The sequence below is a fragment of the Rhamphochromis longiceps genome, linkage group LG23, assembly GCF_057381845.1.
Source record: "Rhamphochromis longiceps isolate RC_006_pf linkage group LG23, R_longiceps_female_GT1.1, whole genome shotgun sequence".
NCBI lineage: Eukaryota > Metazoa > Chordata > Actinopteri > Cichliformes > Cichlidae > Rhamphochromis > Rhamphochromis longiceps.
In genome coordinates this window covers 14,563,779-14,635,867 of record NC_140578.1, presented here as the reverse complement: position 1 = coordinate 14,635,867, position 72,089 = coordinate 14,563,779, and the positions used below count along the sequence as shown (strand labels likewise).

General features: G+C 39.9%; 3 protein-coding genes across 5 annotated transcripts; 1 reads left to right on the top strand and 2 right to left on the bottom strand.

Moving 5' to 3' along the window:
- Nucleotides 1-28,547: 28,547 nt before the first annotated feature.
- lrrc8db (leucine rich repeat containing 8 VRAC subunit Db) lies at nt 28,548-34,917 on the bottom strand. The gene is made up of 2 exons (XM_085397851.1): nt 33,872-34,917; nt 28,548-32,776 (listed from the first exon to the last, which is right to left on the bottom strand). The coding sequence occupies exon 2, from the start codon at nt 32,772-32,774 to the stop codon at nt 30,219-30,221; it is 2,556 nt and encodes an 851-aa protein (XP_085253977.1). The 5' UTR covers nt 32,775-32,776; nt 33,872-34,917; the 3' UTR covers nt 28,548-30,218.
- Nucleotides 34,918-35,080: 163 nt separating this feature from the next.
- lrrc8c (leucine rich repeat containing 8 VRAC subunit C) lies at nt 35,081-46,057 on the bottom strand. Its single transcript, XM_085397852.1, has 3 exons — nt 45,908-46,057; nt 42,085-42,227; nt 35,081-38,137 (listed from the first exon to the last, which is right to left on the bottom strand). Exons 2-3 carry the CDS (start codon nt 42,220-42,222, stop codon nt 35,891-35,893), a joined length of 2,385 nt encoding a protein of 794 aa, XP_085253978.1. The 5' UTR covers nt 42,223-42,227; nt 45,908-46,057; the 3' UTR covers nt 35,081-35,890.
- A 4,350-nt stretch (nt 46,058-50,407) lies between these two features.
- On the top strand, nt 50,408-60,950 carry LOC146641475 (kynurenine--oxoglutarate transaminase 3-like). 3 transcript variants are annotated; one of them, XM_085398406.1, is made up of 14 exons: nt 50,408-50,457; nt 53,101-53,191; nt 53,473-53,534; nt 53,703-53,847; nt 53,971-54,120; nt 54,220-54,306; nt 54,559-54,681; nt 54,779-54,899; nt 55,150-55,226; nt 55,312-55,401; nt 55,475-55,661; nt 60,255-60,328; nt 60,427-60,513; nt 60,619-60,950. In XM_085398406.1, exons 2-14 carry the CDS (start codon nt 53,102-53,104, stop codon nt 60,673-60,675), a joined length of 1,350 nt encoding a protein of 449 aa, XP_085254532.1. In that variant the 5' UTR covers nt 50,408-50,457; nt 53,101; the 3' UTR covers nt 60,676-60,950. The 3 variants fall into 3 exon arrangements, with proteins under 3 accessions (XP_085254532.1, XP_085254533.1, XP_085254531.1); XM_085398407.1 differs by having other exon boundaries at nt 50,408-50,468; XM_085398405.1 differs by having other exon boundaries at nt 50,425-50,515.
- The last annotated feature ends 11,139 nt before the right edge of the window (nt 60,951-72,089 follow it).

The window sequence follows — 72,089 nt, the reverse complement described above, 5'->3', positions numbered from 1 at the left end:
CCACAGAGGATCCTCTTGGGTGAAGATCCTTGAGACTTTTCCCTTAAACCAGGACACCATGGCCAGGTTTCACAGGTCTGCCCTGCAGCTGCCCCGGGGCTTGAATACATCTGTGTGTTTATAGGATGGTGCTGTACCACTAGCCACAACCCCCCTGCACCCCCGGACCATTTTCCAAGTCAATGTTACCCTTGATGTTAATGTTTAAGTGGGCTTACTACTTTTCAACCACTACATATGGTGAGTTGAAACTCATACTACAGGCAGTGTGTCTGCTCGCAAGTTTTGTTGACACTAACTTTACTGAAGAAAGTCATAAAAAATACTTTTTGTCAGGATCTGATGCACTTCATAATGCAAGGCAACAGACTAACTGTTTGACTTGATACAGTAATAGTAGGCCACACAACAAGAGATAAATGAGATTTTGCTCATTTGCATGTCATTCAGTGTCGGTAAAGCGTATAGTAAGCACTGATTGGGAATCCACTCAGCCAGAACTAAACTGTGTTTGCTCTATCCACAGTGGAAGGGAAAAAAAATCATATTAGCAAAAATAAATGTTGGTGGGTTGTTAGAGAGTCTGATTATGTGTGTCTCAGGCAAATTGGCGGTAATGAGTCAAGAGACTGCACTCGTTCACATACATTAAAACAGCGATCATTAGGAAATTAGGGCCTAGATTAATCCTGTTAATGACACACTGGTGCTCATGGGAAAAAAGACGGCCCCAGATGTCGAGATGCGGCGCCGTGATGAAGCATCAACTGCGTGCGATGGCTCCGGCTCTAGCTCCCCCCTCCCCATTTCTCTCTGCCTGACGGTAACGTGGGGCTGCTCCTGCACAGTGCCGCCACTTGAAATGCAAACGAGGGGGGGAGTGTAGCCGACTGCTAATGAGAGCAGATCCCAGCGATAAGGAGCGAGAGAGAGAGAGAGAGAGAGAGAGAGAAAGAGAGAAGGAAAAGAAAAGGGGGAGAAGGGAAAGTGAATAAATTTTTAAAAAAAAAGAAGCGATCTGAACTGAGGATAAGACGCAGCAGCAGGAACTCTGATGTCCCCAATTAGGAGGGATGTCACCCCCTGTCTGGGCCGCAGTAATAAAGCCCTCACTCTGTATTCTGAATCACATGGCTCCAACACTGTTAACATTCTAATATCTTGGGCGTGCGTGGTAACATTAATTACTTGGCCATTTGGATGGCTCCTGAATCTCCTTAATGTTTGCTTCCAAATGGAAATCTGAGCTCGGGCTTAGGAGTGTTACATTAGAAAATAATAAGTAATATTTACCCACCCAGCAAGCAGTCATGCCTGCTCCGCAACTGGTTCAATTTCTCCTATTGACTGTTTGGATATACTGTTCTCCTATACAAAGACAATTATTCTGTGAATTTTAACAAGAAAGTGATCCCTGGAAATGGTGTCTTTTCCCCCCAGTTTTGGGTCCTCTTGGATGTAAAGCCTGCTGTTTGAGAGAGGCCATACCGCATTTAGATTTAATTACAGGTGTTTGAAATCTATGCAAATCTCCCCAATCTATTCCTATCAGGCAAGTCCAATAATTGAAGAGAATCTTCCCAAACAAGTGCTGCTACCATTAAAATTCATGGTCACCTTGAAAGGCATGTCTGCGGCTGAGAATCCCATCAGTCGGCGCTTCTCTCTCACTGACAAACAAACACTTTTGTTCTTTAGTTGCTTCAATATATATAGGCCTACCACACCAGATAAGGAACCAGGGAGGAATGAACATCCTTCAGACTCCAAATGGTCAACTTTCATCTGGCGGAAGCCGTGCCTACTGTATTGTTTTCAAAGTGTAGTGAACCCAAAAGAGAAAGGGTAAAGCCATTTTGGTGTGTGTATACAGCAGAAATGTGTTCTTTTGGGGTGGCAATACAAGAGAAGCCCCGGATAGAGGAGAAAAAGATTACAATTTTCCCCCCATGTTGTGGTGGCAGAGCTGCCAGCGAGAGGCTGAGAAGAGCAGCGAATGTAATGGTTGTATTACTGCACTCGGCGATGCATTATTAATGCAAACGTGATCAAGGCAGGTGGACAAGCCCAGGAGAGATAGCGCTGCTTAATGAACAGCCCCCTCTCTCTCGGCAGAACAAGGCCTGGCAGCTGTTAGTGTTGCACTGTGAGGTGTGAGCTGCTGTACCTATGTGGTTAAGGTAGCCCCTATTTAATTAACAAATAATCTGCAGCCGCTCCTAATTGACTCTCTTCATAGACCGGTGCGCGTGTCAGCGCCGTGGTCATGCCCACCTGCATTTTAAATGGAAACGGATGTTTAGTGCCGTTCATCATTTGTTTTTTCTCTTAAATCATTCATGCGGCACAAAGTGTGTGTGAGAGCGTACGGAGTAAATTGGCTGAATATGTATATTTAAATATAAACGCCCTTAAAAAGCATTTTGTGTCATACTTTAAGCGTACAATGTGACGTTAAAGGTATTTCTTGGATGCACCGGTTAGGCCCCCGCAGCCGTATATTTTATAATATAAAAGCTGTAGATTAAATGTGTGTGTATATACATATATATATATATATATATATATATATATATATATATATATAATTAATTGCACATTTATCTGCATCTATGTGGGGTCCATATGTTCTAAAAACTGACTTCTTACTTACAGTAGAGCCTGAAACAGAACAATATCTATAACTGCAGCCACTAATCCTGCTGAGATGCTACGCTTCTTTTGAAAGGAGTGCATGTATGGAGCCTCATTGAGAGCCGTATGATTATTTAGAGGCTGTTAAATTCATACACAGCTTGTGGAAGCGTTGCTCATATGTGCTGTAAGGACTGCTTTTATAGAGAATAACATCGATTTGACTTTAAATTTTCATTTAATTTTTTTGGAGCGCGCACGCGGCCCTGTCAAAGCGCCGGCTTCCTTAGCGGATGTTTTCAAGTCACATACTGCCCCCTGCTGCGTGCGCAGAGTATTGCTGCACATCAGTTCCTGGCAGTCTGATCCTCTGGGAGAATCTGCTGGATTTAGAGATGCATTGTGGCAAACATGCAGTGAATAGGGTTAGGGAAATGCATGATTGTCCAAAAAGTGTTTTTGTTGTTGTTTGTGTGTGTTTGTGTGCTTCTGAAAAATACCACAATAGCAGCCTTTTTAAGAGGGGAAAGCTTGTCAAACTGAAGATTTTTTTTCTCCCCCAAATCTACTTTTATTGCAGTTAAACTCTGTTGAATATGTGCTGTGTCTTAATAAAAGGTAAAAGTCAGGGTTAGGATTGTGTAAATATTACGTTTAGGATGTGCTAAAAGTTCACAGAGTAAATGGAATGCAAAACCATTTTTTAATAATTATGCTCTACTGTATTTAGTAGCATGTACATATTTAATACACATTTAATACACTGTGGTGTTTGTAATAAATTCCTTTGACCCCTAAGGTAATGATGGTTCCAAGTAGGTGAACACCCCCCACCCAGAGCATCATAACCTGTGTTGTTTTGCAAGAAACTGCAGCTTGCAAAGGGCCTACATGGCCCTGCAGTAAAGAAGGAAAGATGTAAGGGCGTACATCCACAGCCAGTGAACACTTTAATAGGGATCTCAGTTCTTGTTTACAACAGGCTTATGAGGACCTGGCAGCAATAATGTAAAAACTAAAAAGCTGGTTGTACAGGTAGATTTCGGTCCCATTTGTCCAGGTATGATAAATTAACAGATCAAAGACACAAACAGACACACGGATTTATCCGTGTTCAGCTCTTCAGACCGGGGTTAATGGAATACTTATGGATGTAGTGCGTCTGAGGCTGTGGGAAAGATTGAGGTGGAGGTGGGATTTGGGGTCGCAGTGCAGATCACCGCCTCAGTGAAGCCCTCGCTAACCGTCAGAGCGCATCCCTTCGTCAGGCTGGATTAAGAGCATGTCAGGCTAGATGGAGCAGATAGCCGGGTTTATATATCACGAAGGACGGACATACCACAGCGACACTGACACACACATCCTGCCCTTTTACAGAGGATTTTGTCACGTAACAGTTATTTATGACTGTGGATATGAACAGACATATGGGCAAATTATTCTAGGATTACATAGATGATGCTTGAAAGCCATCATTGTTATGAATTTGAATTAGGCGATAATATATTTGGATGTGATGGGGTATTATTTTATAGAGGTGGGGATAGAGCAGTAATATGTTGCAGCTGTTAGCTCAGATGTGCGGGATTTGCAGTCTGGAGTGATTTGAATGGTTCAAATTGGGAGTGCGATGTGTATGTTCAGTTCTACAATAGGCTAAAGAAACCATGAGAATCCTCCACATTCCTCCATTTGTAATGAACAGCGAAGACTCAAAGTGTCAGTGTTTAGAACTTGTTTAGATTTGATCAGCTCTGAACTCATCCCAAACCAAGGTAAACCTAACTGCAGCGTCTGTAGCACCAACGCGAGCCAAGGGTACAATTGTATCTCAGAACGACTTGTCATTATACTTGGGCTGTGCAAAAATAAACATTTGGATACCGTGAAGCCAAGAATTGATTGTGGCTTTGGGGAGGGTAACATTGTAGCCCATGTAGCTTTGCCTGAGGCTGAAGCTTACCAGTGCTTTTATACATAGTTTATTCCTACCTGTTCTCTCTCCATGTCTTGGACCTGTATGATAGTATCTGCTTCAATTCCCCAGTCTGAGCAATCTGTTTGAATCCACAAGGTTGTGAATAAAACAAACCTGCTCTCCTGCTCAGCTTAGTGTATAATGCAGGACCTCGCCATTGGTCATGAATTGACAAAGTCCACGTAGAGCTATATCCCGCACCCTTACCTGCTGGAAATAGCCATACAGCAGATATGCTAGTATCAAGCAATGAGGTGGGAGGTATTGCATGACGGCAGAGCAAATTCCCATTGAGTAGGGAAGGGAAAACCGAGAAGATGAGCAGAAAAAGGGACATTCTTTTTGGAGGGAGTAGACTCCTGAATTCACCCCCTGAGGACCTCGGTTCAAGGTGCAGAGTGGACACTGGACAGGAGTGCGGGGTGAGGCATGCTAACAAAGCCACAGCCACCAGCCTGGTCTCAGGGAGGCACTAAGCCTGAATATTTCATGGCTCCTCCAAGCACAAAAAGACTGCAAAACTGACCCAGCTCATTTGGAGCCATGTGCTTGCTGAAGGTCAGGACCTGAAAACAGAAAGGCAGAGGCAAAAGACTTGTTTGAGAAAAAGGCCAACTATCAACCATACTGCTCAATGATATAATTTTGTTTTTGCATTTTGGTTGTTTCTCTATCAGTGTAGATTTACAGCTGAGAACATCAAGTGCATGTATCATTGTCGAGCACTTGAGACTCGCGTTCTCTCCAGAATAAATCGAGTTGGTTCATTAGATTGATGTATTTTTCTTCTAGTTGTAAATGCATAAAGTTGCTTTTTTATTATAGGGAGCCTTGACAAGGTGGGCGTAAAATTCACATTCACTCACTTCTCCTAACAACACAAAAGAGAAAACAATGGGGTGGTTTATACCCCGCAGACCCTAAAGGGAGGCGTTTAGCTCCTTGTGACTTTGTGTGCAAAGCAATCCAAACTCCCCGCGCTGGTGCATGGCAGAGAACAACAGCAAGAACTCAAGGGCTGTCTCTGACAAAAGGGAGCAGGATAGCGGTGTCTGAAACCCTCGTGTACCTCTTCTCCTATTCCCTCCCTAATCAATATCAAAAGCAACAAAAACGCAGGCGCGAGGAAGACACAAAAAAACACACGCAAAAGCAAACAAATGCCTGTTCAGTGGGGGGAGAGAATTAGAGCATGGCGCCATCTCCTCGTCTTACCTGTCATTATCTGCTTTAGCTCTTAATGAGTGCTCCTCAACACTTGGTCACATCACATTTGTTTTATACAAGTCCCTTTGAACAGCTGAGAGATATTGAGCCTCCTTTGATCATAGAATCCGTCTGAATTTCAAATCAGAAATGAACCTCCCCCCATATCTCGAGCTAGGTCGTCTCCACATTTTCAGTCACTATTTTGTTTGTTTATACTCCAGCAAAGGAAAAAACAGCGAGTGAAATAAAAAGAAAGAAAGAAAATGTGATAAAGAAAAACTGAAGATGTGGGAGCCGGCAGCATGTGGGCTGTATACATTTTGTTATTATTAATTAATGTTTATGAATTTAACAATGAAATCTTAAAAGAATGAAACAGAAGCGCTGCCACAAGATGCTGCCTATATATATATATATATATATATATATATATATATATATATATATATATATATATATATAATTTTTTTTTTTGCTTTTTGCTTTTTTTGAAGGCAGCCGTCCTCTAATGATGACCCTTGGCATGCTGTGGCACCTGGGACCTCCCCTAGCACAAGGGAGGCTGATGAAAATTAGCCCATTCACATTTCAAACAGAATTCGGCCTGGCCCCTGATCACAGTGCTGGGGCCCCCCTCACGGTCCTGCAGAGAGAACACGCACCACCAAAAAAGATCTCCACCCGGCCAGAGCCTCTCCCCTGGCGATCATTGCGGGAACACATGGTGACATGACTGTGGGACGCGAGGGGTCTGGATGTACTCCGGCTGTTATTCCCTGTTAAAAGATTTAAACCATTGGGGTATGATAGGTCCCTTTGATGTTTGCTAAGCATAGAGCTAGGGAACAAGGAAGAAGGAGAAAGGGGGAGAGAGGTGGGGTGAGGTACAGTGGTGATGGTAGCGGTGATGCGGGGCAGAGGCTTGTTACTAGAAGGCAATCATCTTTGTGGAGTCACACCAGAGGAGGGAGGAGACGCGCAGAATCTCTGTTTCAACGCTGCTACGCCGACAAAGGGAAGATAAAAGACAGAGGTTGAAGCCGAGGCCAAGACCCACTGTGAAGCCAAGATTACTGCCAGCACAAAGTTTTGGCACTTCTACCACTACAGCAACTTTTACGTTCCTAATTGCCCCAATTTGGCTCTTGTATAGAAGTGGGAAAGGGTAGCAGACATCACAGTCATAGTGATATTTTTTTAAACTACAGGAAGAGTTCTCATTGGCTCTTCAGATCAGTATCAATTTCAGGTATGTACGTTTATGGTAAACCGTTACAACTTGTTGTTCTTGATTGTGTTGGGGGAAAAAACAAGTTCAGTGGGACTAATTATTCAACAGGTTGTAAACAAACATTTAGATTCATCTGGTTTATTTGGAAAAGTGGAAAAAATGGTAAAAAGCAGAGTTATTAGTAAAGTTTTTGTGCACCTCACAATTGAAAGCAAAATGTATTGCTATAAGTAAATGTTTCAGGGTTTTTTTTTTCTATTTGTGAACTTTTGTTGGCAGTAGAACTCTAGCTTTGCAGCTATGCTGTCATTTTAATTTTTACTCAATAAGTTAAAAGTCTGCAGGTTTCGGGTATATGTCTTATCACAGTGTGCCATAAAAAATGAATCATTATATATGAATTTTTAAATAAATGTAGTTTTCATAATTTGTGTGGTTTAAATAACATTTTAGATCTCAGCAGTCAGTTAATGTAATATAACCATAACCCATAACCCAATCAGAAGCCTGGTTTCAGCACAAAAATGACTAAAATTAGTGCACTACTGCAGGCATCTAAAAGTGATTGTTGAAAAAGCTGAGTGTATAAGCATGTACAGCTGAGTTCAGCTTTTCTATAAGTAAGAGCTAGAATCAGAATGTGCTTCAGGTTTAGAAGAGGGTGGGTTTAAAAAAACAATCTCACCCACCAACACATCTAAGGCTGAATAATTCACACGGTGCATCTTGTTTAACTTGTGTATGAACAGAAATGTCAAAACATTCATCTGTGGTGTGTTCATGGTCAGGCCAGCGCTGTAGTTAGGCTAAGAATGTCACGACTTCAAAATGTAGAAAATACCCATATGTTCAGAACTGTTTGAACATAGTGTCAAAACTGGGTATCTGTGTTAATCTGTGTGCTAATTATGCAGCAAATCATGAATAAAGGATTTTAAAGTGTTATCGTCTTCTTCATTTGAAGTTCAGGTTCGTCAAAATTTATTCCAAGTATAGAACTTTTTTTAAAATGCTGGTAAAAAAAAAAAAAAAAAAATATATATATATATATATATATATATATATATATATATATATATATATATATATATATATATATATATATATATATATATAATGCCAGTTTGCATCCATTACAAGTTGGTTTGTCAAGGTAGCGAGCTTTTAGTGCTTAAAATGGTTAAGAAGAATAGGATATAGGAAGACATAGTCATTAGAAGAGCAGTAATTTTACAAAGAATGGAAATGTGATGGAAATGTTGGATTTGTGATGGTTTCTTGTTTCAGTCTGCTGCTATATTTTGTCTTCCAGGTGAAACAGATTACAAGAAATCCATATATCCACGAATTTACAAATGCGTATAAAAACACATATGTATACATATATACATGCCCATATTTATGCTGCAGACCCTACCATATCTATCAGCTAAGGTCCTTAAATGCAACACGAACCCTGGTTACAGGTAATTGATTCATATTTGGAATTTGTTCTTAATGATGCTCCTGTGCTAATGTGACGAGAATTAATCAAAGACGATGTGTTTGTCATCTGATCTTTAGCTTAACAGCCAATTAATAGTTGATATATTTATATCAGTAGGAGAACTTTACTCTCTGATGAATGAGTAGATCATAATTATTGGAGCCTTACATTTGTCCTGTGTGTATGCCAGCATGTGGTTGCATCCTCCTTCCCTTCATGGTGCAACGTTTGGGAGACAGATGGAAGACGGTCTCAGCAAAGGGAATACTAAAGATCTGAAAGCGTTTTAGGAACAATTAAAATCTTTGATGGTTTAATCTGTTCACATCAAAAGCACCAATCCCTCTGTTTGATTTTCTTTTGATGACACAGTATAAAACTGATTAAGCCAACGGTTAGCAAACACTTTTGTCAACCACAGACTGAGAAGAGAAATGCTATACAGTATACAACCATGGCGCAAACTAAACCATGTTGTAATCTGAAAAAAAAAGATCATTTAATAGACAATAGATGCTTAAAACTAGAATTCCTTTAGCAATTTTCAAGTAGAAAGTCAACTTAAAGTACAGCACCATGGACTTAAAGTGATGTAAGTGTTTTCTTTTTTTTTATTATGGATGCGTGGATGATCTTTTGGTTAAATGTTTGGCTTCACCGGACGGGTGGAAGAATTTTGAATGTTCACAACATCAGAGGATAAGGATCAGGAGCCTTATCAAACTGCCTAAGAAGCATTATTCTGACCTATTTCATTGCTGTCTTTGTGCATGTTCATTAGACAGTTAATCACAGGAGGGAGTACTTCATAGGCAAAGGGATTAGTTGAGTCAGGGAGGCTTTTTGACTTTCTGACAGAGCTCCACCAGGTCACACCTCCTCACTTTCCTCCAGAAACTTAGCCTCATTTGTTCCCGTGATACCCTCTCAATTTAACATTCTCCAGAAAAAGAATTCATTTACTCATTTCTAAATGAACAAGGCAGTCATTCTATACAGATATGAATGTGTCATTTTCTCCATGCGTGGATGCCGGTTTCAATGCAATCACATCGCTGTCATCAAATTACAGTCCAGTAAGAACTGTCAAACCAAAAGTGTTTTCACAGCTATTGTTTTGCGAATTTACTTTTCATAAAACATGTCTTTTCCTTTGTAATTTACACATTCTTTAGTTGAAGTCATATCAGATTCCTGCTTGTCTGCGTCAGATGACCTTAGACCACTGAGATTTGCACTTGTGCATTGCATGCGGTATGTTTACATTTGTCTAAAAGCAGTGTAAATTGAATTCTGCTGTATGTTCCCGACACTGACTACAAGTGTAAAGTGGTGTGTACAGAGATGTACATACCACTCCTCTGGGGCCCAACCCTCCCTCATTGTTCCATCAAGGCTCAGGATGATGGCTCTGAGAGCAGGAGGAAAATAATCAATAACTCACATGGCATCCTGCATCCAGGAAGACTCTGCTGTAAATTAACTTGACAACGGGGATGAAAAAGGAGAGAAAGCTCCTCTGGATATCTGTTTGTCTGCTCTCTTCCTCACAAGCGGCGGGGAAAGAACTACCAAACGGGGAGCAATTGAATGCAAAGTGCTCGTTTTCTCGCCGACTTTTCTGCAAGCGCAGCCTACCCCCCGACCCCTTGAGGCGAGACCAGCAGAAACCCGCATCAGATCAGAAGGTGACATATCAAAAACCATGTCACAAAAAAAGTCAGTAATGGTTGCCAAAGATGTGGCAGCAGTTCTAGTTTTCCACTGGGCTCTTTCTATTGCTCCCCTGTCTATTGGGGTTGTATGGTATCAGAGGGAAACGCACTCTCAGGCCTGCCATGTAGAAGCGGGATTTGATCTTGATGGCTTTGTGACAGTTTGGGATGAGGGATAGCGGTTAGTGCTGAACAAGAGACTCTGAGCTGATCAATGGGACTTTTCAGACAGGCCTATGTGCAGAGAAGTTATGGGATGGTACCTCTGTGCTGCTAGAAAGCTCCCTTTTCCACTTTCTCACTTGTTAATAACCACTCTATCTCTCTTCCTTCAGTTTTTAAGAGCACAAGAAGGCAACATACACAGGCAGCAAGTGACCTACTGTCCGCTTCTATTAAAAATTAAAAATAGGAAGCTTATGTTAATGACAGATGTAAAATAAAAGATCCTATCATTTAAAGAAGTAACATAGAGATATTAGTTGCATCATTATAAGAACAAAGGCTGTCACAGAAAGCATAGTTGGTCACGTTCAGTGGCTGGTGGTAGCTAGTAGCTAGCTGTAGTTTGGTTTAATTAGCTAACAGAAATTCAAACTGCTATGCTTCACAGTAGCATTTACCTGAAGCTTATTCGACAGTTGATAAATGATAACTTGATAAATATTTCCTGTTTTTAAGATTTCTTCCTAAATTTCATCAATACTTTACTGAAACAAACTGGTGCTTGGACACGTCTTTCACCCTCTGCTGGCAGTGGACAGATACAGTAGTGACCCTGTTTCATCCTCAACTGTGACTCATGAATAAATTACAATAGGAAGATGTTCTGTGACCAATAAATAAATGCATAAAAGTTCATATTTTCCATTTTTTTAATAAGATTGTGCCATCTTAGGAAATATTTGAAATAAAAAATGGGATATTCTTATTTTTAAGTCTACAACCAATTCTCTTGATATTAATTTTGCCACAAGGCAAAAAAAAAAAAAAAGAAAAAAGAAAAAAATCAATTCTGCTAATATTTCTTTTTTGCCTGTAAGACAAAAAAATGCTGTGACCAATGAAGTGCCATAGATAGATGACATATCAAATATGACACAATAAATCATGCTCATAAATTATTCAAATTTTCTATTTTCTCATAAACAGAAAAAAAAGAGTGTTCTGCCCTGTATGTGTCAGAGCACATACAGCGCTCTGTAAGTACCTGCATCATTTTACATTTTTTCATGAATTCTTTCATGCAACATACAGTGGGGCAAAAAAGTATTTAGTCAGCCACCGATTGTGCAAGTTCCCCCACTTAAAATGATGACAGAGGTCAGTAATTTGCACCAGAGGTACACTTCAACTGTGAGAGACAGAATGTGAAAAAAAAATCCATGAATTCACATGGTAGGATTTGTAAAGAATTTATTCGTAAATCAGGGTGGAAAATAAGTATTTGGTCACCTCAAACATGGAAAATCTCTGGCTCTCACAGACCTGTAACGTCTTCTGTAAGAAGCTTTTCTGTCCCCCACTCGTTACCTGTATGAATGGCACCTGTTTGAACTCATCATCTGTATAAAAGACACCTGTCCACAGCCTCAAACAGTCAGACTCCAAACTCCGCCATGGCCAAGACCAAAGAGCTTTCGAAGGACACCAGGAAAAGTATTGTAGACCTGCACCAGACTGGGAAGAGTGAATCTACAATAGGCAAGCAGCTTGGTGTGAAAAAATCAACTGTGGGAGCAATCATCAGAAAATGGAAGACATACAAGACCACTGATAATCTCCCACGATCTGGGGCTCCACGCAAGATCTCATCCCGTGGGGTCAAAATGATCATGAGAACGGTGAGCAAAGATCCCAGAACCACACGGGGGGACCTGGTGAATGACCTGCAGAGAGCTGGGACCAAAGTAACAAAGGTCACCATCAGTAACACACTACAACGGCAGGGAATCAAATCCCGCAGTGCCAGACGTGTTCCGCTGCTGAAGCCAGTGCATGTCCAGGCCCGTCTGAAGTTTGCCAGAGAGCACATGGATGATACAGCAGAGGATTGGGAGAATGTCATGTGGTCAGATGAAACCAAAGTAGAACTTTTTGGTATAAACTCAACTCGTCGTGTTTGGAGGAAGAAGAATACTGAGTTGCATCCCAAGAACACCATACCTACTGTGAAGCATGGGGGTGGAAACATCATGCTATGGGGCTGTTTTTCTGCCAAGGGGACAGGACGACTGATCCGTGTTAAGGACAGAATGAATGGGGCCATGTATCGTGAGATTTTGAGCCGAAACCTCCTTCCATCAGTGAGAACTTTGAAGATGAAACGAGGCTGGGTCTTCCAACATGACAATGATCCAAAACACACCGCCCGGGCAACAAAGGAGTGTCTCCGTAAGAAGCATTTGAAAGTCCTGGAGTGGCCTAGCCAGTCTCCAGACCTCAACCCCATAGAAAATCTGTGGCGGGAGTTGAAAGTCCGTGTTGCTCGGCGACAGCCCCAAAACATCACTGCTCTCGAGAAGATCTGCATGGAGGAATGGGCCAAAATACCAGCTACTGTGTGTGCAAACCTGGTAAAGACCTATAGTAAACGTATGACCTCTGTTATTGCCAACAAAGGTTATGTTACAAAGTATTGAGTTGTATTTTTGTTATTGACCAAATACTTATTTTCCACCCTGATTTACAAATAAATTCTTTACAAATCCTACCATGTGGATTCATGGATTTTTTTTTCACATTCTGTCTCTCACAGTTGAAGTGTACCTCTGGTGCAAATTACTGACCTCTGTCATCATTTTAAGTGGGGGAACTTGCACAATCGGTGGCTGACTAAATACTTTTTTGCCCCACTGTACAGAATAACACAAATACCAATCTGCAGTTATGGAATTATGATCATATAAAATGACTGTTAGTACAAAAAATTATTTATTTCCATTGAAATGATGGCACCACCAGCAGGTGAAATTTCTGTATTCTGTTTACGTGGGAGAAGGTACTCTTTGAATTACGGCAAGGTTAGTCTTCCATATTAAGGTCACAGGCTTGCTCCTCAGAGATGAGGTGGTCTTAAAGGTCCCTCCTACCTGTTCACAACACCTAATCAAAGAGCCACAGACAAAGCCACAGATGAATGAACCACGTAGGGCACCCAACTCCAGTGCCATGAAGGCAGGTCAAAGAGGTGAATGGTCACCAAAAGAGAAAACGCGTTAAGGATCAAATGCCAGTGACCACGTGAAATCAAAGACAAAGACATACAGGAAGGCACCTTTTACCATTTAGAAGCATCTGCAGAGGAAGTGCAGGTTTCATTATGGATGTAATGGAGAGCGGGCCAAGGTCAGAAAGCAATCATCATTCTGACACCTCACCCAGCAGGCAGCGCTACTCCTCAGAGCACTGCCATGCAGCGCCGGGAGAGCCATCTTACACATAACAACAACAGACGATGGAGGCCAAAGGCAATGTCACAGGCCACCCTTCCATCGATAGCACTGCAAAGGACCCGTAAGAGAGCTTTCTCTTAGCAGAAAATAGAGTCTGTCAGCGTGCAAAATTCTGGGGCTTCGTGTCAGAGATCTCAGTCCAGTAAGTTATTTTAGGTGCGGATATTTGTTGGCTTGACATACTGTACATCTGAACTAGCTGAAGAAGCAGCGAGTCAAGAATAAGTGCCTCTTTTATATAACCACATCAGAGCTCGGCATATGGCAGGGCCTGTGGTGGTGTAAAGTGAAGACAGGAGGCAGAAGAGTGCAAGCCTTGTCCCAGGCATGAGCTGACATCCCTGTAGAGGAGCCCTGTAATTAGCAAGGCTAATGAAGAATAGGGCCGAGACTAATGTCCCCGCTGACCTCTGAGCCCTGTTGGCAGGGCGAGAGGGTGGACTTCAACAGAGAAGAACATGATACTATGCTATAGCCATTAACCCTGACCCAGCACTCCCCTCAGGCTTACATCTGGTGCAGGACTGGATCGGTACCAAGTCTCAGTGGGCAACAAGACTGAATACTTGGGTCCACAGGTAATGAATTGCCAGATAGGTCCTATTATATCTCATCTGCTCCAGTTCACTAACTGTAAATTCAACCTTTAGAAGACAGTGTGTTATTACCAGGTTGTGCTTTTCATGCCGCTGCTGTTGACTTAAAAACGCAATTCAAAAGTCCATCCGAGGCATCCTCAAGAGTGCTTGTTTAAAGTCTGCACACCGTGGGTATTCCATCATTATAAAAACTGCTGTTGTCTGTTTTGCACAGCATGGGTCCTCACACTGTGATTACATACTGGAGGAAGACACCTGTCACATGGAGCTGTTACTAGCTGTTACTAGCTGTCATGGCTTCTTACAGATTGGTTGCTGCTCATATGAATGCGTGGAGAAAAACTTACGACAAAGTGATTCTTGAAAAGTATTATTTTGTCTTTGTGAATCAGAAACAAAATGACAAATTCTAAAGAGGCAAAGCAATTACGGGGGTTTCACATCATCCCAAGTTTTTGGTTGAGGCTGTAATGTTGCTTGATTGATGATGAGATACAGAAGCTATACAATGCTGAATGAAAGGGCTGTCCTATATTATACATTCCCATTACATTAGTTGTGGTGATGCATTTAAACAACAGCAAAGCAACATGACTGACACCAGACACCATTACAAACAAAAGTCCCAGCTGATGTGTTTCAAGCTTTCCATCTAGAAGAAAGATAAACTTTGAACAGTGTAAAATAATTCTAGTAGGAAGCAGTATAAAGTCGTGATAGTTATTATGAGAACACCTACCATCGAAAAACATATGAAAAAGTTAATATTTTAATCTTACATAATGTTGCAATAGTCCATTTACTCCATGGAAAAACCTCTCATTTTGACCCCATCTTTAAAAATTTCGTTTTTTCAAAGAAGAAGGTGATATTCACTCATTCCATGTTTTATTTTGGACTTCCCTTATACACATAGGACCTAAACATATTGGAGTTTTAATTTATCAATAATGCAGTAATAATCGTTTCTTATTGTGTAATAATGTCTGCACAGGCAATTGGCTGTGTGCACTGCCCATGTCTGTATAGATTCACTGCTAATTGGGTAACAGCAAAAGAAAGCAAAGTACTTTAAAAACTGTTGCCCACTTTTTCACACCATTGCACACAATTTCAAAGAAACCGTCTAAAAAGTTGCACAACATTTTCAGGTTTTAACATTCTCCAGATGTGTGCACATTCAGTTTTATATATATATATATATATATATATATATATATATATATATAGAGAGAGAGAGAGAGAGAGAGATACCAGACAAAAAATATCATGCTATGTTTAAAAAAAAAGGTTAATCTCTGATTTAATAAGGTTATTTGCTTTAAAATATTCTAACAAACAGTAAGAGAATTAAAAGAAAATGGTATTATTAAAATTGAGTTTAAAAGTGTGCACACTTTTCCCATTTTTAACCTTTTGCTATTGAATATAATGAATTTAAAGAGGTTTTTTGTGGTTATTGTTATAATTACAGCTGCACTTTAAAGTCTTTAAACAGCGGCATTATGGGAAAGAAAAAATATTGGAGGATAATGAAGTTTGAAATAGAAATACATATAATGTGAAATAAGGCTAAAAAACACACTAGCTTTGTCTGTATGTCTGATTGATTAGACCAAGTTGAAGAAAAGGACGGATAAATATTGTATAAACGAATTTATTGTGTAATGTGAGCAATCAAATTAATTAAGGGGTCCACAGCTGTTGGAGGCGAATAAGGCCATAAATTTTTCAGTGCTACCACTTCTCCCTATGATTTTACAATAAATATTTCTGGAGGTCTTGGATGAATTTTTCATGGCTGAGTGGGGGAGATGAAAGGCGAATGAGGGATCCAGGGGACGGGAGCTCTCTGCTGCTGACACACCACAGAGAGGTGCATCGGCTCCAATCTTTATCAATGAAACCCAACCGGCAGTATTGCTTTAATTACCCTCCTTTGTCAAGCATTCCACTATCAATAAAGAAAGGCTGGGCCGCGCGGACGGCTAAAGGAGGAGCAGGAGGGGGAGGAAGAGGATGAGAGGGGGTGATATCATGAGTTCCTCTTGTTTTCTTGCCCTCCCACTTTAAGAGAGGAAATGATGTAACTGAGCAGTGATTGAACAGACAAACCTAGACCACCTCGTCATGCCACTGCAATACAACTGCAACCTTTTTGTTTTGGTGAGATTTCCTTGCGGTCATTTAAATCCCAGCAGTGTGGTGTCAAAAACAGCAGCAACAACTTTAATTCAAGTCACAATCATTTATTTATCTATGATATCTTTACAGGAGACAAATCAATAAAGCATGCAATTGCCATATATAGTATACTGCTGTATACTCACTGTATACTTTATACCATAAATGAGTAACAGATGCCATTGATTTTCATGCTGTTGTCTAGGCATGAGGTATAGCCCGGATGAATAAATCAGAACTGGGCACAACTTGTATCTTCCCCCTCATTTGGTATTCAGCGAGGCTCCAGAGGTAACTAATTCAGGGGAGACATCTGTTTGGTGGGCAATACACCAGCAATATTCCACCTGGAATCGCATCCATAAACAGCATCCTCATTTTCCCCCTGAACTAAAATACGCAGAGCAGCATGTGGCGGTAGTGGCAACAGTGTAGATTATATCCATGTATGCCCAGGGTATGACACTTATACCAGATTTTTTAAAAAAAACAACAAAAAAACCATAGATTTTGAACATCTTTATGTGGAAGTAAAGGGGATGTCTGGTATCCAAGAACAGCAATTGGTGTTATTTATTATCATAAGTAACTACATTACAAATAGTACAGTACCTGCTGGAAATATGTTAAATCTTGTAGACTTTAGGTCATGAATATTTTTTCATAGTTTGAGCTTGGTGTCTTAGTCCCTGTTATGGGAAACTGTATTATTTGCTTACTTGGGGCTAAGTACGTGTTAGCAAACAATAGCCCTTTGTATGAGGCTATCAAGGAGAGAAACGTAAGCATTTTTTAGAGGCAACTTGAGTGAAAGATTCTTCAGTTATCTAGACTGCATATAAAAGATAGACAGAGCTGCCATGATAGCACCCTTTCATTTGTGGACAACCATGAGGCTTGGTTAGCAAGGTTCATCCATAAACTCTATGGTCACATCAAACAGATATAGATAAGTGCTAATTAGTGCTAAAAGGGTAACATTCAGTGCTAGAATGATACAAGTTCTGTAATCAGAAGTGAAGTAAATGTTGGATGGGCTATCACGGTTAACCCCAGTGTGAGCCTTTTAATCGTAGGGCAAAAATAATACAAACAAGAGGTCCAGATTAGTGACTCTTTTCCCAAGGTGATGCACGTCAGATAGCTAGCAGTGCCTTCCTATTATTCAAAGCAACCATACCCCTCACTAATGTATAGCTTTGAGTCTCAATAAAATTTAACTAGGTGACCCAGGATATATGCATGTTGATTTGGTAAAGTTGGACATTTTAACATGGGAGACTATGGAGATTAACTCCTTTTTGGAGCGAGCCTCAAGCGGCCATAGCAGTAAATTAATGCTCTCTGTGTGAAGTTTGGATTTCCAAATACTTTCTAACACATATCAGTGTATGGAAATTATATGCCAATAAGGTGTTCTGTGTTCTACTTGCAATGGTGTTTTCTCTCCTATTAATAGAAAAGAAAGCAGGCTTACAGGCAGCTTCTTTCAGTAGCGAGGAGGACCGATTGTTTAATTCTGTTATATTCTCACCAATCAATGCATTCACTTCAAAGCGATGGGAAACGCTTGCATCCAAAGTAGATTGATCAGTTCTAATACAAGTCATTAACATACAAGTTGTTAACAAGTGAGGCCTCTGTACTGTATCTAGGAATCAAGAGAGTCATCGATAAAGCCAATTTAAGACTTTTAGCGTCTTAAAAGCGTGAGTACGCACTCCTCCACTCCACAACAGGATCAACCACTGTTAAACCGTTTTCTTCCTCTCTCGCTCTCCGTTTTTCTGTCTGTCCTTCGCTCACTCACTCAGCCTCAGCCACTTAGCTTGAAGCCTGTACTACTGCATGAGACCACTGGTATACTTTACTGATGTTAAATTTATAAGCCAAACTGAGGGGAAAGTATTAAACAACCTTGTGAATAGCCGGGGTGTGCTTTAACCGAGGCGGCGTATCTTTTTCATCAACAAAAATAACTCTTCAAAGGCAGTAAAAGCATGCTTAGAAAGTAAAAGGCCATTTTAGCAGACGAGTCCAGCAGTGGGAGGAGTGAAAACAGAAACAATTTAGTTCCTGATAGCCCCCCACACCCCCACTCCAGTCCTCCCTCCACTCCCTGCCATCCACAAACCCTGACCGCAGCACTAGCAACGCGGCACATATCCCACCCCTTAAAAAGCTAAATCAAGGCTTTGAAAAACATACAGTGTCTTTAATAATTCAAGCATTGGTGGGTTTGAATAGCCTCTTTAGCATGGAAATATACAGACTCCTGATATAAGATCAGTCCCTCAGGGGGCTCCCTCACCATCTTACTGCATTGCGCCCTTTCTTAACTGCAACTACCTGTCTGATTACATTAAACAGAAAAATGTAAGATACGGGATTGTACGGAGTGTACCAGCAGTTTGAAAAATATATATTTTTAATGGGTGTACATAATTTTTTTTAAAGGAAAGCATTCTGAACTTGTATAACACTCTGAATGCATGAATCAAGCTCAAAGTTTTGCAGTAAGGCAATTATTGCAGTTGACTAGCATTTTTACTGGGGTTGTGGACTAACACAGGATTGTAAATATTTAACTATCTTTGCACCCAATGCACATTCATATTTCATCAGGTTTCTCTCAGTTTATTCTCAAAGCAAAGTGTTGGACTGCATAATTATTTCAGTTTAGCCATTTTTTTCAACCTATTACTTCTATAAATACAGGAATTTGAGTTAAAGCTCCTCAGAGGGCTAATTTAAGAAAAGCATGCATTAATTAATACAACCTAGATGGAAAGGAAGAAATCCCTAAGTAAGTAAGCTGTTGGCAGATATCAAGGATGAGTTTTGCCTTCAAAGGAAATGGGGATGGATTTGAGAGGATGCAGAGGTTTAATCAATACTGTTGACTCTGGAGGTTGGCAGGTGTGGTTGGTGTGTAACTCTCAACAGAAGCATTTCCATCATCCAGGAAGAAAAACTCAACGTGGCCACTGCGGAAATCTACTCCCAACTTCCTAAGCCCCTCGGATGCCATTCAAAGTGTTTAATCTTAGTGTTTAATTTTGCCATTTTGCTGTGCGAAAACACGGTAAACTTGTTTATTCATATTCATTTTTGTCTTTGTCTTTACTGCAGTCACGTCAGGGTACAGACGAGCATGTGACCTTAAACCTTTTGTTGCACGCTTCCATTTGTGTGTATGTCCATTCTCACATCCGATGTGTGGAATAATGAAATAAATATCGAACTCTTAAATATTTTAGTGCATTCTAGGAGTAAAGTGGAAGTGTTTTTCTGACAGACCTTGCCTGCATCCCCACGCCCCCTCCTCTCTATTTCTCTTCACAAATGCATTGTGTGCACCGGCCGGCCCAATCCATCATTCAGCGTCTGGCGGGAGAAAAAGCACTTTCCCAGGGTGGGTGTTTTCTAGTTCTGCCAGCGCTGCTGTTTCAGTGGGCACCCCTGAGACCTCGCTGATGGACACTCTGGTCATCACTGGCAGGGTGCTTTGGGACTCTCTTCAACCTCGCATCCCTCCCTCTGCTTTCCCCCCTAGTCCCCCTTCTCTCTCTACCTCAGCCTGTTCCACTCACCTCGTGTTTTCACCAGCACCTTCCTTTGTCCCAGCAGTGTTGTGCACTCCCTTTTTGACAATGATGACTATTGTACCTGTCTGAATTCTCTCTTGCAAAGTGGTTCGGCCTTCAGAGACCAGCCACACTTTGTTCGAGGGCTCGGGCCTCTCAGGATGAGATTTTGACCGCATGAAAACAAATAAGCTATAATAATGTTAGCGGGGAGGTAAAGAACCCCATTTCACCACGTAATTGAAGTACTGTTTAATCAATCATTGCGTTTAAGTAGATGGTTCCATTCTGGAGGGATTCTCAGTGGTACAGCCGAGGTTCTGTACTCAACATCTCTCTCTCAGTGTCTCCCGTTCAGCCTCATTTTGCATCACAACCAGGCAGAATGCATAAAAAGAAGGTTTTGTGCATGCATGTGCTCAGAACAATTATGTAGAAATAAATCTATTCAAATTGAAGTCTGCTCCACTTTTACTCCGACAAACTGAGATTTGATTTCCAAAATGCTCACTCGTCTCTTCTACACAAAGAAGCCAGCGGGGAGAGGGTGCAATCGCTGGAGAAAAGTGGGCTGGAAGGCAAATCTAGGTGATGCGTATGTTAGAGTGCCCCTGGGTCTTCCATGGGTAGGTAGGATCTGACAAAAGAGATCTGTACAGCAAAAAAATCCTCCACTCTGCTAGAGCATGGGAAATTAAGCCCAGATAAAGATTCTCTCTTAAACATACTCCCTTCTCTCTTTTCATCCCTCTTTTTCCCCCCTCCCTCTGCAGTGGCAGAAGAAATTACCCATTGTACCATTAGATAAACCCAAACAGCCCTCTCCGTAAGACCTCCAGTTCCTTGTGCAGTCCCAGCTTGGCGTCCCTCGGGTGTTTGTTCAAAAGGAAAACTCCGCGGTGCCTCCGGGGGATGTTTAACTCATTGCAGTGGCAAGTATTTAGAGAAAACTCAACAAGTTTGAGGCTGTCAAAGCTAGAATCCAACTGTCAGGCTGAATTATGTCTCCAAGGCGTCTGATGTGAGGTAATGACCAATTGCATCATTTTGACAAACCCACCATCGATGAGAACTAGGGCAGACGGCGATTGCTTTTGCACAAGTGTTTCATTTGAATTTGAACTGCTGCTGCTAAGTGCATTAAATGATGCTGATTAACTAAGATTACGGCTGCAGCAGGGATGTGATTTCTGTTTTGATACGGAGCATAAATTGAGGCAGAGCAAACAGTTTTTTGAGTGGCTGATGAATAATTGAAAGTCAGCAGAGGGTACATCAATAAAGTGGTAATGAGGCGTATTTGTGTGAAATTTCTAATTCTCAAACTCTGTCCCTCTTCTAGCAGTCTAGTACTTCCATTATTACTGCTACTGTAACTGCTGCTACAGCAAATTATGACTGCTTATTGTTAGTGTTGTTATTAATTGCTACCTGTCTCTCGTGTCCGTGAGGTATTTTTAAAAAACATTCTATGTTTTCATATCTTTTCAAGACTAACCCAAAATAAATTGCAATAATTTAAATATCTTATGCAAGGTAGCTGTTTCTTCCATAATTAACTATCTCACATTTTCATTATCACAAATTAATTATTTCACCGTGCCATGGATATTATTCATCAAATGTAGGATATTTTGGACCTTAACCACTAATTCCCACTATTCCCAAACACTGTTTCATGCCCTGTGCCCATTTCTACCCCCCCCCCCCCCCCCCCCCCCCCCCCCCCAAAATAATGGTGCCGACTGCGGTTGCATACCTGCAATGATGCGTATCTATTTAAATAAATCCAAAATATATCCTGAATCCTACTTTGGTATCAGTTTTTCATCATATCGGTTGTCATGTCATGTTACTATCTCATCCTAAAACAGAATATTTCCAAACCCCAGCCTACACCCTCACCCCTATTGTTACTATCATTAATTGACACATGGTTCCTGTCGTGTCATGCAGCCATTTTATCCAGTGCTGAATTATTCTTGAACCTTGTCCTAGACTCTCTAACATATCCCTAAATCTGACAAGTGATGTCTCAGTAGAGGTATTTTTTCATGCCCAGTACCTGTTTCACCCCCAAATAGAAGAAATTTTAGTTCTTAACCAGGGTTAGTATTATGATTGTAATCATGATTTTTGTCATGTCATACACCCATTTTTTTTTTATCATGACTTCTCCCAGTCTTCTATCCTGTTATTATTAGTAATAATATTTTTTAAAGCTTATAACAGAGCTGTTTTGTCATGCCGTTTAACTATCTTAATCAAAAACAGAGCTGCCACATTGCTTCAGCTATTTGAGCTGAACTTGTGCCGATTCAGATGCATTTTGTCCTTTGATATTGTCCGGTATATAATTTGTGTTCATGTAATTTAAAAGCTAATCCAGGAGTGAGTATTGAAAGCTAGCCTAGGCAGTAAATGCTGCAGCATTTCTTGTTCATGCAACATAATTCTGTCAATAAAGATATTTTCTAAAATATATAAATTGCAGATATCTTATTTTCACATACACCAAAGCTATTTTGTTGTTATAGATTTCATTCAAAACAGATTCTATCCTAAACCCGGCCCATATTACTATATTTGTAGTAGCAATAATAGTAGCATCAGTACAATTAAACCGGTTTCTTTTTCAGTTTACACAACCATTTCATTCAGACTACATTTCTTTATTGTAACCCTAAGTCTGGCTTAAGGGTTAAGGAGCTATTACAAAATTAAAATAGACACTAACCTTTAGGTACACAAAGCACTTCAGATTCTCTGTGTTACGTCTGACTGGCAGGCTTTCAAAAAGTGAGCCTGTGGTGCCCTCTATCTTTGAGTGAAAGTAGAAAAGAAAGGATTACTGGTCAAATGGAAGCAATTATTTCTTGACAGTTTAATTCGGTTGCAGTCATTTGCACTTCACTTAAATTTTTATGACAAGCAGGCACTAATCTACGATTAATATTAAACCGAATAAGAGATTATTTTCCCCACAAAGAGGTTCCTATGTATAACTATGTATAACTGATGCTGAATAATTTGCTTTGAGAAAATGACAAAAGCAACACTTTGAATGTTTTTATTTACAACAGTGTCTACGGGTCACTTTCTTTGGAGTAAAACTGTTCCTTTGTTCTGCCTTTTTCTAACACAGTTGTGGCATGTTGTGTCCACCTGGAGTACTGTTGACCTTCTGCGAGGCAGCTAGCTAGTTAAAGAAGTCCATTTTCAAGGCTGTTCTTGCTCATATCAAAACTCCATTATAGATTTTACCTCCAGGGGAACCCAGGGCTCACAAGGTCCTTGGCAATTTTACCTGAGGAAGAAGCTAAAAGGATTTGAATCTCCAAGGATGGGTGAGGAGGAGGAGGGTGTGAGGACGAGAGTGAGGGTGGGATGCGCACCCCAGGACCCGAGCCCCTAATCTTTCTCTGCCAAGCAGGGAGCAAAGCAGAGCAAAAATGGAGATTTGGAGATGGTTCAGTGACACTGAACCCTGAACATCAGGGCCTCCAGAATTGGTGGAGGAGGCAGACAAACCTTGGAAAAACAAGAGGTGGAAAAGAAGAGCTGAGAGATTGTTGTCGAGGGATTGCCAGGGGAGCTGGTTTCTGCTCCCAGAAACAGAGCATCCAATACATTTAACATATATGAAAGAACAACAGCTCTCTCCTCACACCATCCTTAAGTATGTGTACTAACAAGACAGATGGAGGCCAAAGATGCAGACAGATCACATCAGGACATCTGTCACTTTATGGCAACAGCCTCCTTAATAAGTGACAAGGCTTCCTCACCCGTGGGCAGATGATGGGGGGAGGCGGGGGTTAGTGTCTGAGCAGTGGCTGTGGAAAGCAGCCGTCAAAGTCATGCAGTGCCCCCTTTTTTTTTAAACAACTTGTTCCAATTACAGCCAATCACATGCGATATGTGCCCTTGATTATCATCCTGGGCAATAGACATCAAAGCTGCCTTCTATGGGTGCTGACATGTGGCTGTGCAGTAATTAGTGGACTTCACTGGAGAGAGTTTCATCACCAAATGTTTTCAATATACTGAATGTCTTAATTTGCAGGGAGGAGGGGGGATAGAGGGGTGCATTCATGTTGGGAGAGAATAATGCCCCACAGAAATAATTAAAGCATAATTACAGCTCATCAGCTGTGCAAGTGCTCACAAAGTGCCGTCGCTGAAGATCTGCCGCTTTCCTCGGGCTATCAGACAAGGAGCAGGCCACATTCACATCCAAAACTCACAGCACAGCCCCAGTTGGACCAAATAGATCCTTGTGTCTTATTACCAGAAATACCACCAGGAAAATGACATAACAACCCAAATTCAAATTAATTTATCTTGCTGTTACACTGGTGCTTATTATCCTCAATAAACACCTGCTATTGCTGAGAATATGTTGTCTGCCAAGGACAAACCAGGCAGCATGCATCAAACCAGGAAGCCCAGAATGCATAGCAGGTCGTTAAAGCAATAACTTGTCTCCTCGGCTGACGTGTCAAACTCTATGCTCTGTGCAAGACGGAGATGCACAGATTGAGGAGCCAGTCAACCTTTTAAATTGACATCATGTTAGCTCTGTCCCCAGGATGAAGCATGGCTATGTCCCGTGATGACCACTTCATACAAATATGGCTGGCAGTGCAGTCATGTAAGGAGCAAAGTGCACGCTAAGTGTTTGTGACGAGTACTAAGGCCATTGCTTGATCCCAAGGAAGTAATGAAGGCGGGACTGTAGGCCATGTGTTTTCTCCATCCACCTGATGGCAGACTTATAACAACCCGGGTGTCAGGCCGACTTAAAGTCATGCATCCTCTCTCTGCTGCTGCGCTCAGAGTTATCGTGACATATGTTTACCCCTCCCAGCCCAGAGCTGAGGATCCAAATGGCACAATGGTTGCCTTCAAGTCTGCTCTGATGATGTTACCCGCCCTCTATGTAAATCTGTGTTCATGTGTGAGTGTGTTTGTTTGCATGTGTGCATGATCTGTACGAATGCCAGGATAAAAACAGATCGCCCTCTAGAGGTGAAATACATGCAGAATGAACCATAAAATCACCATAATGATGCTGCTTCAAAAAAGAACATAATGGTAAACTGAAACTCTGCTGTTAAAATGAAAATTTACATATAACACATAATATGTTGTAATAACATGTTTATTATACATTATTTACATACATTTTTACGTTTTTAGTATATGCATCATAACATAATAAGTCGATGAGCACACCAAGAAACAGTTAAATCACAAATCACAACAATAGTCACCCCAAGAACCTTTATATTGTAAGGAAAATGCCCTACAATAATAAAGAGAGAACCCCAACATTCAGAAAACCCCCTATGAGCAAGCACTTGGTGACAGTGGAAAGGAAAAACTCAATTTTAACAGGAAGAAAACTCCAGCAGAACCAGGCTCAGGAAGGGGCGGCCATCTGCCATAATCGGTTGAGGGTGAGGCGAGTAAGACAGGACAAAAGACAAACTATGGTAGCGAGCAAGGAATGAATAATAACTAATGATTTAATGCCCCTTTGTCATCATGTAATAACCCCTTAGTGATTCACTATATCTATATTATATCATTCAAGAGCATGCTGTTAAACAGTGTCACCAGTTAGTAAAGGTATTAACTGGGACAGTGACCAGCTTTCAGCAAGAACCTGTGTTGTTTTCTGTTTCAATCAGTTTTGATTAGTGATACAATGCTTCACATTGGTATCGATATTAATACTGATATTGGTATCAGTCCATTACATGACAAAATTACAAGTTTGGATATCAGAAGTAAAACGGTATAATCAAACAAAGATCAGGGTAATCAAAGATAATCAAATAAACTTTGAATGCACTAATGGAAGCTGCATCTCAGGCACAGAATATAAATGATGCTTGGAGCACAGATGTCTAACTCATAAACCATAAATAAAAGCTGGATGTTACACAGAGAGATTTTCTGATTACTTGAAGCCTCAAAGACAGTATCTCTATCATTATGTTTTAAAGTCAGGTGTGATTAAATGGTAAATGGCCTGTATTTATATAGCGCTTTACTCAGTCCCTAAGGACCCCAAAGCGCTTTACACAACATTCAGTCATCCACCCATTCACACACACTGGTGATGGCAAGCTACATTGCAGCCACAGCTGCCCTGGGACGCACTGACAGAGGCGAGACTGCCGGACACTGGTGCCACCGGGCCCTCTGACCACCACCAGCAACAGGTGAAGTGTCTTGCCCAAGGACACGACGAAGGAGACTGTCGAAGCCGGGGCTCGAACCAGCAACCTTCCGATTACAAGACGAACTGCCAACTCTTTGAGGGCTTTGAGGGCCCCACTGCATGGTCATAGGCCTGCACTAATCGCTACTTTAGCATCTTGGGAATCATAATTTACAAATTAAAAATAATGCTGGATTGAGTAAGAGTTGAAACTAGTGACTGAGACCATGAACTCATCAGGATACTATTTACTTTACTGTACAGTCAGCCTGTGTTGGTCATTAGAAAGAACATTTGTTTAGGGCACTTTCACGTTGCTATCACTTTTCAGACCCAAACGATGCAATCATGTTTATTTCTATTTTCACAGTCTATAGTTGTGTCCACACACAACTATATCAACAGCTTAGCTCTTTAAGGGAGGGGGAAAACAATGTATTGATTGTGTATTTGCATTTGCAGATGTTCAAGGTTGTGATATCAGTACCAACAGACATGAAAAGGGGGGTGTCGAGCCAGCTGTAGTATAAATAAACCTTCATATATCAACATATATCCACAATGGGATGCTTCCTCATCTGAAGGTTTTTTTTTTTATATTTTTAGTTATATTGTAGGAGGCTATATTTTTGGATTTATATTCCATATACTACCCTGTAGCATTGCCCTGCTTTCATGACTTTTTGGAACTGACACAAGTTGCACATCTTAAGTAGAAAGCAAAATTAGGCAATTAATTTTGTATGCCTTAAACATGAGAGTCGTGCCTTATTGGTGCTCTAGAAAGACAAGCTGAATGTCAGGAAAAATAAAACTTAAAAATATAACATGTATAAGATAAAACTGCATATTAATATAAAATAATAAAATGGGCATGGAGCATTGTCATCGTAGCACAATGATCTGTGGCAGTGTGACATGATATAGTTCTGTGATATAAGAAGGTCTGTTTAACAGAGATGCTGAACTCATTTAGCTGGACCACCTACAATCCTATTTAATTTCAACTGGACTGGACCAGGAAAATACTGAATGATGACTTCTAAAGTTTGTTTTTAACCCTCTTAATCAGGGGCGCCACTAAGGGGGGCCCAAAACTTGCTGGCCCTACCAGTGCCGCCCAGTTACACAATTTAGAGATGATAAATGACACAGTTTTTGTTATTTATTAGTAAATTAAGTGCAAATCACTACTGTTTAATTTAACTGGTCCATGTTATTGTCTGATAAACATCTTAGAATAATAAGATAAGATGGATGTTTGAAAGCATATCCAATGTAGTAAATACTACTTGGAAAACAAAAACACACGTAGGAACAAATTATTTCCACAAGGGGGCAACACTACACAAGAAATGTATTATTATGTAGTTTCAGAAAGTCTTCCACATTTACAATGTTTCTTTATAGTATGAAGTGTATCACGTTTGACACCAAATTAAATATTACAGATAGATAGATAGATAGATAGATAGATAGATAGATAGATAGATAGATAGATAGATAGATAGATAGATAGATAGATAGATCTATTTCATTAATTTCATCCTGGATAGCTTTGGCATGTTCTTCCTGTTATGAATCCTCTCCGCCTTAGCTTCCTCCCACAGTCCAAAAATATGTCTATTAGGTTAAATGCTCATTCTAAATGGGCTGTAGGTATGAATTTGAATGTGTGAGACTCTTTCTGTGTTGACCCTGCAATAAACTGGTGATGAATGTAGTACAGGGGTGGCCAATTCCAGGCCTCGAGGGCCGGTGTCCTGCAGGTTTTAGTTCTCACCTTGCGTCAACACACCTGAATCACATGATTAGTTCGTTACCAGGCCTCTGGAGAACTTCAGGACATGTTGAGGAGCTAAATTAGCCATTTAAATCAGCTGTGTTGGTTCAAGGACACATATAAAACTTGCAGGGACACTGGCCCTCGAGGCCTGGAGTTGCCCACCCCTGATGTAGTACATAGGCATTACTGGTTTTAACAGAAACTCTGTTAAAAAGCAGAAGGTTGTCAGGTAAAATGTGACTGTTGCATTTTTTCATGTAGCCCAGGTGTGTGCAGGTGTCTGGTAAAACAACATGTCAGCAGTTTTCTTACTGGTGGATGAGGAGAAAAACCTGTTCTGGCTAAGCAAAGAACAAACAAACAAAAAGAACAGTGAGATATGAGACATCAAGGCTTTCACAACACAAATATACAGAATAATTTCACATTTTTGTGCATAAAAGTATTGCAGTGCAATTTTATTATAATTTCTAGCATTTCATAATAGCAATAATAACTGTATAGCATTCCTTTATTATGTAACATAGCGCATTTTAGAAACAGGTTTACAAAGTGCTGTGCAGAAAAACACAGAAAACACAATGTAAGTACACAAAAAATACATGAGAAATATACTGATCAGAACAGTACAACATAACTAGACATAACAGTTAAAGTAAAAACAATAATTAAACAAAGCATCTTTGTGATTTGGCTGAAAGGAATATGGTGTCTATTGATTAAAAAAGAAAAAAAAAGATTAAAGACTGAAGCAGTAGCAAAAGAGGTTAATGGAAATTTCAACATATAGGTGTACATCTTCAAAATGCACGATAAGCCTAAAGAAGGTGGAATACGCTTAATGAGAATATACAGTTAATTGTGGTTTATTGGTTAGTGGTAGTACATGAGGAGGGTGAATAACAGTGAAGGTAAAGACTCAGCTTGTTGTGCATGAGAAGTGAGGTTTCTGACACTAACAGTTTTGAAATGTTTATAATAACAATATAGATGAAGTTGAGATTTTTAAAGGATTCAAATCACATCCTCATTTACAGTCTCCATGATAGATTTGGTTTTGTAGTTTTAAGCACATCTCTGTAATTGTAACTGAAATGCATTGAAAAAAATCCAAAAAGCGATGCCACTTCCCATAAACGGCACCCTGTTATCGCTCGTACAGATTCGATTTGAAAGTAGAGATAAAGTGCTTGATAAAAACAGTAAAACCAGTGAGCTCTGTTTATTATCCAGGAAAATGACAACATTGCTTCTGGAAAGAGATGCTTCTGTTAACTTTAAGTATTAAATATAAAATGTTTGTTAAAAGGGAAAACAGCAAAAACAACAGAAAATAAATAAGGCACACACAAAAACAAAGAAACTAACGTTATCTGATTAAAGTGCTGCCATTTTTGAGAAATAATACTTTTTTTGTGAGAGTTACATGAAAAGATTGATAGAACGTATTCATGCTAAATATAGAGCTACAGTTAGCTGAGCTCAACATTAAAGATTAAAAATACAGAGAAACCACTTTATTTTGTTCAACAAACAAGCTGAATACTGTATGCTACTTATTTAACTTTAAATATGCATGGATTTAATTTCATGGTCAGTTCACAGATTGTAGCGGTTTCCCCATTTTTCCAATCTTTTTGCTAAGCTACGCTAAGCTAATCATCTCCAGGTTGCAGCTTTATACTTCATTGTCAGATCTGGCTGGAGATACATGCAGGCATCAATCCTTTTAATCTCACTCTTTACACAAAATACTCATAATAAAGTTAATCTTAAAAAAACTAACAAATTAAGTCACAGCAGTAAAAGGGGTACACTTTCAATAATATATTTTTTCCCATTAATCTACTATAGATGTTTGTGAATACTATGGTTAAGAAGTATAAGGTGTTTGAGGTGCTGCTATGCATTTACAGTAACTAAAAATAAAAGGAAAGGGGAAAAAATCAAGACAAGACACAAGCCATGACATTTCCAGTGGTACCAACCCTGTATTTGCTATGTTTACTGTGTATAACCCTAAAAGCCCAACATGTGCACTAGCTGTTTTCTAGCACTAATGCACTTAAAAAACAAAGACTTGAGAGAAAATGGCCAACATTTGATGTCATATAGGATGTAACTACCGTCCATCACTTAAACATTTACATCCATTAGCAAAAGAAACACTGGTTTCCTGATTGATGCTCTCTTTTACTTCAATTGGAAGTGAGTCAAAGAGATGATCCTCCACAATCAGGCAGCTCCTGCGAAGGAGGGAACACTGACCGAGCTGAGCTGGGAGACGCTCCAGACAGTTTCCCTTCAATTCCAGATGTGTGAGCTGAGAAAGTTGGCCAATTTTCTCTGGAACAGAGGAGATACAGTTGTGGCCAAAGCATAAAGTCCTTAGTTTGGTGCATTTGAACAGTTGCTTGGGAAGTGCCTCGACTTTGTTACCGGTAATGGCAAAGTATAGGAGGTTCTGGAGAAAGCCCACCTCTGGTGGGATTACCACTATAGAATTATGGCTAACATCGAGGTGCCGCAACTTGAGAAGTGTGAATAATGGTGAAGGCAGAGATTCCAGCTTGTTGTGTGAGAGATAGAGCGACTCCAGGTTTTTAACATGGCTGATTGACAGTGGAATAGTGATGATCTTATTGTGCCAAAGTTTGAGACACGTTAGTCTTTTCAGGTGCTGAAAGCTGATGACCTCTTCAATGGTGCGAATGTTGTTGGATTTGAGATCAAGTTCCTGAAGGTTGTTCAAACTGAAGATGGCGTGAGGGATTCGTTCCAGTTCACAGTTATGCAGTTCCAGTTCTGCAAGGTTCATCATTTTCTTCAAACTGTTCAGCACTAAGAGCTTTGTACCATCATTATGAATAACCAACTTTAACAGATGTGGTGACAGATCGGTTATGTTTGTAGGGATCTTTGTCAGGTTGCTTTTGAGGTGCAGAATCTTTAGGTGCCTGAGATCTCGCAGAGACTCAAGTCCAATCAGTTTGTTGTTTTCGGAGTTCAGGTTACCCACCAAATAGAGTTCCCTTAAATTTTTCAACATGTATACCCAGCTAGGAATCTCTGCAACATCTGTGAATTTGACATGAAGGCATCGGAGGTGATCACGAAGGAAAATGAAAGCTGTCTGCTCAACTTTGGCAGGACAGTGGTAGAAGTGCAGGTCCTGAAGGTTTATCATTTGTGAGATCTTCGCTGTTATTTTGGCTTCTGGGATTAATTCTAGTTTCAGAATTTCCAAGTCAGTGAGATCAAACACAGCATCTGGAACTCCAGATAGCATGAAAAGATGAAGTTCCAACTTATCTTGAGGATTGCGCGTCACATGCTGGCGTAACTTGTCAAAGGTCCATTCATGGTTCAGGCTGATTTCGCGAAGTTTATTCTCACTCACCTCAGAGAGAAAAACCCCAAAACGCTTTGAATACAGCTGGTCGTATTGATCAACCATGTGGAGGAGGAATGCAAAGTCATTTTTAACATCAGGAATGTCACTGAAGCTGCTCTCCTCTCTGACCTTTTCAAAGGAATACTCTTTGAGTGGTCGCCGAAAAAGCCAGAACAGTGTGTATATGCAGATCACGCCATAAACGCATATGAGAGCAATATAACTAACAAGGAGCTTGTTTAACATAAATGCCATGTTATGTGTACAATGGAACTTGGTATATCCAGTCAAATGCTTTATTTCAGGCTCACACACATGGTCAAAATCTATATAAGCAACAAACGTCATTGTGTAGCACAGGATCAGAATAAATTTCACAGTTTTGATAACTGTCTGTATGGCATAGAGTCTATAAATCAAATCACTGTCTTCCACATGAGCACGGAATTTCCGAACTTTCTCAAACAGGGCCTTCGCTTGCTCGCCATCTTTCTTGTCCAGTATAGTCATGGAGGGAATTTCACTCACAAGCTTTTCAGCAGAAAAGGTAACCCCAGATTTAGTCAGCACCGGAGCGGACTGGTTCGGACTTCCCTCCTCGCTACTTGTGGACAGATGTTTCAGGAGAGAGGAGGCCCTGGCCAGCCTCTGCTTGTTCTCTGACGAATCCTCGCACGCAGTCTCAGACAGAGCTTTGGTAGTCCAAGGTGATTCAAAACACTTTCCCAGTATGGAAACAAAATGTTCTACTTTTGAGCTTGTTTTGGGGTATTTGAACCAGAAGTTGCTACTGACCATCAACACAATAGTGTGAATTAGGGCAAGGTATGGGAAATATTTTGAATACCAAGGTAGGGCGACATGGTAGCACATCTGGTTGACAAAAACATACTGCTGAAAATCCAGCTTGGTCCTGACGCCTGTAGGATAGGGCTGTCCGATGGTAGCTGGCTGTGTGAAGTGAATGGTAGGCGTGACGCTATCGGGAGGCCTTTTAGCCATGAGAGGAGCAGCTTGCTCCCCAATGGCACTCTCTTTGTTCCAAAAGCCATTGGTTGGCTCTGGTGCTTCAGGTTCCAAGAAACCCCCGGACCGCTCTGGAGTTTGCTCCAGAATGGGAAGACAAACCACTTGGTCCTTAGTTAACTGCATCGTTCCAGAAAATATGGCCAACATCAACATGACAATACCAAGATAATCCATGAAGACATCCCACCATGGCTTCAGTATTCTGTAAGTTGGCTGGATGTCATTCAGGGAGGCTACTTCTGTGAGCGTGAACATTCCTGCAACAGAAAACAACTTTAGTAAGAAAATGTGCATAGAATTATATAACAGTTGATGTTTTTGTACTGAATTGTTTTCACATAATGTCTCGGTCCATAATAAACCCACACATGAAGGAGTCTTAGATGTACCTTGTAAGCTGTTTACAGATATCCTCATCCCAATGGTACTCTGTAAAAGCGTTCCCTGACTTAAAGAATTAAAGAAATTGGGGAGGTGACATGTTGTAGATGTCACACTGTAATGGACAATTGCAATTTAACTGGTCCAAGTGCAACCTTCTAACCGTTAATCCTGCCTTTTGTTCACTTACATTAAATTGACTCCACTGCAATCACATTTATTCTCGTAAAGCTGGATCCATTAGGGGTTTAGTGAAAAAATGCACAGCTAGTATCCCTGTCTCAAATTTCAGCTACAGCTACATTTCTCAGGAACATTTAGAGCAGACTCAGAGAAGACAGCCTCTTGGGATTGTAGCTTTAGAGAGGAGCCAACACTTGAACTGACACATGATCTGAGATGTCAGTGTGCAAAACAAACGGTGCTGTCTGCAGAGCAGCTGTAAATCCTAAGCATCTATTGCGTCTCTTTTCTGTGCCTGGTTTTCTCTGCACTTTACTCCGTGACACTGTCATAGTGGCTCTAGAGAGGCTCAACATGCTGAATACTGTTTGAGCACTGAAAACACGTGATACACAAACAGCTGCTTCGGTGTTGCTATTTAAAGAAAAAAAAAAACTAAATATAATCGTTTACCCCTACGAATAAATCTGTTGTGGTTAAAGCATGAAGGTCACTGTTTTCCATGGGGCTGCAGAGCAGGCTGAGACCGGCTCCAGCAGCAAGACGCATCCATGCACTCAAAACAAGGGGTGGGGGATGTACGTGACGCCTTTAAACGCAGCACAAAATCTTCGGCTGCAGAAAATCACCTTCACATTAAAACAGTACACTCCGTGCAGGTTTAATTCTCTGTCCAGCTCCACTAAATTTTATAACACCATACAGCCTGCTAACGTTATTGAGCCAACGCACTGCGGCTACATTTAAAGACCTTAGATGATTTACACTCAAAACAGCCGCATACTCACCTTCAGGGAGTCTGATCCGGTTTTGCGGATGCCAGCAGTACCGAACAACGCCTCTTCTCACTTGCCATGTTTCCCTGATGAGATGAATCCGTCCATTCTTCGCACTAGTTCAACCGTGGGCCTGCCGGCAGAGCTGTAAGCAGCTTATCTGACTACCCCTACTCGGCTTCAGATGGTACGGTCCTCTGCCTCTGACTGGGCGAAACAGCCCGGCACGGCAGCACCAGCTGCTGGAGGTGAACACCGTTTGTTTGATATGCTCGTTCACCGGGGCCGGACCACCTCAGGACTTTGCACCAGGTCCGCGAAACTGTGCATTTTTTATGCGCAGGTGAAATCTTCCCTAATATTGCGCATGTTTTCTGTTCCACATCAGGACCTGATACGACGGCACAGAGCGTTTTGAAGCCCTTGTTTCAATTGACAGCAAGTGCAGGATGACCCACTGAAGTTAGGGACCGTGGCAAAAGTGCAAATGCCACATTTAAAACTGGTTTACCAGAAAAGTGCAAGAAAACACTCAATTTTCTGATTGTCAGCCTTCACTTTCAAACGGGAACATGCGAGCCCTTTTTTATTACACCTTTTAATTAATAAAAAAAATCTTTACTGACAGCTGCAACCAAGCCCCCTTTGTTTACAAAGGCACATTGCATTCACCAAAAGGAAAAAACATGTGACCACATCTTGTAATTACAGCTTACAATTTATGGGTAGAAGATTTCATGGGCTTGTAATTACTAAATACCATGTGATAACTGTGAGATAAGATTTCTTTCATTTTCCTTTTTTTGTAGATGCAAAGCATTTTCATAATTGCTGAATCAAATAACATTACTTTAAAAAATCTTACTGAGCTTGGATGTTTTTCCGAGATAACCATCGAAATTATTTTGTAGACACTTCATACCAAATACATATTTTTTTTATCCGAGGCCCTGTGCAATTTCAATAATAATCTTCTTTACAGTTATTAATCCTCAACAGCCAGCAGGTGATGCTTCATCCAACAACACAGTTGAATACAGGACATTGTCCTTTGTGCTGTTTCCTCTTTTAGACGCTTTAGATTTTGCATCACTGGTCAGTAAACCAATAAAATCAAAACTGTATTGCATTTTATTTGCAATATTCTGACATTTAAAAATTCCAAATGACATTTTTTTAAAAACTCAAATTTTATTGGTCAATGACATAAAAATACTGTTCATGAAAATGCATATTTCTTACGCTGCATATTTTTTGCTCACACTTAGAGACAAAGACAAAGACCAGTGTGACATCATCCTTCAGGCTTTTAATGCACTTTAAAATGACAGCTTCCTACAATAGAGAACTGTTTAATTCTAGTTTCATTCTAAGTTTCTAGATTCTATGTATATTCCATAAGAACTTTCCTCTTTTCCTGTGATCCATGTGAAGTAACAGTCTCTTAGATCTAAATATATACAGTACAGCCTAAGGCTACTGGCCTACACATAAATGTGTGGTCATGAATGTGAAGATTTACATTCAGTCATGACGCAGTGACTGGAAATAGGCTTTGCAGAAAGGCTTTAACAATATGGGAAATAAGCTTCTTCCTTCTCCACAGATAAAAGAGAAAAATCAATATCACTTTATGTATATAAAGCTAGAGGCAGCAGAGAGTTATTTTATCAGAGACTTCAGGGAGAAAGAGCTGACCTGGCTGTATCAGTGACTACTGATTAATAGACAGATGTGAGACTAAAATAAAACTTTTCTTAAAACTTTTAGAAAGAAAAGGAACACTTTCTCATAACGCGGAACTCTCTCTTTAAGATTGAGTAGTGGCCGTATAAAGTGTCCCTGCAGCAGCCACACTCAATGTGACAATAGATGAATATGTCATTTTCCTTCAGTTAATAAAACAAAAGAACAAAAAGATATCTCTAGCATGTTTATAATGCTTAAATATAACAATGACTTCATATTAAACAAATGCTCTGAATTGATAGACAGAACAAACAGCAGGCACTACGGCTACAGTAAGGCATCTCACTCAGCCTTCATTTGATCCCTGACATCTGAAGGCAGAGTTTCAAACAGTGTCTCCTCAACTATAAGGCCACTGCGCTTCAAAGCGCGACAGAAAGCAAGCTCCTGTGGCAGGAACTCAAAGTGGTTGCCTTTGAGCTCCAGGTAGGTCAGAAGAGCTAGATAGGATATTTTTGGCGAGAGTTTGGACAGCGAGTTCTTGCCAAGCTTTAGCGTTTTCAGCTTTTTGCAAAAGAACAGTTCATCTGGTAGATTTTCAATTTTGTTGCAAGAGACAGAAAGGTACTGCAGGCTCTGAAGAACTCCGATTTCTGGAGGAATGAAACGGATGTCATTGTTGGATAGGTCCAGGTAGCGCAGCTTGTTGCACAAGAACAGGTGTGAGGGCAATATCTCAATCTTGTTGTGGCTGAAGTAGAGGTGCTCTAAGCTGCCGAGTTTTTTGATATGCTCTGGGATGTACATGATGCTGTTGTACCAGAGTTTGAGGCAAGTGAGCTTCCGCAGATGCTGGAAGCTGACAATTTCCTCTATCGAACGAAGGTTATTCTCTTTCAGGTCAAGCTTTTGCAGACTTGTTAGGCTAAAGACTGCATGCGGAATGCGCTCCAGATCACAGCGTACTAGCTCCAGCTCTATTAGATTGGTCATCTTTTTCAGGTTGTTGAGCATTACTAGCTTAGTGCCATCGTTGTGTAAATAGAGTTGCTGCAGATGGCTGGAAACATCCACAATCGACTGGGGTATCTTGGTTAAGCTGCTCTTAAGGGAGAGTATTTTGAGACACTTCATTTCCCGCAGAGACTCAAGAACTATATTCTTGGAGGCATCAGAGCTGAGGGACCCAGTAAGATAGAGCTCCTCTAAATTTCGCAGGCCATACATCCAGTTTGGAAGTTCTCTGTTGTCATCGAACTTCACACGAAGCACTTTCAGGTTCTCTTTGAGGAAGGACGTAGCAGTTGTGTGCAACTTTAAAGAGCACTGGTAAAGAGACAGCTCCTGAAGATCTTGCAGCTGTGAGATTGAGGCAGGGATGGTGACATTGTTGATTAGTTCCAGCTTGAGTGACTGCAGCTCTGTCAGTTCAAAGACAGTGTCGGGTAAACCAGAGAACATGAACAGCTGTAGTTCAAGTTTGTTGTTGGAGTTGGTCTGGAGTCTCTGACGCAGTTTCTCTGCAGTCCACTCATGGTTGAGACTGAGCTGTTTCAGTTTGTTCTCACTGACTTCGGAGAGAAAAACTGCAAATCGTTTGGAATACAGTGGGTCATACTGATCAATCATGTGAAGCATGAAAGCAAAGTCATTCTTGACATCTGGGATGTCACTGATGCCCGTTTCCTGTCGCACATACTCGAATGAGTATTCTTTCAGTGAGCGGTAAAACAGCCAGTAGGAGGTGTAGAGGCTTGTTAATCCATAGACAGACACCAAGAACAGGTAACAGCAAGACAACTTAGAAAAGAGATGAGCCATGGTGTGATTGCATTCAAAGACTTTGTAGCCTGTCATGTTCTGGATCTCCTCGATACCGTTGCAACGTACTGTGTTATTTACGTTATTTACTAGAGCGCTGTTATAAGCAATGATCACAAGGAATTTAAACACCTTGAATACAGTCTGGCAAACATACATGAGGTAAAGGATATCTCCTTCCTCAACATGCAAACGGAACTTCTTCACCTTTTCGAACAGAGCTTTAGCTTGTTCACCCTCCTTTTTATCAAGAACACTTGCTGATGGCTGGTCAACAACAATCTTTTCGGCAATAGAACGCAGGGACTGCGTCTTCTCGAGGCTGCCTTCCCCCGGAGACATAGGAATGTTAGACCTAGAAGCGGTGCCCTTTTTATGATCCTGTTCTTCTGGATTTTCTCCAGACACTTCCGACAAAGCTCGTGTGGTCCAGGGAGAGTCGAAGCACTTGCCAAGCATAGAGATAAAATGCTCTATTTTAGAGCTTGAGCCAGGGAATTTGAACCAGAAGTTGCTACACACCATGAAAACTAAAGTGTGCATGAGCACCAAATAGGGAAAGTATTTGGCATACCAATGCAAGGCATTCTCATAGCACATTTGGTTGATGAAACTGTACTGTTGAAGATCTAGATTGGTCTTCAGGCCTGTTGGTACAGTTGAGGTGTTGGACTGCAGATGTAATGGTGACTTCAACCCTACTTCACTGCTGTTGTCTGAAGGCAATGATATTCTCTGAGGAAGGCATATAATTTTATCGTGCATTACCTAAAATGAAATAAAAAAATATATATATATATTAGAAAGAAGAAATGCATAATAAGGCTCAGTCAGACACAGAAATGAGTGTTTTTCAGATTTCATGCAATGAAGGGTCCACAGTTAAGCTTTTGTTAACTTAAAGGTGAGCCTTTGAAGGAACTACCAATGAAAGCAAAGGACACTGCTGATTGACGTGTGATAAATACCATTAGAACACTAGAATGTCCCCTAGCAATCAACCGTCAGGTACAATCAATGAGCAACAAGCCTTTGTGGCTTAAAGTGCTAAATTGTTTCTCAGTTATGTTTCAAGGGTAATTTGCTTTCCCGAAAATAATTCACAAGAACATTTATAATGAGCACATTTTGACATTTATATCCTTGCAGGTTTCAGCAAACCAGCCATAGGGCCAAAACTGGTAACCCCGGAAACGGAGGATTAATCATAGGGTGGCTACAGTTGTCAAACTGCCTATTGGGTCTGTTGTAACCTAAACCATGATCTTTTATAACCTATGCAAACCTAAACTCGGTAGTTTTAATGGCTGAGCAAGAAAACATTTCTCAAGAGTTAAAATATTTTATGCAAGAAATAAAATAGTGGTGCCAACCCTCGACTCAAGGACATATGATCCTAAGACAGCATCATACAGTGGGGAAAAAAAGTATTTAGTCAGCCACTGATTGTGCAAGTTCCCCCACTTAAAATGATGACAGAGGTCAGTAATTTGCACCAGAGGTACACTTCAACTGTGAGAGACAGAATGTGGAAAAAAAATCCATGAATTCACATGGTAGGATTTGTAAAGAATTTATCCGTAAATCAGGGTGGCAAATAAGTATTTGGTCACCTCAAACATGGAAAATCTCTGGCTCTCACAGACCTGTAACGTCTTCTGTAAGACGCTTTTCTGTCCCCCACTCGTTACCTGTATGAATGGCACCTGTTTGAACTCATCATCTGTATAAAAGACACCTGTCCACAGCCTCAAACAGTCAGACTCCAAACTCCGCCATGGCCAAGACCAAAGAGCTCTCGAAGGACACCAGGAAAAGTATTGTAGACCTGCACCAGACTGGGAAGAGTGAATCTACAATAGGCAAGCAGCTTGGTGTGAAAAAAATCAACTGTGGGAGCAATCATCAGAAAATGGAAGACATACAAGACCACTGATAATCTCCCTCGATCTGGGGCTTCACGCAAGATCTCATCCCGTGGGGTCAAAATGATCATGAGAACGGTGAGCAAAGATCCCAGAACCACACGGGGGGACCTGGTGAATGACCTGCAGAGAGCTGGGACCAAAGTAACAAAGGTCACCATCAGTAACACACTACAACGGCAGGGAATCAAATCCCGCAGTGCCAGACGTGTTCCGCTGCTGAAGCCAGTGCATGTCCAGGCCCGTCTGAAGTTTGCCAGAGAGCACATGGATGATACAGCAGAGGATTGGGAGAATGTCATGTGGTCAGATGAAACCAAAGTAGAACTTTTTGGTATAAACTCAACTCGTCGTGTTTGGAGGAAGAAGAATACTGAGTTGCATCCCAAGAACACCATACCTACTGTGAAGCATGGGGGTGGAAACATCATGCTATGGGGCTGTTTTTCTGCCAAGGGGACAGGACGACTGATCCGTGTTAAGGACAGAATGAATGGGGCCATGTATCGTGAGATTTTGAGCCAAAACCTCCTTCCATCAGTGAGAACTTTGAAGATGAAACGAGGCTGGGTCTTCCAACATGACAATGATCCAAAACACACCGCCCGGGCAACAAAGGAGTGGCTCCGTAAGAAGCATTTGAAAGTCCTGGAGTGGCCTAGCCAGTCTCCAGACCTCAACCCCATAGAAAATCTGTGGCGGGAGTTGAAAGTCCGTGTTGCTCGGCGACAGCCCCAAAACATCACTGCTCTTGAGAAGATCTGCATGGAGGAATGGGCCAAAATACCAGCTACTGTGTGTGCAAACCTGGTAAAGACCTATAGTAAACGTTTGACCTCTGTTATTGCCAACAAAGGTTATGTTACAAAGTATTGAGTTGTATTTTTGTTATTGACCAAATACTTATTTGCCACCCTGATTTACGAATAAATTCTTTACAAATCCTACCATGTGAATTCATGGATTTTTTTTCACATTCTGTCTCTCACAGTTGATGTGGACCTCTGGTGCAAATTACTGACCTCTGTCATCATTTTAGGTGGGGGAACATGCACAATCGGTGGCTGACTAAATACTTTTTTTCCCCACTGTATGTTTGTCCTGAAGCAAGTATTACAGTATTTTTTTTGCAGGGAATATGTGTTGAATTAGAACATGCACTGCCTCAACCCAGGAGACATTACGCAATTAAGTAGTTTAGAGCATAATGGTCACTGTGATTGCTTTCCAGATCTGATAAGCCTTCAGTATCATAGATCTTTTCCTCAAACTGAATGTCCCATATCACGTGAAATAACAAAATGCTACCCTGCATCTTCCATGTTTTGCTGGCTGTTACTGGTCTGAATGTTCGCATGGATAAACACTGCTTCTCCAGAAAAAGAGAAGCAAAGTCTTTATGGCATTTCCCATCTTTGATTAGACAGGAATCGATGTCTGATCAAAACACCACACTCACTCCATTAGCTTGAATAACATAAGGAGGTCAAAACGAGTCAGTATTGACTGCTAAAGGTTGAACTATTTGTTAAAAATCAGACACATTTGCACTGTAAGGAGAGCCCTCTTCTGACTGCACCTGTGACACAGATACAAAAAATCCAGTACATCCCAGATACACTGCTGTTTTGATTTCTGTTTTTCTACCATTTAGCCTTGCTACTTTGTGCATTTTCACTAAGAGAGAGCCGTGCATGGATTTCAGTAAGCCACAAAAAGTTACCACATTATTACAGTGCATATAAAGCATTCTCTCATTAACTTTACTTGGGTGCTCTACGTAACCTGATTGCATGTAAACACACTGAGCGCTATCCACCAAATGGCATCAGTAAAAAACAAATGCCTTAGGCGTTTACTTGTAATGTAAATAATGAAAAACAGCTGCTTGACTAAGAGATGCTAATGACAGGAAATGGGGCTCAGAGGAGGAGATGTTATGTGGACTCTGTTTACCTGTTTAAAACTCAGATTCTCGACCCATTTTAGTGAGAAGTGAGGACATAAAATTAATCACTATAGTAAGCAATGCAGTTGCGCTGCAGATATCACAGACAGCAATGCAAAGTCAAGTCAGTGAAAGTCTCTGAAGACTGACTGATTGATCTGCAGAATTTTAAAAACTCAAACTATACAGTAAGTGACGAGATTTCTGTGTCAGGCAGCGTAATACGTTTACATAACTGACTTATAAACTAAACTTGGCTACAAAAAGAATTGTTCACTCAATTTACAACCAATCAGATCACGTCCAAACACTGTAATGGTGAGAATGGGAAACAATGGCAGCTTCCAGCCTGATAAATTTCCTGTTAACATTTTTCTTAAACTGTTTTGGTATCATTTCCAGGATTTACACTAAAGAGTTGTTCAACATTAAAAAAAAAGTCCCTATTTCACACAGAGAGTGAAGTCAAGTAGCGCCTCACAGGAGTTAGGAGTCTTCTGTTTACTAAAAGTGGCTGGGCGGTTAAAGTTTCCACTGGTACACTCCTGATGGGCTGAATGCCTCCCTTGCTTTACACAGGCTGGGTTGTAAAAGCACATAATTAGTGCTTTTTTGAGCTGGTTCCAAAGCAGAAAGCAAAGCAGTAATGTTGCCATCTGGGAGAGTATAGACTTTCTCTGAGTCTAATTATTGTTAAATTTAATGAGAAAACTGTAGAAAAACTTCTCTTATCACATAAACAGAATGTTTGAATCCAAACTTGTGGGTTACTGTGTATTAGCTACACTTCCATTAGTCTCTTTCTTCAAGTAAATACATCACGGTGAGTCAGTCTTACTGACCTGAAGAGTACATCCAAAGACGCCAATCATGAGCATCATTACAGACAGATAGTCAGTGAACACATCCCACCACGGCTTCAGGACTCTGAACGCTGTCTGCTGTTCAGAAAACTGCCGGAATTCCATCACAGGAATCATGGTGCCTGTTACAAAACAATGGAAAAGAACACCACATAACTCTTAGAGAGTACAATTGGGAAATGTATTAGCCTCAGAGAGAACAATGACATTATTAAATTCACAGGGCATTCCTTTTTAAAGCCACTCACCACCAGTGACTTTTATGATGCATCTTACATCCCTTTTGTTGTTGTTGTTTGAACTCTGTCACATCTTTAATGTTTGGCTAACCATTTTAATTTGGCTTTTGAGTATTCTGCTTTTTGCTTATCAGTCAAAGCAGTTACTTTCCTTTCAAAGCTGCCAAAAATGTTCATTTCTTAGGTTCCATTAAAGCTCCCAAACATTTTTACCAAATATCAAGCCATTTTTCCATTGTTTTCTTTTTAGCCTTGAAATATCAAAGCTTTCAACAATATTCCAGGACCAAGCCCACAGGCCTGGGCATTCATGTCATCATAAAGTAGGGTGGAGAAACTGTTAAAGGACACAATATGTGGACTGCAGCCCAACGTTGTGGGGTAATCAAGGCAATCTACAAACTTGGTCCACATCAAGGGACTGAAACATTAAATGTCAAGGATTTGTGGTAACATAACTGGGTGTGGAGGCTTCCTTCAAAGTCATTATACTTTGACTAACATTTCAATTAACAATGTTAACACTTCACATTAGCTTAATACAAAAATACTGAAGTAAAATTACCAATTTAAACAATCTGCATTCACTAAAAGAAGATTAACCACTAAATAAAAGTATCTGGATATAGATGAGTTTCTTTTGTGCTTCCAGTGTTAACTATTGGCCATACCGGTATGGTATTGGTCCAGAATTTCACAATCAAAACCCTGTATTTTCCTACTTCCCACAATCCAGATAGACTAGTTTTGAACCCTGAACTTTCTCTCTTTGCCCAAACCTCATCTCAAGTGGAACTCTGACATTGTGCAAATGCCCATCTCAAATGTAATTTATTAAGAGCCATTCTATACATTGGACTATAAACATTACTCATTCTGACAAGTGTTTAGACATGAATTTCACAGTCCAAAAGCCCACTGGTTTTGCAGAGTCGGTTCACACCTGGCAACACGATGACTAACAAAACTGATCATAACCAATCACAGCACTTAGCTTGTATACACAACAGCAAGTTGTTGGAGCTATTAATCTCTTTACAGGCTATTTAAAGATTAATTTTGTTAAAACCAGTAGCATGAAAAAGAGCAGTCCCTCACACTGTCATTATGTGGTCACCTTCTTTAAAGTACTGCAGCTGCAGGATCCTGTTCCAGTGTCTGTCTGGCAGTAGCTTGGTTACACTGTCATTTAAACTGAAGAGGCATGTGACAAACACTCTCCACACTGATTTCTGTAGTAAAACTGACTGAACGATCTAAATAGTCGTCAGATTATAAAGTGCAACATTTGATCATATGCAGCTCCACAGTGGTAAATAGCTACGGTCAATAAAACCTTGTCTTGCATTATTAATAAGTTTAGCCGTAAGGTATTCTTGAACATGTTGCTAAAAGACTGAAGCTTTTAGAGACGTCATGTTTTTCATAGTTCAATTAAGTTTTTTCACCTGGAGTGTCTTTATCGATTCTTCCATTTCACAATCATAACAACAGGAAGGAGTGAGAGAAGCTCTTCAGGAGATGTTTATACGAAACCGTGGCAGGCTTTAAAGGGTTGGTTAGGTCACACAGCAAAAATTATTTTTTCTCACTTAGCTCCAAATAACAATGCAAATAAGTGTAAGTTTCAGCGTTTTGAGATATCCATCTCAATGGAATTTTGTTTATTGCATTTTTTTTAATTTGTCTTTAAAGAATTCTAGCAGCTACATTTTTAACTCTGGTTTGGCCACATTTCTACTCATAAAGAAGTTTATGATGTTGACAATTTAATCGATGCTAAATTTACTCAAGTACTGCATGTAAGTAGCTTCTAGAGTCAGCGTAATATGAAACTGTCATTTATACTATGTCGCTATTTGTGGAGGAGTTTTAGAATTCCTGTTTCAGATCCATGGCGTTCTGGCTGGACTGCAAACTGGTAGAAGACTGATTCCATCTTATTGCTGTTTTATTGCCATCTTGCCACAATAAAGTCACTTTGAAGACTGCAACTTATTAAATTTCTGTTTACGTGTAAGGACTCTGGTTCCGGGATACTGAACAAGCTGAAGTCATCCTACTAACAAATGTATAATCCAGCAAACAGAGTGTTAGAATAGTCTAATGTGCTTGATACGAATGCACGGACAACTTTCTCAGAGTCAGTTTGAGATAAGAAACTTCTGATCTATATTTTTAAAGTGATAGAAAGCAGTTCTAGTGACTGTCAAAACTAAGACCATTCACCAAAACAGATTCCTGACTTGCTCGCTGTATTTCAGAGCAAGGGATGATAAATATGAACACATTTTCTGTCTGACTTTTTTGGACCACCAGCAAATATTACCGTCTGGTCTGTGTTCAGTTCTAAAAAGTTTCGAGACATCCAACAATTAATGTCATCGGTTCAGCTCATTAATTTGTGAAGAGAGGTTAGATCATCAAAGTAAACCATGTACAACTGTGTATCATCTGTGTAAGTATGATAGAATATATTAGGATTCTTTATGAAAGCACCAACTGGGAGTATGTAAAAGTTAAAGAGTTATCGACCAAGAACAGACCCCTGATGGACCTGCATGTGTGTGTGCAGAAACACAATGACATCATTCCCCGCAAACAACAAACTGAATGTGTGTAAAACCAGCAGCACATCCCTAATTTTATAATATGAATTTCAGGGATGAATTTCACTGCTGTCCTAAAAGAAAAAGTTTGGCCTAAACAAATGTATTTACAAGTAAATTCAACTCAGCTGATAACAAGTAATTTGATGATCATTTGAAAACATGTAATTTGATGTAACTAATTTCTTAATAAATTATTTTACATAAGCACTGAATTTTATGGTGTTTTGGGTTTGTTTTTTTTCTAGACCCTGAGGGCCTCCATAGTTTAATGGGGTGGGGGGAGGGTTGAACGGGCTTCTGTGAAGCCTACACTGTGTTAGGTAAAGGAAAAATACTGTCTTGGTACTGGATGAGTCAGCCATTGAATTGAACTGACCAGGCCATATCCTTGTCCCTTCCTGACAGGAAACTTGTCTGAATCCCAGATATCCAAAAACAGACATGTTTGGAACACACCCAGCCACAGGCATACAACAAGTCCTGTCTCATTAAGGACATGGGGGGAAAAAACCCGCCCGCACTGCGGGACTGGATTTCTCTTTTCTAAGGAGCTACTTTCAAGTCTTTAGACTTTAATGTAAAACGGAAGCGCCGGGAAAAGTGCTCACACAGTAGGAAGAACTGTGATTCATCTTGCAGTCGCACAAATCATCCATAACTCATCCTGTTGGGAGCTACAGTTCGACCTTAAAACGTTTTTAGTGGGGATTCAGTGGTGCTCTCTTACAGCGGTGATGTCCACTTTCCTGTAGGCAGATTGCTCTGTAGCATATTCAGACCCTATTTATATAACCGGGACGTAAAGTAACGGTAATCGGGATAACTTGTAGTTTGAGAGGCGCTCCGCCGAATATAACTGCGTTATTGTAGCTCCGCTGCGCGTTTGGACAGTGAAAATCCGTCTATCGCGTCGGTTCAACATCACTGACAGTGTTAACGGTAAATATTTACCTTCTCTGAGATGCGAGCTGGACTCGAAGATCTGAGTTGTCGGGTTTCAAGCGATGAAGTCTCCGATCATGATGTGCGTGGCCGCCTTTTCTCCTCTGCCTCTGACCGCCAACCTTCCTAGATCCTCTGCCAGAGCATGCAGGCATGTATACTGTGAGCCACAGGGGCGTGGACATCTCAGGAAACCCCAGCAGATGTTTGTAATGCATGGAAACTGCAGCTGGCTGCTAGTATTGATGACAATAGTACTAACATTAAGGCTTATTAAAAATGTATGCATTTATTTGACTTTCAATACAGCTGAAAAGTAAAATTCCTTTATTAAAACTCACCAGTATACTCTCAGAGTATCGGTCTCAAACAGTCAAGTTTTTTTTTCTTTACTCAACTGATTTGATCAGTCTTTTGTTGGATGTTTGTTACATTGCAGATCACAATTAAACAAAGTGTGTTTACAGCAACAACATTAAACTGTTCACGCAAGAGCAAATATGCCAAATTTAATTGATCAAAAATGAGATATGTTTTAACACGGGCCTTTCTAATGAATGCATGGTAAGTATGTAAGTAACATAATATAAGGACTGGCAGTAAAGTTTTTTTTTTTTTAAACTCCATAAAGTATTAAATGAAAGGTGCTCAGTATGCACACAAAAAAAAAAATCCTTAAAGATGCAAAAACTTTACTTTATGATTCTACTTTATTTCCATCTGAAATGTAAGAATAGCAACAAAACTGAGGCAACAGTACAAATACATCAAATCCATCCCCCCCAACTGATGAGAAAATGTTGAACGTTTAAATTAACCTTGTTGCACTAAAATCAAGCTGAACAGCAGCAGCAGTTTCATCATTTGCCTTGAGATTCACTTTAAAAGTGCAGTCTCATATTGATTCTTTTATTTTTTTTGTTTGAGAGGTTCTTTGTAGGACATCAGATCAGGAACCAAATTGCTATTCATGCCGTAGGCTAAAAGGGACGGTAGACTTAAAGTGAGAGGAGTTAAAACAGCTCTTTTCAGGCACAGGGTGAACTGAGGAACTCTGAGTCATGCAGCCGTGTAACAGCCCGCGGTTGCTTTACTCTGTTGCCCTTGAATAATTTAACAGTATTTTTATGCTAACTAATACGTGCAGGCCCATGCTCCTGACTGGTGCTTGCATATGCCCATCATCCTGCCTTCCTCACCTGTCTGCTCCTTATGAATTATACCTGCTGCCAGTTTCATTGGTCTGGTGCCTGGTAACATGCTGTTAATCAGGGCAGCTGTGATTTAAAATAAAAAGTCTGACCCATGCCTTTGTTGTTTACCGTTTTATTCCACTGCACTGCACCGCCTCCACCACCTCCCTACAAAATTCAAATAAAGTACTTAACTCTAACCCTTTTCATTCTGTTATTTAAAGTCACTCCTCCTCCCCTCCTCCCAGTGAGCTGAGGTCGTAACAAGAGGACTCCAAGAACAAAAACATGAATTTGAGGAAATGAGCACAACGGATCCCCATTATGTAAAAGCAGTGTAAAAATGAACCAGTTTGCCTTTGAAAAGCAATTAAGTAAAACACAGATTAGTGAAAGTATTTAAAAGTTCTGTAGCTTCCACCACTGAATTCCACTTTAGGAATTAGAGACTCTTTGTGCTATACTTCTGTTATCTTGCAGGAAAGCTTTTAAGTTGTTTTGAACACTGTTAGCTTTTGTGGCTGTTGCAGACATCAACTAACAAGTATTACAAATACTGCCTCTATTTCCTGCTGCACAGACTGATAGTGCAGTTCGAGTGAGCTGTTACTATAATGTAAAATATTAGAGTGCCATTAAGACATCGCCTCGTACTTCCCACTGCCATCAATTTTAGTCCAGCAGCACTTCCACTGCATCTTAGAACTTAAAGAGCAGATGCTACCCGATACCATCTTCTTGAAGGCTAATCTATTCACTTAGTGAATCACTTTGCAGCTTCCAAACCAGTATACACCAGTAATATTTTAATTGTTTTGTATTTTCAAGCACATACTCTTCTCAGTTTAGGTCCAGTTAATGCAGTGTAAAACAATTGGCATGATCTATGAGATAGATCATTTATCACGAGGGAATACATAGCTCAGAATAGTTTTAATTTTCATTACTTGAGGTGTTTTGTGTAGTTTATATCAGTGAGAGTACTGTTTGCATATCCACATAACCAATATGACGCTTTTTCATCATCCACTGTGAAATGTTGGTTTCTCTAAAGTGCTTGGCCTTCTTCCAGTCCTTGTGTATTGACACTAATGCTTTAGGACCTCTATAGATCTTTTTTGACAGGAGCTTTTATGGTTGGAACTTTCTGTTCTTTATTTTATAAAATTACATCTGTGATGAAGTTTCTTTTCTCTCTTTCTCTGGGAACAAAGCTTGATATAGTGATGTTGTGATGGTGTCCTAACATTTGATTTGTTTTTCAGCTCTATGCAGTGTCCCCTTAGAAACATTCAGTGTAGCCATGATTTAAAGTCGAGAAAGCCCCTCTTTGGTTAGAATAACATTACGACTTTTATCACTTTGACTTATTTCTGGTGCCACCTTTCCCACTCTCCCACTGCTACTTAACAAGAATTGCTATGTTGGAAACTTGAAGCACAGCCATATTTGGGTGAACAAAGGCTGCAAGTTTATTTACCTGACGATTTGATCTAATCCACGTCCACATTTCATCTGAAAGCTGTTTCCATGGAAGCATACAGCTCAGACAACCTTACCCTTGTACAAAGGAGTTTGGTTGCTAAATAAAAAATATTGCAAATTTGGAATTTATTTAAATCTGGGAAAAAAAGTTACTACATTTTTAATGAGGTCATTTAGCATATTTAGTTCTACACAAACTTTTTGTATTTTGAAATTTGAATTGGCAGAATTTATTCAAAATGCAATGAAGGAATAAAAAAATGGAAATATATTTGCACATCTTTCTTTTGATAATTTGGTTATGTATTCCTGATTAAATGTAATCCATTTGAAGACAACTCAGTCTATGGGTTTATTAGGAAAGAAATAGTTGGAAATAAATCCATGAAAATCAGTGGGGTTGAGATTTAAAAGTGATGTAACACAAAGTTTACTGTAACTGTAAAAATCATATAAAGCAATAAAAATCTGATCCGAAGGCAACGTGCTGTTGAAAGTGCTTTCTTGGCAGGTTTCTCAGAAAGGCGGTCAGATATTTAATGTCTTCAAATATCCCTACGGACATATGATTGAAAATTCAATAGGGATAAGCCAGAGAAAAGCTCTGGCAAGGCATCCCATATTCCTCTGTGTTTTCCTACCTTGATTTAATATAAAATATAGAAAATAATGTTGTTTTTCCAAATAATAACAGCAGTAAATAAACACTCATTTACTAAAATTTACAGAATTAAAGTATTACAGCCCTCATTTCTTTATATTTTCCTAGGAAAATGTAAAATAGGTGCACAGGTTTAGTTGAACATCTGCAAACATACAAAGAAATACAGAATGTAAGGCAAAAACTGCATTTGTACAAATTTAATGAGCTTAAAAGTCTATATATGGTATGACCACGTTTATTCTTCATCATAGCCTGACCTCTTAGACAAGCTTTCCGGTAATTTCCTCAGGAATAGTTCTCCAGGCTTCTTGCAGGACATTCAGAGCTCTTGTTTCGATGTTAGCTACATTTTGTTCCACTTTCTGTCCAGATGATCATAGACTGCTTCAATAATGTGAGGTCCTGGATCCAGGGTGGCCAACCCATGCCTGATTGTCTTCAGTTGTATGGTTTTCTATCTATGTATGCTTTTAGTGCATTGGCAGCGTGTTTGGGACCATTTTCATAAGGAACAAATTAAACTACTGCCAATCAGATGCTTTCCAGATAGTACTGCATGGTCGATGCTCAAAATGCCAACAATTTTGACAAGATCCAGAAGACCACTGGCTGACATGTAGCCCCAAACTGCATTTATTGTCCAATTCACCCAGAAATGTTCGATAACCTTGTTTCCAAATACAACCCTGCATATCTTGTTACACATTGCCACGGTGTCAGTCGTGGCACAGACTCATAAACAATCCACCCAGGACTGTTTAATTGGATGTGGTGGCTGTTTTGTTAAACGTGACATTAACAGCATCAACTGGCTTATAGATGCCGACTCATTTAATAATGAACTAATGGACAGAGTAAAAAAAGTGACCGCAAAGACTACTTAGGTGAAATCATTATTTGTTACCCCACACGTGACACAAACGTCACCTCACAGGCCTGTGTGGTAGTAAAGTGCTGCCTTCACGTCCGTTACGTAAACAAATAATTGAAGACGAAACGTGAACTTAGGAGTTTTAACGGTCCTCATGCTGTTAAGTGTTAAGTGACTTTCGTTGGATTTCTAAAAATTAAATAAAGTGTGTATTGCTTTTCCTCATGAGTCGAGCCATTTACTCATATCACTAAGTGTCGCTAAGAGTTAAAACTCGCAAATTTCCGGTAGCTTTAAACGCAGCAGCAGTGACGTCTCCTCCTCCTCCTGACCGCTGGACCTGTTTGTAAGTGTTAAGTACGTTCTGATCGCAGAGCCAGTGCCTTAACGTCTACGACTGCATGGTATGTGATGTGTGAAGAAGGGCTGATAGCATTGGTTGTCAGCAGAGGGTTATATAGCAAGGCGAAGCTAACGGAGCAGCTAATCCCTAAATCAGCATTTTTGCTACCGTTAGCTTCAGCTAGCTGGTGCTGTGTATTCATCTACAGCCCACGATAGCACATGACTCAGATGTTTCACTGAGAACATCCACGTTTATGTCAGCCAGCAGAGCTGCATAAACCGACTGAGGGAAAATCAGCAGGTGAAACCGGTTCATGGGTTTTCAGCGTCTCCCTACCGGATAATATCTCCCCGGTATTGCCCAGCAGTACCCGTGATGGGACAGTGGGCTGAAGTGAAGAACATCTGCGCCACCTACTGTTGCAGCTGTAGGCAGTTAGTTTTTTTATTGCAATGTATTGACCATAGTGCAGAAAATATCAAAGCCCTAAGTTGAAAGTTTGAAAATGAACTTTAAGAAGAATGTAAAGATCCGAGATAACCACGCAGATGTCTTGCTAAACTTAATGTGTATGAAACAAATGCAAAAGAGCAAGTGTTTTTAACCCTCAGATGTCCTTAGGGACATTTATTGTCTTTTGCATTTTTAGTTTTAAACCATCTTCACTGTGTTGAGTGGAATATAGCCAAATTTGTCAAAGAATGTTTTTTTTACTTATTTTTTTTAATTGTGGTGTCAATTCATTAAATCAGCCTAAAATGGCTAAGTTACAGAAATCCATCCACCTTAATAATAATAATAATAATAATAATAATGGATACTTTATTGATCCCCATGGGGAAATTACTTGTTTTTCTCTGCATTTGACCCATTCACTCAGTGAAGCAGTGGGCAGCCCACTAAGCAGGCGCCCCGCCTTAGTTCCTTTGGACAAAAATGTCCACATTGAAACCCATTATAAACGCTATTTTTCACGCCAGAAAAATTACGGTCAAAGGGATCGTCAGGTTTCCAGCTTAGGTTTCGTTTTGGACTACAGGCCTTAGAGTTGTAATTTTTTTATTTGTCCACCGGGTGGCGCCCTTGCTTCACATTTGACCTCTGCTGGAAAACAGCGGGCTGCTTGGACAGACCTGCCGGAAATGAAGCCTCATTTCCGGCGTGCAGCAGCGGCTTCGCCCGCTGATCGGGCGGAACCATTTTTTGGTCCCTAGGACCATGAGAGGGTGCATTTTTTTTTTAGTCAACAGGAAATGACGTATTTGTTGTCACGTGGTATCGAACGTGTGGGCTGGAAAAAGCAGTCCCCGGTGATCGTGCCCCGGTGATCGTCGCGACTTACCCCGGCAACATGCACTTATTTCGGCCTAGAGGAGGAGCATTTGCCGCCTGGAGACCATTTTCTGGTCCTGAAAAAAAAAAAAAAAGGCGATCGAAATGACTCTTGGTGCCAATCTTTAGTCCATCTAAAGGCCTAATTATAATAACAATCAAATATTACTTCAAATGTTTTTTTGGGAAAATATTTAGTTTTTTTTTTTTAGTTTTTTTGTAATTTAAAGGGTTAAAACAACGAAAATATAATTAAAACTTTATATGAATATTTCAGGGAGAAGTAGTTTTAAAAGACTGACCAATTTAAAGTGGAAAAAAATATTAATATTTAATATTTTTATTGCACTTTTTGGGCGTGGTCGATAGTGTGCATTTTATGAAATGCGCTCCTGGAAAAAAAAATAAAAGGCGATCGAAATGACTCTTGGTGCCAATCTTTAGTCCATCTAAAGGCCTAATTATAATAACAATCAAATATTACTTCAAATGTTATTTTTTTTAAATATTGAGTTTTTTTGTTTTTGGGGGCTAAAAAAACAGGGCGCTCATGAAGTAAAACTGGGATTTAAAGGGTTAAAACAACGAAAATATAATTAAAACTTTATATGAATATTTCAGGGAGAAGTAGTTTTAAAAGACTGACCAATTTAAAGTGGAAAAAAATATTAATATATAATATTTTTATTGCACTTTTTGGGGAATGGACATTTATGTCCATTAGGGACCAAGGTGGATGTCTTTTTTAGGGATCTCCAAAGGTTAAAATTGTCCTTTTATTAATTTTGTTATGAATGTATTGAATTGATTTGTTAAAGAATAATTCTCCTGTTACAAATTTAAAAAGTATTACATTGAGTGCATTAATAGTTGTTACCACATTTGAAGATTGCCCGATCCAGTTACAGATAATTAATCTTATAATTAAATCTGTCTTGCCACATTTTTGGCTGCACTTCTTTGCATTGAAATCCTGAGGTTATTTTTTTCTTTTTAAAGTGATCTGATGAAAGTAAATTCACCAAAAGGCACAAAGCAAAAACAGCGTTTAACAGTTAATTTACCAGACTACATTCTTCAGTTTGGGGTGTCGGTGATAACTGATGTCTTGTTTAAAAAATAAAAGAAGAAAAAAGCAGGACTTTGTCCTTTACTAGAACGATAAAACCACAGTTCATCCATGCGGAGGCATCTAACTCAGCACAAAGTCATAGTCACAGCAGCAAAGGTATTGCACAAAGCTACAGGTTATACTGGGAAAGCAGAAGTAAACTATCTCACTTTCTTTTAATTGCCTTTCTTTTTGTGCAGCATGAGCATTGCACGACAGGTCCTGAACTGCTCCAGGTTTACATGTCGATCAGCTCACGTAACCTGCAGAAAGACATTTACTACTTCACAGGTAACAGCACTTTAAAAAGATTTGAACTGAGCCACAGAGGGTATGTGATATGTGGTTGTTAATCGGCAGGATGCACTGACTGAACTGATTTGTTAGCGATGTTTGTAGATGTATAACTGGAGAAGCTACACAGCCACCGAGCAAAGTCCTGAAACGTTGATGTTTTCTCAAGATCGAGCTAGTTAACGATTATTTTACCACCACCCCAATTTCTTCTATGTTGGGTGACTGGAAATGATTAAGTAGTGGAACCTGTCATACTGTTTTGTATTTTGTTGCAGCACGTAATGATGTCACGGCACACACATGCCAAAAGAATTGAAGGACTGGACAAGAACGTCTGGTGAGTAAAGCATTTGTATGTCTTTGTAAGAGACGGCAGGAGTTCTGTTAACAGACCACTTTTGTACCACTTTCAAATATGAAAATATGCCCTTTGTTTGCCCGTTGGTCAGAAATATGTACTAATTTCTGTTGTTTCTAGTGAAGCTTTATTCCTGTGTTACTTTAGGGTGGCATTCACGGCACTGGCAGCCGACCCATCTGTTGTTAACCTGGGCCAGGGCTTTCCAGACATTCCTCCACCTTCTTATGTCAAGGAAGCGCTAGCGAAGGCCGCATCAGTTGACAGGATGAACCAGTACACCAGAGGCTTTGTATGTCTTTGTGGATCACAATCTGCAGAGTTTCGTGTGTTAAAACTCCCATACCATCTTAATGAATACTGCATTATTATGGTTTTTCTGTTCTTTCACTTATGCTCTGTGTTTATTGAAAAGGGGCATCCATCATTGGTGAAGGCCCTCTCTCAGGTGTATGGGAAGGCCTATGGACGTCAGATTGATCCCTTAAAAGAAATTCTGGTCACGGTTGGTGGTTATGGTTCCTTATTTAGCGCCATCCAAGCTCTAGTGGAAGAAGGGGATGAGGTGAGGACTTCGCTCCCGTGCTTCATATTCACAAACGTTCATATTTACATCCATAAATGTTCTCCCAGCGCATTCACTGTGTAATTTCCCTTCTTCCAGGTCATCATTATTGAACCTTTCTTTGATTGTTATGTACCTATGGTTCGTATGGCCGGGGGCAAGCCTGTGTTGATACCGCTAAGACTTGTAAGTATGGCCATGTGTTTAGTTTGCATCCCCAAATACAACTTAAAACAACCTGCAAAAAAGAATATAACCTATTCTGTACAACATATAATTAAACTATTAACATGAGAAAAGAGAAAATTCACTGTTAGAAAGATGTGCTGTGCTGTAAAGAGTTCATCTGAATTCAGTGCATGGAGCACTGTCTACCTGCTGCTCCGGCCTGAGGATGTTAGCAGATGTCAGTACCTTTAACACAAATCAACATTTCAGAAGTCTGGAAAGAAGACGATCACAAGCGCTGACTGGTTTCTGGACCCAGATGAGCTCGCAGGTAAATTCAACTCTAAGACAAAGGCCATCATCATCAACACTCCCAACAATCCCATTGGAAAGGTAAGCACACAGCTAAGTTATCTGTCACTGTGTTTGAAAAAGCCACTGAGACGATGACCGTTGCTCTGACCAGTTCGTTCCTGTCTTCTTCCTGCAGGTTTTCACCAAAGACGAGTTGCAGATGATCGCAGACCTCTGCATTAAACATGACACTCTGTGCTTCAGTGATGAGGTTTATGAGTGGCTCGTCTACAGGGGACACCAGCATGTCAAAATTGGTATGTGTATTGGTCAACAGGCATTTCTCCAGCTACAAACATGAAATGTAGTTAGGAGCGACGGCCATGTCCAGCTCGAAGAACGTAATCAAGATTGTGCATCAAAATGACGTTTTTTCACAAACTGGCGCCTGCTCCTATGTGTTTTTAAATTATTAATTCTACCTTTATGACTGTGAACCAAATTGTTGAAGCACATAATTACTTTTTACTTTGTATTTGACATTTCAACATTGTTTTCTCTCTGCAGCAACTCTGCCTGGAATGTGGGATAGAACTGTTACTATTGGCAGTGCAGGAAAGACGTTTAGTGTGACTGGATGGAAGGTAAGTCGTGTTAAGCCATGTTATTATTTAACGATGACTTATTTAATCACTAATCTGACCTTGTTGTGACATTTGTATCTTCTAGCTTGGTTGGTCTATTGGACCTGAGCAGTTGATGAAGCATCTTCAGACAGTCATGCAGAATTCCCTGTACACCTGTCCCACACCTCTGCAGGCGAGTCCACCAAACATCCCAGTTATGCTGGCTCTTGATTGTACTTCAGTTCTAAAGTTGTTTTTCTTGTCAGGAGGCAGTGGCACAAGGTTTACTCCTAAACTATGAGCTGATGGATCAGCCTGAGTGTTATTTCACTTCACTGGCAGATGAACTTGAAGGAAAGAGGGACCGCCTGGCTGCCATTGTGGAGGAGGCTGGCATGACTCCTGTAATCCCAGAGGGAGGCTACTTCATGCTCGTGGATGTCACAGCTCTTAGTGAGTTACTGCAATTTTAAACTGACATCGCAAAACACTTAGTTATATGTGACTTGTGTTTCTTACAGTTTGGTATTGTGTTCTAACTTCAGCTGGGTCTAGTTAACAATTTTCTGTTTTCATATTTATACTGTGTGCTTTGGGGTGGCTGTAGCTCAGGAGGTAGAGCAGTTCTTCTGCTAACTGGAAGGATGGTGCTTCAATTCCTGGCTGCGCCAGTCTGTATGCCAAACATGTGAATTTTAGATATAAAGAACCTCTATAGGAAAAAGTGTCTGTATGAATAGGTGTGGATGGGTAAATGAGGCTAGTTGTATAAAGCACTTTGAGTATCCAGGTAGAGCAGAAAAGTGCCTTATAAGAACCAGTCCATTTACCATTTCCTTTAACTCAAAAAAGAAAGTAATCTCAACCAACGGTTGCTATTGATGTAACAAAGACAGTTACATCATTAACCCTAAAAAATATCTTCCCCCAAAGGAGTTTTTAATATGCAGTGAGCTCAGTGAGTGACTCAAACGAAACTTCACACAACGAATGTCATGTACACCGTTTGTTTTTTGGTGTCCCCAAGTGACCAGAAAATCTATTACTGCAAGTTTGATAAAGTATGCATATGCAGGGATCGACGGGTGCTTGAAACCCTTAAAAATGCTTGAATTTTAATGTTGTCTTTTCAAGGTTTGAAAAGTGCTTGAATTTCAGATGTGGTGCTTAAAAGTACTTGAAACTGTATTTCATTTACCACAAAAAAACTGACCGAATAGTTTTCTTATCAGTTAGAGAAATAAAATAAGTCACAAAGTCTAAAAGTAAAATTTCTCCGCCTGGGCTGCCTAGCACCTCTCCATGTCAGTCTGTTTCAATGTGTGACCCCGCCCCTCCCCCCGGACAGTCGGGGATGAGTGCGCTAACGTGCCTGGAGATTGCTGTTTAAATGAGTGTTTGATGGAAACGACAATGGCGGAGTTTGCGCTCTCGAGTCACATGATAGGTTAGTCCTAGTAAATAATTTTTGAGAATGTGTACATAACACATGCAAATTTTCAAAACTATTACTATTATTTTGCTAGCTATCAAACTTGCTGGAGAAATGATTGAAATGCACTGAGTGTGATGCAGTACGTCAGCGCTGTTATGGCAGTTAGTTATGGCATGGTGATTTATGGAATATGCTGTGAATTTAGCTAACATTACTTAGTAGTAACAGTAATGTGAGTTCACTCAAGTAAAAGGTTTAAACATTAGTCCGATACTTAATTAACCAACTTAAGGCTTAAGGAAATAATGTAATAAGAGGGACTGATCCATATGGGCACAAAGAATAGCCACTTTTTTTGTGCTACCAAATTTCCCTGGTGGTGCATTTTTCTATGTTTTAACAAACGGGAACAAAGGACATTTTTAAATAACATTTTTTGTTTTAATTTTTACATGGCCTTACTGAGGTGATGCTAAGTTAAACATGCATTCTTTTTTTGGTAATGTGCTGGAAAAGCTTGAAAATGGACATTGAAAGTGCTTAAAAAGTGCTTGAATTTGACCCTGTAAAATGCGTATGAACCCTGCATATGTAGACCGTCATGTGGATAACTTATGAATACTAGATCGAACAGATTCCCATGCCTGTGTGACAAAACCAGCCCAAACGCCATCCCATGAATTAGCCGGTAGGCATAGTTGGTAAGGCCAGACAGGTACAGTGGTTGGAGAGTATTACAACATGTTTTGTGTGTACTTGATCACCTGCAATCAGTTAAGTGAGATTTGAGTATAAATATATTATTCATTAAATGTAATTTTCATAAGAAATAGGCTGGAAAAACCCCCAAGCTGCAGCAACTAGGGCTGAACGATATATCGCATTTGCGATAATATCGCGACATGATCAAGTGCAATTTTCTAACCGCAAAGGCTGCGATTATACTCTGGACATGTCCAAATTCATGGGCTGCATCCTCCTGAGGCCGCATTTGTAGACCGATTACGTCACAGCGACGCGCCGAAGGCTGTCCAAATTACTACCATATCCCAGAATTCATAGCGCGGCCCAGCCAAACTCCAGTTTCCAGCAATGGCGGCCGCTACTAAGTTTTAAAATTACTCATACTAATCTTTCTGGGTCACAAAATAAACTTTTAACATATTTTCAGGTGAGAAAGTAGTTGTGTAAACTAGGGCTGGGCCATATTATACCGTTCACGGTAATACCGGTATAATGTTAGGCAACGATAGGAAAATGAAATATCGCGATAGAATGGGAGTAAAACGCGCATGCGCAGTGCCTTTGTTTTCATACGCACATGGCCGATTGTTGAGTGAAACAGATGAACCAGAATTGGTTTGTAAAAATGGTGCAACTTCAGTGATGTGGAACTGGTTTGGTGTTTGTCCGTCAGATACACAACAAAGCACATTTTTTTGCAGAACATGCAAGCGGCCGTTGTTATTGTCGTATTTGTCGGACTAAGATGCTCTTAAATCTGGGAGTAATCTGGGTCCTAAACTCCGTATGCTTCAGGTCAAACAACACTGCAGCATCACTTAGAGTTAAAAACTGTCTAAATTCTTTCATCTTTAATAAAACGATCAGCATTGCTGCTTTACCAGGTGTAACTATAAAGTTTAACTTCCAGGCATCCATGAAAACAAAAGTTATTACATTTAACGGAGTTAGAAGTTAGCAGGAAGCTAGCGGAAGTTAGCTCGCTAGTTTCGCTAGTTACCTAAGCATGATATTGCATGTTCTGACTGAGAGATTTCTGAAAAAAAATCAAACGTACAGCTCTGCTATCACTTCCAACATAAATGAAGACAGGAAACTAAACAGCAGTGACGTTTGTAGGGTTACTGAAGTTGGGCTAGCTGGTATATAATGATGTGCTACGTGATCGCTAGCGACACAGCTATGTTAGCATAACATAAACAGTGAAGCTGGAGGACCAACACTAACACTTTTCCACTTATAAAAGTTAACGTGAAGGTTCTTCATGGTTAGAGACAAATGCAATCGCATGGCAGGATGCTGTAAACGGACCAAACTTCAGTCAGGAGAACAACTGAGATAATCCATCCACAATACGAGGTTAGTCATTAATATACTGCAGCAACATGGGAATAGAGCAGCTGCCAGAGAATTCAACATTAATGAATCAATGGTACAGAAGTGGAGGAAGCAAGAAGAATGAGTTTAATAAAGTTTGATTTATCGGACTGCTTTGTTTCGCTTAATGTGCCTTATAATCCTGTGCACCTTATGGTCCGAAACATACGTACTGCACACTGCAGTTTAATGTTGCAAAGCACCTCTTTTTAACTTCAGTGGATATTATACATGGTTATGCTCAGTATATGTCAGCCCATTTCTACTGGAAATGCCTTTTGGTTAAACTTTCAGCAAGGAATTTGCATTTGCACTGTTACATTTTTATAAAGCTTTAATGTACATAAAAACCAGCTTCTTGTTTAAGTGAAAATAAATGGAAGGTTGTCTTTTTGCGCTAGTAATGTTGTGGAGTTGTATTTTGTCTCGCATCAATTATATCGTCGGTTATATCGTTATCGCAAATTTTCAAATATATATCGTGATAAATATTTTTGGCCATATCGCCCTGCTCTAGTGTAAACATCAAATATCTGCTCGGTTTATCAAGATATCCCATATTTGCAAAAGTGCTTCGACGTTTTCAGAGGCGTCTGCTACCCACCAGCTCGACAGCTAGCCGGGAGCTCGAGGGTTACTGATGCGGCCGAGAACGGCACAACTCCCGGCACATCATTTTCAGATCACCGCGGAGTTTCGCTGCTCGGGTTAAACGTAATATATAAGTCACTTAGACAACCTAAAAATGTTATTGTTGGGCTTTTTTCAGTGTTTTGTTTGTTCGTGAGTAAATCGGTTTGGCTGAGATTAAAGTTATTAGATTAGATAAAATAAAACTTTATTAATCCCCCGGGTGGGTTCCTCCTTGGTTTTCACACAGCTGACTAAACGTCAAACAGAAAACTTATTAAACAGAAGTATGAGACAGTCGAGAATTTACACCAGTGTCTGGTTATATTTTAGATAGCAAGAAGCAGACGGCCGAGTTTATTAAACTCCACCGAGACAGCGGTGACGCTAATCAGAAGGCTAGACCGTCCAATTTCACGCCTTTAAATTTTAAAGGCGTGTTTGTGTGTGTGTTTATACAATTGCTATTATGTTTGCACTTTATGTGTAATGTTACTGACTGCAGAGATCAGTAAGATGTGTGTATTTTTTATTTATTAGTTTTATTTATTTAATATTATTTTTTAATTGAATGACTGTCTAGTAGTTCACAGATGTCGAAAAACTGAGTGTGGTAAAGCCACATTGCTTGTCTTTGTTTAATAATACAGAAGACAAAGACCTTAAAAAATAATCGCATATCGCATCGCAATCGCAATATTGGGGCAAAAAATCGCAATTAGATTATTTTCCATAATCGTTCAGCCCTAGCAGCAACACCTCAAAAATAACCCAGTAAGGATCTGCTGACCTGACGACTGGTCAGTGAGACTGTTCCTTACCCTTAAAATGTATATCCCCCCTCTCTGTGTTCATTATAGATCAGGACCTTTCACATATGGATGAGGATGAAGCCTATGACTACAAGTTTGTGAAGTGGATGATTAAAGAAAAGGTAAATATTTCTTCATTCTACTATATTGGAAGCAACATGTTTTTAAAATGTTGGTTTTTTTTGTTGTTTTTTTAAATGGAAATATATATTTTACACAGAAACTAGCAGCCATTCCAGTTACAGCATTTGTTGGAGAAGAGTCTACGAAAGACTTTGAGAAATATATTCGCCTTTGCTTCATTAAGGTAAACACACAAAGTGTCAATAAACACAGTACCTCTAAAATTATCCAGTGAAGATGAATCTTGGCTGAGGTGCAGTTTTTATTTTTCCTCCGTTTCTCTTAACAGCAAGATAGTACTCTCGACGCAGCGCGGAGCATCTTGAAGAGCTGGACGAAGGTTTAACGGGAGGTGCTTCGGAAGACTTCTACACTAACTGGAAATTAGCCAAATGTATTAGAAGAGTTGAATATAGAGTACATAATTTGAACTGTACAGTGTGTTAGGAGAAAGGAAACCCAAATATTGAATAGATGAAAAAACCTTAGTCAGTCATTCTGTTTTTGGCTGTTATTTGTAGAGGGTTAAATCGTGAAACACAACAGAACAGGAAGAAAGAATCTGCTGTAACTGTGCCTTTTCTGTGTCCTTTCCACTAAAGTCTTTCCACTAAAACTATGGGACTGGTTTGTTAAAACTTTATTGTTATCAAATGTTTTGTAAAATTTTAGTGCTAATCATTGGATTAACAGCAATCTGCTGGTACCAAACATCCATAAAGGTTTAAGACTCCTTTTAAAAAGTACAGTTATTAAATGTATTGACAAGGATGCTGAAGATGTAGCTCCCAGGCAGGAGGAAATGGGAACGGTATCAAAGGAAGGAGATACATGAATATAGTGAATGAGGACGTGCAGAGGGGTTGATTTATTAGAAGTGGATGTTAGGGATGGAGTGAGCTGAAGGCCGATGATGCACTGTGGCGATCCCTAAAGGGAGCATCCCAAAGAAGCTTGAGAATTAATGTATTGACAAAATTTGGTGTTATTTTGTTTTCTGTTTCTCTGCTTAAATCATTTGATTTGTTCTCATTGGTGCAGTTTGTTTTGCAGTGCAGGCATGCTCACTGTGAAAAAGAACACATTAAGACATTACTAAAAAATAAATAAATAAAATACAGTTAAAAGCTTTATGGAATACATAGAATTCAGTTAACTAAAGTACAGTAAAACCACTCAGAGGGAAAACCAGTTAAATTTTTTGAACCCGTACCAACATCAGCTTTAATGATCCAGGAACAACACCAACACAGGGATACGTTCTTACCTTTTACTCCTAGTTTTGGATGTGAGATAACATTTGAGGACTGTTTTCAACTGTTGGATTAGAAATTCTTTTTGTAATGTATGGGAACAAGTGAATCTCTAAATAATCCTGGCCAAAAACAAAAGGTCTCATACAGCATTGTGATACCACTTGCCTTTGGCATCACAACCATTCAGGTGAGTTCATAACTATCTAGGAGCCAGAAAGAAAAAAGAAGTCCAATTAGGACTCCCTCTTAGTGAAGCTTTTAGTGAAGTCTTATAAGATTTTCTCATTTCAGCGTAATGGACTGAGATTTTAATATTGTAAAAACGGACAGAAATGAGATTGCATGTCAAACTGCTATTCATGCCACGTGACTGTAATCGTGTTGCTAGCCGTGTAGCTGTGTTACGTGGCTGCTAAGCTACAACTTCAGCCCTCAATTGACAAAAGTTCAGTGTCAGCTTGAATACTTATAAAAATGTGACGTCCTGTGTCGTTTTAAAGCTGTTAATGCAGAGACCGTGTACACAAACTTATATAAAATGCTTAAAAAAATTTCCGGGATCCCCATGAATGCAACATTTATTGCCATGCTCCTCAGCACGAATTGCACTCAAATGCACTTGGGGAAAACACCTGCTCAGCCACCACCTTTATCCTACTCTATAATCCGCTTTCAACATTTTTACTCACCCCTCTTTTCTTTCTCTACTTATTTCTCAACAACCAGTCCTTTCTCATCTCTGCTTCCTGCCTTTATTACATCCTCTTAGCTAACACCAACAACAATCCCATTCCCTCATATTCTAGTTCTTCTACATTTTTTTTGTCTACCCTTACATCATATCTTTGGCTCTAGTAGTGTCACCTTCTGCTATGACATGGAACTACATCAACTTGACAACAAATACTTCCTGGTCATTGCAACCCCAACAGGTTCACTTTTTTCCTTTCATTTACAACTGCTTTTAATTCCATTTTTCATTCTTTAGCAGTTGAAATTACAAGTTACAGTGCGCTGGACCTGGATGTGAACCAGCAGGCTGCTTCACAAAAAGGATACCCCTGTAAGCGGGCAATACAGTTTTATACCACAACAAAAACAAGTATTCTTATGACTCTCTTCTTCTGGGTAGCGACGTGGAAGTCCTGCCATTTCCCCCTGGGGATCTTCTGCTCCAATCCATCCACGTGTAAGCTTGTCTGAATCTGTTCCTTTCCTGGAAAAAAGACAGAAAGAAAAACACCCCCCTAGCCTAACCTGGATTATTAATATTATCTAGCAATTCTTAGCCTGCTATTTTCTGCTTTTTATCTTAAAAAAATAAATAAATAATAATATCAGCCTGACTCTAACTCCACATATGATATGTATGTAGGTACAGTGGGGCAAAAAAGTATTTAGTCAGCCACCGATTGTGCAAGTTCCCCCACCTAAAATGATGACAGCGGTCAGTAATTTGCACCAGAGGTACACTTCAACTGTGAGAGACAGAATGTGAAAAAAAAAAATCCATGAATCCACATGGTAGGATTTGTAAAGAATTTATTCGTAAATCAGGGTGGAAAATAAGTATTTGGTCAATAACAAAAATACAACTCAATACTTTGTAACATAACCTTTGTTGGCAATAACAGAGGTCAAACGTTTACTATAGGTCTTTACCAGGTTTGCACACACAGTAGCTGGTATTTTGGCCCATTCCTCCATGCAGATCTTCTCGAGAGCAGTGATGTTTTGGGGCTGTCGCCGAGCAACACGGACTTTCAACTCCCGCCACAGATTTCCTATGGGGTTGAGGTCTGGAGACTGGCTAAGCCACTCCAGGACTTTCAAATGCTTCTTACGGAGCCACTCCTTTGTTGCCCGGGCGGTGTGTTTTGGATCATTGTCATGTTGGAAGACCCAGCCTCGTTTCATCTTCAAAGTTCTCACTGATGGAAGGAGGTTTTGGCTCAAAATCTCACGATACATGGCCCCATTCATTCTGTCCTTAACACGGATCAGTCGTCCTGTCCCCTTGGCAGAAAAACAGCCCCATAGCATGATGTTTCCACCCCCATGCTTCACAGTAGGTATGGTGTTCTTGGGATGCAACTCAGTATTCTTCTTCCTCCAAACACGACGAGTTGAGTTTATACCAAAAAGTTCTACTTTGGTTTCATCTGACCACATGACATTCTCCCAATCCTCTGCTGTATCATCCATGTGCTCTCTGGCAAACTTCAGACGGGCCTGGACATGCACTGGCTTCAGCAGCGGAACACGTCTGGCACTGCGGGATTTGATTCCCTGCCGTTGTAGTGTGTTACTGATGGTGACCTTTGTTACTTTGGTCCCAGCTCTCTGCAGGTCATTCACCAGGTCCCCCCGTGTGGTTCTGGGATCTTTGCTCACCGTTCTCATGATCATTTTGACCCCACGGGATGAGATCTTGCGTGGAGCTCCAGATCGAGGGAGATTATCAGTGGTCTTGTATGTCTTCCATTTTCTGATGATTGCTCCCACAGTTGATTTTTTCACACCAAGCTGCTTGCCTATTGTAGATTCACTCTTCCCAGTCTGGTGCAGGTCTACAATACTTTTCCTGGTGTCCTTCGAAAGCTCTTTGGTCTTGGCCATGGCGGAGTTTGGAGTCTGACTGTTTGAGGCTGTGGACAGGTGTCTTTTATACAGATGATGAGTTCAAACAGGTGCCATTCATACAGGTAACGAGTGGGGGACAGAAAAGCTTCTTACAGAAGACGTTACAGGTCTGTGAGAGCTAGAGATTTTCCTTGTTTGAGGTGACCAAATACTTATTTTCCACCCTGATTTACGTATAAATTCTTTACAAATCCTACCATGTGAATTCATGGATTTTTTTTTCACATTCTGTCTCTCACAGTTGAAGTGTACCTCTGGTGCAAATTACTGACCTCTGTCATCATTTTAGGTGAGGAAACTTGCACAATCGGTGGCTGACTAAATACTTTTTTGCCCCACTGTATGTATGTTTTCAGTGATTTCATTTATACTGACACCTCTATTTTATGTATTTAAGTTTCACCAGTTGTTACTTTAGTACCCTTGCTGTGTATGATGCACTCTTGAGTATGTTTGGTGACTCATAATGTGTAACAGTAATCTTCTGCACATGTATTGGGCTTGAGCTTCCTTATGCAGGTAATCTGGAGATGCCATTATAGCACACGTTTTTGAACAGGCTACCCATATACTGAAATGCTACAGGGTTTGAGTCCGTACCAGATCACTCCCCCCTGCCCTGTCTACTCTCTACTGTCCCTGTCCATAGCTATAAACGTACAGTTAAACAAAAAGGGGAAACTAATTATTAGAATTACCATTCAGATATTTTAACTTCTCAAAGGTGTAGTAATCATGACTTTCATGAAACAATTCCACGAAAAGATATAAGCATGCAATCATGTTAGTGATACAGCAAGAAATGTCACAGCTTAATTGTTTAAATAATAAAACAAGTGCTGTACATACATTGTCGATACAGCAAAAGTAGTTAAAAATGTGAAATATCTAAAGGCTGCTTGCAACATGGAAACTGTTACCAAAAATGCAATTCCTAGATAATGATGTAGTAATTTTGTATTAAAAGTAGTGGATAAATAGTTAAATAGATATCTATAGTAATTAGAGTAGTTAAGAAAATAATCAAGCTCAAATTTTTTTTATATATAATTAATAGTTAAATGACATGAATTTGATCATAGTTTAATCTATATATTTATTTATAACATTACAAGAAAATGAAGCACTGCTGTGAACCACTTGGGGGAGACAAAGTACATCAGACTGAAAGAAAAATCCACTTTTAATGTGATATTTAGTGTTTTGGATTCCCCTGTAACATGAGTGATGCAAGGGAAAAAATGGCTCAGTTAAAGAAATAAACCTGTCTTTGATTTTAAATTGATTGTTTTTAAAAACGACCTCTGCTTTTACAGGATGGAAATAACAGAGAGTTCAAAATGATTCATGATCTTTGAAGAGTGTTGGTATTTTTACTTATGTACTCTGGGATTTCCTGCTATAGTGTGAGGTTTTTGAGTGGGAGATGTTGCGTGTAAGCATGATTGGTCTGCATATAGTCATACTAATGAGTCTTTTTTAAGGGTCTTACTTAACAGAATGTTATAAGACTGGTCATTTATTTAACTAAAAGTATTTTGTATTTGTTGTTGAGTAAATGAAACCCTACTTCAAAAGTGTTTTTAATCACAGTTCTGGGCTTTTTTCTTTGGTAGAATGTGAGCTGTTCTGTAGCGAACAGGCAAAACCTTGAATGTTATAATGTGAACCATCTTGTAAGAAGTCAAAATGCAAGTAAATTACTGAGTTTACCTAAATTATTGAATCTAACTGTCTAATAATCACACAACAATGAATTTCATCATTGTGGATACTAAACATTTGATGTACTCCAAATATTAGCTGCATAACCAATACACCCGGTGAGGAGGCTGCGGTATCTTTCCTTTAAATATTTGGAGTAGCATGATGGTACCTGGACAAATGATGGCATTCCATGCTTAAAACATGTCTCTGTGTGCTCTGCAAATTGTGCACCATAAATACTGAACTTAAAGCCATTTCCAGCTGTCGTAGCCAACAGGGCTGTGCCTGCATTTAATGTCGTGGAGGAATCATTATCTGATGAAATGCTTTTAATTGTAGCCTCAGAGTTAATAGTTAACGTTCCAAGCTACTTGGCATGAAATTGTGCTGTTGGTAGGGATGAAGGTGCTCTGTTCTGCTAGGCAAACAAGAGGGCTGTGATGAGCCTCCCCCCCTTCGACCTCTAGATTAACATCAACACACCGTGACTGTGTGAACCTTTCAGTGTATGTAGCTGATGATGTTATGGAAACTAGCAGCCAGTTTTTTACATAATCACACACAAAAAAATTACACCTGCCTCTTGAACAAAAGATCCCTTTCCTGTGCTTATACCCTCCTGTCACTGAGGCCTGACTCAGTGTCCACAGCCTCATGGTCATAAAATGTCAGCAGTAATTTGATCCCTGGGTCTGTGCTGCTTTACCCATGAAGAAATCATGAGGTTGTCCCTAATAACCTGCTGTGATTTGACTACAGTGAATAAAAGCTAAAAGGATTTAATGTGTTTGAAACTTGGCAACAGATGGCACATGTTTATCAGTAATATTAATTACTTAGACCACATGACTTTTCAAGTGATTTCGGGACAGTTTTTGCTAAAGTAAAGCAGGCACTACCAGCATGTTGATCATTTACTGTACAATGTGTATGTGTTGATCTATTAAATTCAGTTCTGTGTTTAGTTTGCTATGTAGCTATGTAACAGTATTTTTTGTATGTTTGTGTTACCTAAGACAAACCTAAGGCGATCCTTTGGTTCCTCTGTCACAGAAACTAGTACAAATGTACATTAGCATCGTAACACCAGTGTGTGAGGTGTAGTAAGATCAGTGCAAATAAATTAGATGGGTAACATCAGTATTCACTGCTCCACCAAATTTCTATTCTTGAATGAATTTATTAGTTACATTTTAACCAGGAATATCATCAGGTCTATAATAAAAATAAATATGAAATGGCCTGAAATAACATGAATGCACAGGCTTCTATTAAGTCAGGTAGCACAAACTCATTACCTTAACTGTATGTGCAACACTTAAGTGCATCAATATTCACCAAAGCAGGAGAAACATTGTATTGAAGTTATGTGAACATTGGCACTAATCTCAAAATAAATCTGGTTGTTAAAAATAGTAACCATACAACTCTACCAGATCTCTTATCATGGCAAAGTCTACAGCTTTGTGTAGACCGTCACCCCCTTCGTATACTATGAAGGTACGGAAAGAGGACTGTTAATGTAAATATGTTTTATTTTTTAAAAAGAGAGAGTTGAACGTGTTTTAAAATTCTTTCAAGACTTTACAATTTTAAATAGACAGGAATATCTAATCTTACAAGACACACCTTTTGAACTTTTATGTGATTCCTGTATGATAAGATGCACTTTAATGAATAAATCAAATGATGAGCCTTTTGCACATTTCTTATAAGCTTCTGTAGGATGAAGTCCTTCCAGATCAGTTCAAAAATCAGGTTATTCTTTTGAAAGGACTTTTGATTAGCATTTAAAATAACCATGAAACGTTTTTTTTTTTTTTTAAAGAAACTAAAGAAAGCCACTGGGATTTAAAATTGCTTACTATTATTCTCTCATATCTCCTTACCATATACTCTTTATTTGACACTGGCTACCCTCTCACCAAGAGCTCAATGTCTTTAGATGTGAGCAGTCTTTTGAAACGGAGTATGGTAGGCACAAGTCACATGAGGTCATGTTGATTTTGTTCCATTTACTTCACTTTAAACTTCTGTTGGTTTCATACTGTGTGCCATATCAAGGAGAATTTTCAGTGCATAAGTATATGCAGTTATATCAATGTACTAAGCTTCACAGTGGTAATGCACTGTGAGAACTGGTGCTGGGAACGCAACAACTGCAGTTGAAAAACTGAATAGGATTATAATGCAGCCTGCTGTTGTCAGATATACTTAATGTGCAGTCACTAGATCCCTGTGGATTAGATGTCTGCTGGTATAATAACATCATAATTTATGTTAATTATGATTATTGTGTCAATAATCTAATGTCACAATCCCGTTATGGCGTAGGATTTGGGTTATTGCTGCCCTTAAAATGAGACCAGATGTTTGTGGTTTTCTGTGCTACCCCTAGGTGGCCATGTTGCTCATGTTCTGTAGTTTAAAGTTGCATTGCAATGATGAGGTCTGATTTAGCTGGCGCAGACGACGGTCTTCATGAGATAGGGGCTTGCATTTAAAATGTATGGCAAACACTTCATATGGATCAAATTAAGGGTCAAATTGTAAGTGCAGAGCAGAGATACTCTGGGTTTGAGTCTTTGGTTACAGGCTTTGGGTAAATCTCCAAAAATGCTGGATCCTACATATCCCATAATGCAACTCATAGGCATCTTTTTAGGTCCATTCCTCCCAGCCAGTTCATATCCTCCATCTCTACTTTGTGATACGTAAGGTTTTTTTGTTTTTTTTAAGTTATTATAAATGCCTAGCCAAGGTAATCATACTGCCATCAATACGGCATCATGAAGACACACAAAAAAAGGTTATTTTCACAAGCAGAAATGGGTGAATTTGAGTGAGTGTCCCTTTAATAATTCTTGCTGCAACAGTAGTTTGCCGAGTTCCAGGGAACAAAAGCTTTTATTTAGAGCAGCGTGCAGAAGTAATTTTCTACATAAATCCATCTCGCAGTAGAATTAAGCTTCCGACTGAAAGCAAAAAATGGCCCAAGAGATCACAGATGGATCAAAATAAAGCACCCATCATCCAAACAACAGTCATCAAAACATTTATATTGGACTAATTCTGCAGAATTTTCCCAGCATATGTCATATAGCCATTATGGCCGAGACATAAATATCTGTGAGAATTTAAAGGGTGTACCACTGCACCCTCCAAATGATGTCCGCTCTCACACAGGCCATATGGCAGTGTGTGCCCGGCTCTTAATGCCAGCCCCTGCTCTCTGCACATGGGCTAACAGCTTGGTGGACACATAATTAATTTGCTTAGGCGTCTGCCATTTATTTTCCAACCTAGATTTTGTTAATTGGACAGAGGAGGTTAAAATCAAATGAATGTTTCTGGGTATGTTAAGGCTACTAATTGCATGGAATTTACAAGATAACGCTTGCTTGTGGGAATACCGAGCCAGAGGGTTGAGGGTGGTGGTGGGGTGGCGGTATTGAGGAGGAATGCGGTGGAAACGTCATATGTTTTTACTAATGTGCTGAGCAGGGCTCCGACGGAAGTCCGCAGAGGACAAGAGATCAAAATTTGAATTATAATTTGGAAAACTGATGAAAGAAACTTAAGACAGGCATGGCCTACATGGGTTATATTATTGTAATGTGTATTTTTTTGTTGTTGTCCTGTGTTGTTTAAGCCTAACAGGACCTGACATAGCCTCCTCCCGCCTTTTTGTGTGTTGCGTCATTTTGCCCATGCTGCTTTTTTTAAATTCACTAAGCAATAACTGTCTGTGCAAGCAAAGTTGAATCAGACTTGGAATATGAATTTAATCAAGTTAATTGACTAGTAAATGCAAATGTTATTAGGAGGCGAATGTGCAGCATAAATCTCGGCGACGCCTGTTTTTTGTATTTTGTAAACATCAAAAGATGATGATGAAAGTTGTTATCTAAATGATCAGAGAGATAGAAAATGTGTATAAAGAGAAACCGTTAATTAGAAATCTTGAATATAAAATAGGTCTCTCATTGTGTTATGCTCTCATTCAATACAGTTCCTCCATACTGAATAATTAATACTGGCAGTATACTCGGATAGCAAATAATTAGCTGAGAAAGATTAGAAACATTTAGGAATGTCTCATTAAATGATATCAGGCGCAATGTATCAGCTGCTTTTTCATTTACTGCAACTTTTTAAAGTCAACATATCTTCTGCCTCAAAAGACGGGGTTTTTGAGGGTGGGTGTGGGCGCTGAATTGTGAGTTTTTAAGTGCTGAGGCATGGAGACTGTGCCGTACGGGTTAATGACGATACAAAAGCTTGAATTCATTCAGACTTTGGGGGATGATCCAGTTAGTCAGTGCCTGCAGCAGCTGTGTGGAAGGGGTGTTCGTATGGTGCCCCTGGAGCCGAGCGAAACAGGGCACGTTGTCCACGGTGGCAGTCCCTGCTGTTGTTAATCACCCAGCTACCCCCCCCACCCCGCCTCCTCTGATTCTTTCTCCCTCTCTTTCTCCTGCACTGATTTTCAAGCGCAGATTAATCAGAGCATGGGGGCCTTGATGAAATTTTGCTGTTATTGTTCCCAATTTTAGCAACATCTTTTATTGTCTTCATCATTCATTTACAGAGGAAAGGGGGGGGGATGCTGTGTCAATTATGCAAATGATGTTGCACACTTTTGCAGATTGCTTCATTCGGTTGCCGTTGTTTGTTAGATTTTAATTATTAAATATTATTATGCTCATGTTTCCTTCAATTTTCTGAAGCTTTGTTTCAGTTTGATCCCTCCTCCAGCTGCTCATCCCTCCGCTCTGAGCCAGAATCAAAGGAGCCTGGCACGCCAAAGCCAAACAAACTCTCTTCCATTTAATGATTTTGAAGTTAGTACCTCGCTCTCATCTGTGTGCTCAAAAGTATGATTGGAAAAAGGCAGACCACATCCAGTTTAATGACCAGGAATTGAATTCAAGTTTATTCAGAATTGACATTCAATTATGTAGCACCTAATGATATTTTAATCTCTTTTCTTTAATTCCCAGGAATTGGCTTTTCAAAGGCTTTGTCTGGCAGCAACACAGACGGCCTGAATAAAGAATACAGATTGGTATTAGATCCCAATGATGATAGGGAAATTAAAGCTTTTATAGTTCACACACTCGGAGAAAAGGAAGTGTTCCCTTATTAGACATTTCAACCTGCTTTTCTCGAAGGCATCGCCGCCATCTTTCCTCTGTAGTGATAAGGTGGAAATTTAAATATTGCAATAGATTCAAGAAAGCATTAATCAATTTCTGCTTGGTCTCATTTGAGACTACATGATTATTTTAGATGGTAGATGGGCTGATTGTGATTCAATCAGACTGATTGATCCCTACAAGTTCTATCATTTGTCATATTAAGTCATAGCTTAAAATATATTTTGGTATGTTCCAGAGCAGAATTTGGTCAAAAAATAAAAACATATCTTGTAGAAATTGATGGATACAAGACTAAGGGTCTGCATGGATAGTTTGGTCTGACCAACTGACCATGTGACTGAGTGACCAACACCTCTGCCTTCTACAGTGTAAGGAGTTAGATGGTTGATACACAGATATCTGTCTAATACAGCCTGAAAAGTTTCGCCTTAGTTGTTAGCAGACTGTGAGAGAAGTAAGGCACTTGCAGAGTTCTGAGTGGAAATCAATCAGAAAGATCAGTAACTCGAGGTCTGCTCGCAAAAAACAATCAGTAGCTGAACCAGGAAATGGATTGCATTAGTTAATGTTACCAGACCTAGCATTCACAGGTGGAGATACTCATTCTGTTTCCCAAAAGCAAACATGCTTCTCCACATGTTGACCTGTCTTTGGACGAGATGCTGAACCCCAGACAAAGATGCAATCCTGTTTGTTTCCAGATGGATTTTATTAGCAAGTTTGAATTATCCCAAAACACCTCAGGTCAGCTTGTTGTGGTTACTCACAAGGGTGCATTTGTTGTGGTCTTTGAGAGCTAAGGGTAAACCATCTTGCAAAAATAGTCACCTGGCATCTTTCACGCTCAGTTTTAGTTAGTACAAAGTTGTTCTTACATTTCATTTAGTTGCATTAGAAAGGTTTAAAATTTTTAGTCTGCCTTCAGATGGGGCCCTTGCTCTTATTTTGAAACTTCAGTCACTAACTAGGTAGCCTTGGGCAGCACAGCAGTT

What these genes read in the sequence shown, in the direction of transcription:
- lrrc8c (XM_085397852.1), bottom strand. Translation starts at nt 42,222, where the DNA reads ATGATTCCTGTGATGGAATTCCGGCAGTTTTCTGAACAGCAGACAGCG. An exon ending in TCTTTGGATGTACTCTTCAG is followed by an intron (nt 38,138 to 42,084) that starts GTCAGTAAGACT and finishes ATTTCATTTTAG; the next exon opens with GTAATGCACGATAAAATTAT.
- LOC146641475 (XM_085398406.1), top strand. Translation starts at nt 53,102, where the DNA reads ATGAGCATTGCACGACAGGTCCTGAACTGCTCCAGGTTTACATGTCGA. An exon ending in GGACTGGACAAGAACGTCTG is followed by an intron (nt 53,535 to 53,702) that starts GTGAGTAAAGCA and finishes GTGTTACTTTAG; the next exon opens with GGTGGCATTCACGGCACTGG. An exon ending in TTAGTGTGACTGGATGGAAG is followed by an intron (nt 55,227 to 55,311) that starts GTAAGTCGTGTT and finishes TGTATCTTCTAG; the next exon opens with CTTGGTTGGTCTATTGGACC.
- lrrc8db (XM_085397851.1), bottom strand. Translation starts at nt 32,774, where the DNA reads ATGTTCACGCTCACAGAAGTAGCCTCCCTGAATGACATCCAGCCAACT.